At 57.1% G+C, this 68984-nt stretch overlaps 3 protein-coding genes across 3 annotated transcripts; 1 reads left to right on the forward strand and 2 right to left on the reverse strand.

Annotated features, from left to right (window-relative positions):
* Nucleotides 1-1721: 1721 nt before the first annotated feature.
* Nucleotides 1722-19904, forward strand: VWCE (von Willebrand factor C and EGF domains; the record flags this gene model as incomplete). Its single annotated transcript, XM_084254236.1, has 20 exons — nucleotides 1722-1831; nucleotides 3398-3492; nucleotides 3607-3696; nucleotides 4149-4274; nucleotides 4584-4700; nucleotides 5777-5893; nucleotides 6720-6848; nucleotides 8227-8654; nucleotides 8751-8844; nucleotides 9947-10029; nucleotides 11365-11452; nucleotides 12601-12686; nucleotides 13551-13668; nucleotides 14160-14245; nucleotides 15623-15719; nucleotides 16976-17058; nucleotides 17994-18084; nucleotides 18164-18246; nucleotides 18992-19082; nucleotides 19267-19904. 20 exons carry the CDS (start codon nucleotides 1722-1724, stop codon nucleotides 19902-19904), a joined length of 2850 nt encoding a protein of 949 aa, XP_084110362.1.
* Nucleotides 19905-23941: 4037 nt separating this feature from the next.
* PGA5 (pepsinogen A5) lies at nucleotides 23942-31765 on the reverse strand (the record flags this gene model as incomplete). The annotated part of the gene is made up of 9 exons (XM_084235980.1): nucleotides 23942-24204; nucleotides 25198-25296; nucleotides 25388-25529; nucleotides 25908-26024; nucleotides 27440-27639; nucleotides 28230-28348; nucleotides 29142-29259; nucleotides 31159-31315; nucleotides 31713-31765. The coding sequence occupies 9 exons, from the start codon at nucleotides 31763-31765 to the stop codon at nucleotides 24055-24057; spliced, it is 1155 nt and encodes a 384-aa protein (XP_084092106.1). The 3' UTR covers nucleotides 23942-24054.
* A 12010-nt stretch (nucleotides 31766-43775) lies between these two features.
* On the reverse strand, nucleotides 43776-51166 carry LOC311184336 (pregnancy-associated glycoprotein-like; the record flags this gene model as incomplete). Its single annotated transcript, XM_084254262.1, has 9 exons — nucleotides 43776-43940; nucleotides 45033-45140; nucleotides 45229-45373; nucleotides 45833-45949; nucleotides 46811-47007; nucleotides 48077-48195; nucleotides 48287-48404; nucleotides 49553-49712; nucleotides 51114-51166. The coding sequence occupies 9 exons, from the start codon at nucleotides 51164-51166 to the stop codon at nucleotides 43776-43778; spliced, it is 1182 nt and encodes a 393-aa protein (XP_084110388.1).
* Nucleotides 51167-68984: the final 17818 nt, after the last annotated feature.

Consider the following 68984-nt stretch of genomic DNA (forward strand, 5'->3'; position numbering starts at 1 on the left):
GTGGGCACGGAGAGTGGATATTGAGGCCATTGCAAGTACCAGCGAGGAATGCAGCGTGAGCACTGGAGGGAGAGAGCGAGAGGGGGGTGGGGGGCGGCGTTTGAGGCAGGAAGGAAAGATGCCCTAGGATTCTGAGGGGTTAAGGCCTTGCAATGGATAGAAATGTGGAAGTTGGGTTCATCTTCCAAGACAATGTTTTGGCAACCTATTGACTTGAGATTTTGTTGCTGAAATGAGTAGAGCAAGGAGTTGGAGCTGTAGTGGACCGAACGATGGAGATAACTCACCGTCTTCAAACCGGCCATGTTGCTTAAATGAGAAAATGGTCAAAACGAGTGGCAGGCCTAGCTGCCAGCATCTGGGAAGCAGCCTCACGGGTTCAGGCGAGGAGACCCGCTTAGCAGCGTGTGTTTAATCAACAACATAAAAACATGACAACAAAAAGCATCTGAGATTTTCCTGCACTATAAACTGTTATGAACTAAGAGCGTCCGGGAGTTGCCAAAAGAAACCAAGTAATACCAGGCTGTGTTTAGAAAGCACGGTGTGTGGAAGGAAGGAGGCACCGGGCCAGGCCACGGCTGGCACGCCATGCTCGGTGCCGGCCACCCATGTTCAGGACTTCGGTGACCGGCTGGATCGCGAGTGGCAGAGCAATTGCTGCAGACGAGCCAAAGGCACGGGCGAGGTTTCGCTGGTGGTTTCGCTGCGAAGTAAAACACCTTCCTCACAAATGTAGCGGTTCTCAACGGGGCAGGGCGGCCGCTGGCAGCTCACGAGCTCCTCATCCAGAAATGTTGAAGCAAAAGCTTTAACCCGCCGGCTTTGAGTGGCCGGGGAAGATTCCCGCACAGAGCCCAGGCGGAGTTCCCACACACTTCCAGCTTTCTCCCTGCCCAGGATCCTCATTTCCACCCTCCACCTGCTCCCCACCTCCCTGCCTACCAGCCTCGGGGGAGGGGAAAGAGGACCCTCCAGATGTGCCAACTGTCCCACCTGCTTCCTCACTCCCAGTGGTGCACACTGGCCTTCTGCCCCTTGGATGCCAAGAGGAGCCTGTGGATTCGGACTGGCTACTGCCCCCTGGCCAGAGAGTAGATGCATTGACCCCCACGCTGGGCGAGGGCGCAGACCACTGGCAGCTGGGCTCTGGGCTCAAGCGGCCTTGCAGCCAAAACCCCCCAACGTCCTGGGGACCCATTTGCACGCTCCCACCTTCCCGTGCCCACACAGGCATCCTGGGCTCCCCGGTGATGTGATCTGCAATGCCCGGCGTGAGCCTCCAGCGCCAGCCTTGTTCCCCGACATCTCTCTCTTCCTGAGGCCGCCGACTGGCGCCCACAACCCTTCGCAGGAAGCCGACTCCCAGACCCTGGCAGGGGGCGTGGGCCTAGGGCGAAGCCCCGCCCCCAGGGGTCCCTGATCTTTGCCCTAGCCTGGGGCTCCGCGCCGTCCTAGGAGGCCCTGCGCGGGGCGGCGCTGCCTTTTGTGTGTTTCCCTCTCAGGTGCCAGAGACCCCGCGCCCCCAGCCCCCCCCCCACCATCCCCACGCGGCCCCCCGCCACCCCGCTGCCTCCCCAGCCCCCTGCTCTCTCCGCGTGCCAGCTCGGGGCTCGCTGGTTCGCTCCCCGCGGCGCCGGGAGGAGGGGCGAGGGCCGCAGCCCCCTCCCCCGCGCGCGCCGCCGCCGCCAGCCGAGCCGGGGGACCCGCCGCCGCCGGCCATGTGGGCCGGGCTGCTCCTGCGGGCCGCCTGCGTCGCGCTCCTGCTGCCCGGGGCCCCGGCCCGCGGCCACAGCGGGAGGAAGCCGCCCGGGCTCTTCTCCGCCGAGAGGTGAGCGCCCGCGCCCCTCCGCGCCCCTCCGCGCCCCTCCGCGCCCTGCCCGGGAGCGCCGGCGCCGGGGCGCGCGGCGGGGAGCCGGCGGCGCAGGGGGCGCGGAGGGGCCGCCGGCCGCCCCCAGCCGGGCTGTCTCGGGCGCTGTCCGCGCGCGGCGCAGCCCGGGGCTCCGGACAAAGAGGCGGGCGCGGTGCCCCGCGGGGGTGCGCTCTGCGCCCTGCGCCCCGCGCGGCTCTGCCGGCCGGACGCGGCTCGGGGATCCCGGCGCGCGCGGGGCTCGGCGGAGCCCGGGGCGCGCCCTCGGGGCTCGGGGCTGGCGGCCGTTCGCCCTGGCGCGCGCGGGGGGCGCTGCCGGGGCCGTCCCGGCCCCTCCCGCCGCGGGCTCGCCCCGCGCCCCTGCTGCCCGCCCGCCGGACCTGGGCGCCGGCTCTCCCGGCTCGTTTCGGTTTCCGCCCGCGAGCGCCGGCGCGGGTGGGGGTCCGCCCGCGCGTCCCGAGCGCGGCGCCCCCGGCGAGGCTCCCGGCGAGGCCCGGCCGCGCCCGCGGCGAGCGCGTGATGCGCGCGGCGAGGAGCCCGGCGAGGCGGGCGGCCGGGCCGCGGCTCCGCCCGGGGGCGCAGGGAGGCGGCCCCGCCGGCCCCCGGTTCGCCTGGGTGTCGCGCGCTCCCCGCCGGTTCCTGCGCCGGCCCCGCCGGGGCCCTCCCGCCACCTGTCCCCCGGCCGCCGCCGGCCCGCGAGGCTTCCCAGCTGCTCCGGCGGGCGCGCGGCCCGGCCTGTCCGCGGGCGCCGCCCCCCGCCGTCCCCCCAGCTCCCCCGTCCTCTGCCTGCCCCTCCCGGCCTCCCCCTTCTGCACTGGCCTCAGGAGGGGGGAGCCTCCCTCAGGCCCCAGGGACAGTTTCTGCAGAAGCCTCCGCCCTGCCCGGTGCTCCCAGCTTCCCTTTCCACAACACTCGTCCTGCCCACGCAGCTCGTTCCCCGAGGGCAGGTGAGGGTCTGGTCGCCCACCTGCCAGTGGTCGTCACCGTGCCCGCAGGACATTCCCATCTGCCTCGGAGCACGGGTAGATTTTCACCGCCCTGTTGGGTCCACTGGGATTCCCAGTGCAGACCAGACCCGGCTCCCTCAGCCCAGCGCAGCCCGTCACAGGAGCAGTGCCCTCGGGGAGGCCCGGGCAGCGTCCTGGGTAAAGACGTGAGCTGGGTGTGTCTGTGGAAGAGCCTTCCTCATGGAGGGAACTGCATGTGCAAAGGCCCTGAGGCAGCCATTCCTGCGACCCTTCATCCAGGGCGGTCTTTCCTCGTCAGCCTTGTAGTCCCTCTCCCCTGGCCACGCGTCACTGTGTTTTAGTGGCAGCTGTCTGTGGAAGACGCCTTTGCCTTTTGTCCTGGCTCCAGGAGACACTGTCTGCGTCATTTTTCTTTGGAAATTTCCCGTCGCCCTTCCAGGGGATTCTGACAACTGTTTGTTGACTGACTTATTGACTGACTGGGAGGTTCACTGACTTGTAGACTAACACCCGCCCTCCCCCCTAGAGATGGTGAAACGCGCTCTCTCCTCTCTTGTAGACGTCGGCTGGGACCGCATGTCTGCCTCTCTGGGTTCGGGAGTGGCTGCTGCCCTGGCTGGGCGCCCTCCTTGGGCAGTGGGCACTGCACCCTTCGTAAGTGCCCATCCCTGTGCCCCAGTAGCCTGCCTAGCGGGGCCCTCCCCTGGCTGTCCCGAGGGGCAGGTTGGGAGCCCAGACACACACCCTCGCCTGCATCTCTCCTCTCAGCCCTCTGCTCCTTTGGCTGCGGGAGCGGCATCTGCATTGCTCCCAACGTCTGCTCCTGCCAGGATGGAGAGCAAGGGGCCACCTGCCCAGGTAAGGGGGGTGGGAGCACCTTCGCTGCACTGAGATTATGTGGCAGGCGCTGGACACCGGAGGTGCGTCCTAGCATCTCAACAGAACAGGCACTGACTGACTGAAATGCACTGCTGAGGGGAGCAGCGGGCGAGACAGGAGAGGTCTGCCGTGCCATGTGGGTAGCTCCCTGGCTGGCTGGGGCTCGAACTCGTGCTGCAGAGGCTGCGGACAGCTTCACAGGTTGTGTCTTAACCCCTTGCGCCACCAGGGAGACCCACCTTCGCTCCCTTTCTCGACATGAGGAGACTGAGACGGAGTTAGTGGCTTCCCCTGGGTGACCGCTAATGAGTGACTGAGCTCGGTCCTGTTGGCTTCCACAGCCGCCTTCCCCAGGGAATTCAGGGGCCCAGGAGGTGGGTGGCTGCCCTGGGCCACGGTGCCTGCTCACCGTGGGGTGCCTGATTCTGAAGCCCACAGGCCCTGCGGGGAGTATGGCTGCGACCTGGCCTGCAACCACGGCGGCTGTCAGGAGGTGGCCCGTGTGTGCCCCGTGGGCTTCTCCATGACCGAGACCGATGTTGGCATCAGGTGCACGGGTGAGAACGCTGGGAGCAGTGGGGGACGTGGGGGTGTTGTTTCTGCTCTCCAGCCTGCCAGGGTGGTCCCCGAGAGTCAAGCGGAGCCAGGCTGAGCTCTGAAGCGCGAGAGCGGGCAGGCAGGCACGCCTGACAGGGACGTGTGTCCCTTCTGCTAGGCCACAAATACTTGTTGAGCACCTTTTATGGGCCAGGAACGGAGCTAGGGGCTGGGGCTACAGGCGGCCAGCAGGTCCCTGGTATTAGTTGCTTCAGAATATGGGGGCAGGGGAGGAGTAGGGCCAGCAAGAGAGTTTTTTCTCTTCGCAGACATTGATGAATGCCTGAGCTCCTCCTGCGAGGGCCACTGCGTGAACACGGAAGGCGGCTTTGTGTGCGAGTGTGGGCCTGGCATGCAGCTGTCCGCCGACCGCCACAGCTGCCAAGGTGAGCGGCTCTGGAAGGCGAGGAGGCTGCGTCCCCATGGCCACCGAAGGCTCGGCCTTGAGCAGGCCCAGCACGTGCCCTCCAAGAGTTGTGGCCTGGCGGCCGCCCCGTGTACCACCATAAGGGTCTTAGCCTCCCCACCCACCGGGAGGAAGCTGAGGCTTGTCAGGAAGGGGAGGCGGCCGCTGGAGTCCCTGACCCTGACTCCAGGGCCCTTGTTTTAGACCACAGTTCGCTAGAAATGGCTGCTCCCAGGACCGAGGGTGGAGGGATGGGGATGGGAGAGAGCTAGAGGCACTGGGAAGAGGGGGCTGTGGGAAAGGGGGCTGTGCGGGAATCAGTCATTCATTCACTCACTCATTTGTTCCACCTGCCCCGGCTGGGGGGTGCGGCAGGGCGGGTTACAGACCCGTCCTGCTCTCCAGCGGGCCCTGCTGGTGGGGAGGGGAGAAGCGGGAGGTGGGCGTGTGGGGTAAGCCTGTGGGGTGAGCCTGTCGGGCACCCAGGGGCAGGTGCCGGCTTTTCATAGTTTCAAACGTGGACGCGGGGAGGCCTTGGCAGAGGAGGCTATCCAAGCCGAGTTTGGGGTGTGACTAGTCAGACAAGGTGGAAAAGCAGTTCAGGCAAACACGAGAGCTTGGGCACATGAGGAGCCCATTTGGAAAGTGCAAGAATTTAAGCTAAAGCAAAGGCAAGGGCAGGCGAGGATGTGGGAGAGGCCGCTGAGGGCTGCTGAGCTGTGGGCATCACGGGTGCCTGTGGGAGCCGTGGGGGGGCTTTCAGCAGAGCGGTCTGATCGGAGGTGCCCCTTGGCCTGAACACCTGGAGGCTGTGCAGAGGAAGGCCCTGGAGGAGGCTGGGCTGGGGCCTGGCCGAGGCTTGGGAGAAGTGCGCTGGCCCTGGGAGGGGTTAAGAGTTGATGGACCTTGCGTGGACCATGAGAAAGAGGAGGGTTAAGCTGCTTCCCCATGGTCCTGAGGGGGCCGGGAGGTGGTGAAGAGAAAGAGGGCACACCCCCGCGCACTTCCAAAACTCTTCGGGGCAGATGGGCTCCAGCCTGTGCTGTCCCCTTCCAGACACTGATGAATGCCTAGGGTCCCCCTGTCAGCAGAGGTGCAAAAACAGCATCGGCAGCTACAGGTGCTCCTGTCGAACTGGCTTCCACCTGCATGGCAACCGGCACTCCTGTGTAGGTAAGGTGGAGGACCCTGTTGTCTTCGCAGTTAGGCTGCCCTTCAGGGAGATGGACAGGGCGAGCCCTGGACAGGGAAAGGTCAGCAGTCTGCACCTCCGGGCCCCGAGTCTGCAAGGCCCGAGTCTCTGTTCCAGCCGGCCTCTCCCGGGATTGCGTGGCTCCCCAGGGGAGACCCGGTCTTGGACTTTTCCTGGCGACGTGCCTCTTTCATTCTGTTATGTTTCTCTTCCACCCTTCTCCCAGATACACCCCAAGGATTCCTCTCTGCTCACCCATTTTCTTGGCTGCCTTTGCTCCCCTGGGTAAATAAAGCACGTTATGTCTTGGTTCCTCTGGTTTAGAAGGAGACCCCCTGTTTTCTCAGTCCATTAGCAGAACTTCCCACAAAGCGATTGGCATGTTTGACTTGAGCTTGGCTCCTGGGGTGAAGGTGGGGTCCCCTGGGCAGAGTCAGGTCTGTGTCCTGAACTGTCTCGTAGAACTGTGACTTGATCCTTTCATACCACCCTCCTGACGTTTGGGATGGTGGACGGCTGGAGGTTCCAGTGGGGTTCACCCCTATGACACCACTTAATTATTGCTGTAAAGTGCTGGGGGATGAGTCACTGGTGCATCCATTAAATGCCTACTGGATGCATGAGCTTCCGAGGGGACTAGCACTAGGTTCCAGCTCCATCCCCAGACATCTGAGTCACATTCAGCCCCCTGAGTGTGTTCTGTGAGAACTTGGCAGGGAGACTCCCCGGCTTTTTTGGCTAAGGGACGGGAGGAAGAAGAGCTGAGAGCCGGGCCGAGGCCCTGTTGACAGCGCGGCTCCCCTGTAGATGTGAACGAATGTCGGAGGCCGCTAGAGAGGCGCATCTGTCACCATTCCTGCCATAACACGGTGGGCAGCTTCCTGTGCACCTGCCGACCTGGCTTCAGGCTCCGAGCCGACCACGTGTCCTGTGAAGGTGAGCGCCAGGCCCAGCCCGGCTCCCCCGCCCGGCCCCGCCCTGCCAGTACTGCCCCACAGCCCCAGACCCAACCTGGCTGGTGGCCCCTCCTGCCCTAGCCCTCTGCAGCTCCCCCCCTCTAGGCCCCATCTCTGGGCACTAAGCCCCACCCCAAGTCCCTGGCCCTGCCCTCCAAGCATCAGCCCCCTCCCCTTGTGCCCTGTTCGAGAGAGAGAGAGAGAGAGAGAGAGAGAGAGAGAGAGAGAGAGAGAGAGAGAGAGGATTCACCAGAGACAGAGTGGGGAGCAGAACAGACAGACTGACGAAATACACTGCTGAGGGGAGCAGCGGGCCAGACAGGAGAGGTCTGCCGCGCCATGTGGGTCAGCTCCCTGGCCGGGGATCAAACTCATGCCGCAGTGGCTACAGATAGCTTCATAGCACGTAGACTTTAACTCCTGCCAAGCAGGGAGGCCTCCTTCTCCTTTATACATTCTTCTTCCCTGTACAGGTCACTATTTCCCTAACTCTTCTGTTTCCCCCCAAATGGTTGGTCAGAGGGGAAAAAACACAACCCCAAAGCCGATGATGTTGGGTGTGTGACCGCAGAGCCCCCTAAGCTGGCTTCCCAGGGATTCCCGGACTGTGTGGTGTCGGGGTGCTCGGCCACACTGGAGCCTTTGGACTTCCCTATACTGTCGCGTGCACACCGGGAGTGTCCTTTTTAGTTCGTGGCAAGCTTTCCACCAGGTGATCTCAGCGAGCTCGCCTGCCCCACGCCCCCGGCCCGGCCCGAGCCTGGTCTGTGACTCTGTTTCCTCTCTCCTACCCTCGCCCCGCCCGCCTCTTTTAGTTTTTCCCACTCAGTCTCTAGACTGTGGGGTCCATCTGCAAGAAAACGCCCCTTTCTCCTCCCAAGTGTGTGTGTGTGTGTGAGAGAGAGAGAGAGAGAGAGAGAGATTGTGTGGGAGTGTGTGTGTGTTTGGGCAAGACATCCTCTCCTGGGAAGCCGCACCTGGCTGGGGGAGCAGGGGACACGCTCCCCACTTGCTAGGGTGGAGGAGGAGGGAGGACATTCCCAGGACGTATCCCTGCGGGTCAAGAAAAGTGTGTGGCTCAGGAAACGCGGGTCTCCTTGGCGGCGACGGGGAGGGCAGGCGCATCTGACTGTCTCCACAGCAGCCGACCCTCAGCGTCCCCGGCCCGTAGCTTCCGCCCGCTCTTGGTCGTTCCTGCCGATCTCCTTGGGTGCCGGCGGCCGCCACCGCAGCACGGTGCTGGGGAGGCCTGGCCTGAGAGAGCCCCCGGCTTGTGCTGGTGGAGCTGCCTCCAGGTGCCCCGTCTCCACTCCTGCCCCTGCTGCCTCCCTCAGGAGACCTCTGTGTTTCCATTTCAGCTCTGCCAAAGGCCGTGCTGGCCCCCTCCGCCATCCTGCAGCCCCTGCAGCCCCCGCCCAAGACGCTGCTGCTGCTCCCGGAGGCTGGCCGGCCTGCCCTCTCCCCAGGACACAGCCCCCCTCCCGGGGCCCCAGGACCCCCTAGCGGAGTCAGGACCACACGCCTGCCGCCTCCCACCCCCGCCCCACCCACATCCTCCCCTTCTGCTCCGGGGCTGCTGCGGTCCACCCCCATGTCTAGTGCCCCCCTGGTGGGGACCCTCGGACCCCCCTCACAACTCCAGAAGGCGGTGGTGACCCCTTCCTGGCCCAGGGGTCCTGCAGCCACGCTGCCGGCACTGGCGCCCTCTGCGTGCTGGCACCTGGGAGCCATGTACGGGGCAGGCAGCCGCTGGACGGGGCCCGGGTGTTCCCAGTGCCGGTGCGAGGTGGGTGTGAGGGCGCGAGCGCGTGAGGGTCTGTGGGCGCCTGCCTGGGCCTGGGCCTGGGCCTTCGGGGGCTGGAACTCCTGCTTCTGCTTCCAGGATGGGGAGGTGACGTGTGAGAAGGTGACGTGTGAAGCTGCTTGTTCCCACCCGATTCCCTCCGGAGATGGGGGCTGTTGCCCGTCGTGCACAGGTGGGGGCTGGCGGCGGGAGGCTGGGAGTTCCCCACCTGGTCCTGCCTCTTTCCTGCCCCCCCAACTCTGAGTTGAAAGTCTGTTCTCTGGGCTTCTGATTTAGCAGGCGTGGGACGGGGCCCAGAATTTGCATTTATAACAACTTGCCAGGTGATGATTTGAGCCTGGGGACCACATTTGAGAACCCCTGGTCAGTGTCGTGAGAGCCCTCCAGGGGCACTTACCTTCTGGGGATCCTTTTTGACCTTCCTTTCTCCCTCCCTCCCTCCCTTTTCTGCAGATCCATTCTGCACCCCCTTCCTCTACCCCAGCTCCCATCTCCAGCCACAGGAGGTCTGTCAGTTCCTCTCTGCTTTCCAGTTCCTTCCCTCATCTGCTCGCAGCTTTTCATTTGCTTTCCGTCCCTGTTAGGCTAGAGACCCCAGAGGACTTCACAGGCTCTTTAGCAGGTCTCTGAAAATTCACCCTGCACGTGAATCCTGGGGTCTTGTTCAAATGCAGATCGCCCCTGAGTGGGCCTGGTGGGGCACCTGAGCGCCCACATCTCTGTGTTTCTCCTGGCCGGCTGAGGTGCCGTGGGCAGCGGTGCAAGAGTCTAAGCGCTGGGCTGAAGGGCAGAGACTGACGACCCTAATGATAATTGTGAACTTTACTGTGCCCCTGAGCTCTGGGCACTTTATATCTGAGGCATGGGTTCCTTCGAGGGCCTGTGGGCACAGGTGGCGTGTCCCTTCTGCGGTAAAGACGGTGAGGCCCAGGGACATTAGGGGACGTGTCAAGGTCACTCAGGCAGCTGGACAGGCAGGCTAGGTTTTGATCCCAGGGCTGCCAGGCCGCCTGTCCTCATGGGACTAAACGCCACGCTGCCAACCCTGCTCTGGGTTTATCCGACACACGTGCACCCTTCAGGGCATCCCGTGCGGTGTGTCTGGTAGCTCCTCCGGGTCCTAGGACCATTCTGGTCTCCTGAGTCTGTTGCTCCAGGGGCATCCGGACCCGTGAGAGAAGGTTCCAGGTACCTCCTGTCTGGAGAAGTAATGTGACCTCAAGCTTCCTCTTCTCTGAAGAGGTGCAATGCCCACTTCTGTTTGTCTTTCAAAGGCTGTTTTCATGGCGGTGTCACCCACGCCGAAGGGGACGTGTTCTCGCCGCCCGACGAGAACTGCACCGTCTGTGTGTGTCTGGTGAGCTTCCCGGGAGCCGGAGCCTCCCGGGCATTTTCTTGACCTTTGGGGGGTTTTAGCTAAGGGAACGGGCAAGACTGGGTGTTACAGCTGAGCTGGTTGAATGGAAGGAGAGTTCTCTGGTTGTGGATCTCGGGGGACGTGTGCAGTCGGGAAGGCGTCTGCTGAGCAGAAGAGAGCCAACAGGAAGCTGGGCCCACCTGTCTAGGAAGTGGGGGGTGGGACCCCTCGGAAACTTCTCACTGGGGAGTTTGTATTTCTCTTCAGGAAAAATGTTTACCAACATAATAAAAATATCCACATTTGGGCTGGAGATGGCTCAGCCTGTTAGGTGTGTTTTCCTGCAGGCAAAGTCACTTTTCCAAGAATACTTTTAAGCACCTACTATGTGCTGGAAATTGCCAGGTGCTGCTGCTCAGATTTGATGACGGCCACCTATTGGGTACCAGGCACGGGACTCGGGGCCTCACCTATTTCCTCACTCGAGGCTGCTGGTAGCTCCCTCTATACCACCCCATTCTGGAAAGGCTGAGGCTGGGCAGAAGCAGAGCTGGGATTGGAGCCAAGGTCTGCCTCTGTGCAAAGCCCGGCTCTGCCCACCAACCTCCTTGCCACCCTCTGCCCATCACTAGAAGTGGGCCCTGGTCTGGCAGGGATGGTGAAAGCAGTGGTGTAAATGGGGGGTGCTGGGCAGCCCACCGCCCTTTTGTAAGTCTTCCTGCATGCTGCAGCCAGTATTTTCGGGGCGATCTCAGGCCCTGTGATCCTCAGCAGTCCTGAGGGCGCCTCTGTGTCCAGCCCATGTCACAGAGTGGGACCCTGAGCTCAGAGAGGCCATGCCATTGGTCTGAAGTCTGCCGATCGGTGTCTGGAGCAGACACTGGGCCTCAGGTGGGCCTGCTCCAAAGTCCGGGCTTTGTGGTTTTCAAATTTTATCTTGAAATGTAATTCTTCCAATAACCGATTCTGTGACCTGGTTCCAAAGTCAGATGCACAGGAGCTGTCTCGGTGGCGTTACCTATGCTCTGGTCTCTGGCATTCTTCCAGGGGTGCCCAGGGGCACGAGCTATGGAAGAGGGTGCCAGGGAAGGCCAGGCGCCTTCTTTTTCTGCTCTCTGGTCAGCCCCTCGTCTTGGAAACAGGGCTGTTTAAGCCACACCATGATAAACTCAGGACCCGGGTCCCTGCAGGGCGTCCTTGTTGTGGCCAAGGTCAAAGGGCCCGGACTCCCCTGAGGAGGCTTTCGCGGGGGCAGGAGTCTTCGGCATGGGGTGCAATAGGATGAGCTGGTTCTGACACCCCATCCCGCACCTCCCTACTGTCCCCACTCCTCAGGCTGGAAATGTGTCCTGCATCTCCCCCGAGTGTCCTCCCGGCCCCTGTCACACCTCCCCACCCTCGCATTGCTGCACTTGTGTCCCCGGTAAGTGACTGGCGGGGGTGGAATGGACTCTTTTTGTCTGTTGGGGGTTGGGGTGTCACTTGAGGACATGTCGGGAGCAGGCTGAGTGGAGGAAAGAGAAGGGAGAGTGATTTCCATTTGAGAAACTCCTATCAAGGGAAGTATTTCCAAGCGCCCGTCTGAGTTGAGCACCTACTGTGTGCACGTGGTTTGGCTGCAGGACTGGGCCCAGCCTGGGCCGCCCCCTGCTCGGGAGGTGCTCCCATCACGGGCGTGAAGGGCTTTGAGGTCCACTGGCGTTGCTGTCTCTGGATGAGGTGGGGTCTCCCCTTCCCATGAGCGAGAGTTAGGCCTTTGTAAAAACAGGGTTCTTCTGGCTGGAGCGACCTCAGCCCTGTGAGGAATATGCCCTCTGGCTGTGTCCTTGCCCTCGGGGCCACTTGGCGGCCAGTCGTGCTGAAAACGAATGGCGCAGCCGTGGAGGAGCCTGCTCAGGAGACATTCTATGGCTGGGGCAACTGGGGCAAGAGAGGCCGAGCCTCTGCCCAGACACTCACGGCCAGTTAGCGCGGGCGGAACTGAAGGCTCAGCTTCCTCTGATGTCACATCTGGTGTTCTTATATATTTTTTCATTCTGGACTTTTTAATGGTGTATTATTTTCAATTAAAAATTTTCGGAAGGCGGAAGGTCATCCCCCCTAGGTGCGTGCTTTGATCCACCCCACGGTGCAGATGGGGAGCTGGACTCTCCCGGCCAGAGTCCCTCCCTGGTGTGCCGGGAAGTGGGCTCACCCCAGGGAAGCCTGACTGAAGCCAGGCGGGCCGGGGCGGGTTTTCAGGCTCCTCCCGCCTGCAGGGCCGGCCTCGTTCGCAGCCCTCGTCTCTTTTATTTCTTCTTTTCTCTTCAGCTTAGGCTACTTAGGGCTTCCCCTGCCTTTCTGGTGAAGGACCTTATTTCACATGTGATTTCCTCCCTGCCGGTTTTTAAGCGGCAGTGTTTCCTGTCCCGGGTTCGAGGTGGGGACAATATTTGGGTTCTCTGGGTTGGGGGTGCTGCAGGACCGTGGAAGGGTGTTAGCTTTCCCAGGGCCCCTCACCCACCTGTCCTCCTTCTTCTTCCACCCCCCTCACTCCCCAAAGGCCTGAGTGCGTTTCTCTTTCCCCCACAGTGAGGTGCTACTTCCACGGCCGGTGGTACGCCCACGGGGCTGTGCTGAGTGGGGGTGCAGATGAGTGCACCACCTGTGTCTGCCAGGTAGGGGCTGAATGATGGGGCTTGGGCGTGGGGGCGGCCCAGACCAGGATCCCTTGGCCGGGAGGAATATCTATGGCCGCAGCAGAAGGGAAACTGAGGCAGTAGAGAGCGAGCGAGTAACCACATTCCCCCTGACCTTCCAGCTGCCTCCCAGATGCTCCCCCTTCAGCCTTCCCCTCCCTGGGGGGTTCTAGAGCCCCTGCTGTGTGCCTGGAACAGGCTGGGGTGGGGAGCAGCCAGCACAGGCTCATCAGGGTCTCGTGGCCTAGGCGGGCGGCGGGCGGCGGACGGGGGGTGGGGGGGCTCTTTGCTTGACTGTTGGCTTCGGGGGTGCCCTCTTGGAGGGAGGGGTGCTGGGGCTGATGGGGACTGTCTGGGGGGAGCTGGGCTCCTCCACCCCAGTCTGTTGTACAGACTCCCTTGCTGCCTAGGGGTTCCGGGGTGAGGAAGCTATCCAGGGCACCATCAGACCAGGGCAGAACTTAGGGGAAAGGGTCTGTGTGGGGGTGACAGCTCTGTCAACCAGGCCAGAGGCTGCTGAGGGGCTTTAAGTGGTGGAGTCACGAAAGCGCATGGGTGGCCAAGAGAGTTCTGTGGCTGCAGAATGAGAGTGGATTGGAGTGGGAGCAAGAAGCGGCTGCAGAAGTGGGGGGGACCGTGCTGGTGGCTGTCGGGGGACGGCAGCCCATCAGCCGCCCTTTCCAGGGGCCCACTCCCAGCTCCCCCTTCCTCCTCTCGCGCTCCCTCGGGCCTTTTTGTCACCATTGGGGGGTTAGGTGGGCGGCAGCCTGCATCTCCTCCTTGGCTGTCCAGCGGCCTGGCCGGGAGCTGCCCTCACTGGCCTCTCCCCTTGCTCTCTTCCAGAACGGGGAGGTGGAGTGCTCCTTCACGCCGTGCCCGGAGCTGAGCTGCCCCCGCGAGGAGTGGTGGCTGGGCCCTGGACAGTGCTGCTTCACCTGCCGGGAGCCCACGCCCACGACAGGTGAGGCCACCGGCCCGCGCCCGCCTGCCGAGACCGCTAGTGTGCGTGTGAGTGCGTAGGAGTTTCTGGGTTAAGTTTGTGTGTGAGTGGTAGCTGAGTGTGACTATGTATCTGTTTTCTTGTGCATGTTTGTGTGCTTGTGTGAGTGTGTCTGTCTGTACCTGCGTGAGTATGTCGGTCTGTGTGTGCTCTCTGTGCGTGTGAAGTGTGTGTGTCTGGGTGTGTAAGCTCACCTTTGTGTGACTGTGTCTGTGTGTATGAGCTGCACGCTTGGAGGGAAAATTCACTGAGTGAGGGAGCCAGGTAGGCAGGTGAGGGCAGACTCGGGGTGCAGCGGGCAAGGTTGAGGTGCACCCCGGGCGCCTTCGACACAACATGGGTGAGCTGAGGCGTGTGATCTTGGAGGGGTGGCGCTGGAGCTCTGGTGGCCGGTCAGGGCCGCCCCCAGTGCTTCTGCTCACCATGTTTTCTCCCTCATCGCCCCTGGCCAGGCTGCTCGCTCGATGACAACGGGGTTGAGTTTCCGATTGGACAGATCTGGTCTCCTGGTGATCCCTGTGAGTTATGCATCTGCCAGGTGAATGACAACCTGCGCGCCTTCAGCTGCTTTCCCCGCCGCCCTCCCCTAGCCCACCGCACCCCTACCCCCCATCCATTTTGGGGGACATTCTGCCTTGGACATGGTGAGGGACACACTGGCTTGTGCAGGGAGCTGCTGGCAGAGGAGATGGAACTAGGAGTCTGGATGCCTGAGGGAGGAGAGCACCCCTGGGCTCGGTCACTCAGGCCTTTGCTGTGAAATTGCTATGATTCTTTCATTAATGCAAATCACACGACCTCTCATCAAGAGGCAAGGGCAGGTGGACAGAAATGCAGACACAACTGCCCACCAGGAAACAGTCATTGTAGCTCTTTATTGGTTTCCCTTTCTACTTTATTTATTTTTTAAAGATTTATTTGTTTATACAAGAACTGGGGTACAGGCCAGATGTGCAGGAGGGTGAGAGGATTCACCAGAGACAGAGCGGGGAACAGAACAGGCAGATTGACTGAAATCCACTGCTGAGGGGAGCAGCGGGTGAGACAGGAGAGGCCTGCTGCGCCATGTGGGACCCTTGCTGGCCGGCTGGGATAGAACTGGCACCGCAGAGGCTGCGGGCAGCTTCACAGCGCTGTGCTCAACCGCCTGTGCCACCAGGAAGGCCCTCCCTTTCTACTTTAAAAGGGTTTTTAGTGCCTATGAGTTTAGAGCTTTATTTCTCATGAGGGAACCATGAGGAATGTCAAGTCTGCCCACACCTCTGCTGAGAATCTGCACTTGAATCCCCCGGCGACGAGCGTGTCACTAGTGTGTGAGAAGCCCTAGTACCCTTGACGCACCATTTATGAAAAAGCCTTGGATCCTCACAAAATTTGGAAATGTCTCATTGGAGTCATCGCTGGAGGAAAGTACCTCTGCTGTTTTTTTTCTCCTTTTTGACTCCTAGTAGAAGAAAGTAACACAAAAGCTCCACAAGCAGATACTTAGGAAAGAAAAGAAACCTTCTGTGGCACTTCTGTTTTCTGACATAGACATTTCCGGTACAATAATTTTCTAATAAAATAGGATTTTATTGTACTCCATAGATTTGGGGTGAGCCAGGGTTCCAGGGAAGTGCTAAGAGAAGAATTTGGAGGGGATGATGGCGCAACCTCAGCTGCAGCTGCTGAGACGGAGCCAGGGAGACCAAACCCCAACTCTCACCTCCCCCTCCTTGGATAGGGGAAGCCTTCCTGGAAGGCTAACACCCCCTTTTCCAAGTAACTGGTGTACTCTTGAGGAGCCCCCCCACTGCATCATGGTGCCCTTAGGACATGGCTTGGCCAGTTTGTAGCTTCCCTTTCTTTTGGGGGTTGCTGGGCGGGTGGAGTGGGGCGGGGGGTGGGGTATTAGTGAAGCTCCTCCTTCCTGCAGGCAGACGGCTCAGTGAACTGCAAGAGGACAGACTGTGTGGACTCCTGCCCTCACCCGATTCGGATCCCTGGACAGTGCTGCCCAGACTGTTCAGCAGGTAAATTCCCTGCCCCCCACTGGGGGACTGCACTGCAGTCCACATGCTATGGTAGGATCCTCAGGGAGGCCCCGAGTCCAGGCTCACCTTGTACTAAGCACCACACATGGGCTTCGTGCCAGGCCATCCTCGCTGTGACTGGTGGGGTAACCCCATTGTACGGACGAGGAAACTGAGGCTCAGAGAGGTCAAGCTGCTTGCCCAAGGCAGGCCTGTCTGAGTGCTGGAAACAGATGTGAAGCTCTGCAGAGTGGACAGCCCAGTTGCAGGGGCCACGAAGGCAAATCTTGTGACACAGTGGGCAGTGAGGCTGTCAAGATGGAACTTGATTTTTTTTAAAGATTTATTTGTTTATGCATACAAGAAGTGGGGTACAGGTGAGAGGTTTGGGGGGGTGAGAGGATTCTCCAGAGACAGAGTGGGGAACAGAACAGGCAGACTGACTGAAATATACTGCTGAGGGGAGCAGTGGGCGAGACAGGAGAGGTCTGCTGTGCCATGTGGGTTGCTCCCTGGCCAGGGATCGAACTCTGTGCTGCAGTGGCTGCGGATAGCTTCATAGGCTGCGTCTTAACCCCTTGTGCCACCAAGGAGGCCCTGGAACTTGATTTTTTAATCATCGTTTTTTTTTTTCATAATTTCAAAAGTAGCATTTTATCTTAGAACGGCAGAAAGCAGAGAGAAAAAGAGTGAAAAAGGCCCATTATGGTTTGGTATTTCTATATTGTCTCTTCTCCTGATATGATATTGATATCGAACATGTCTGTAACATATAGCTAGATCTAACACGCAGTAGATACTTATATATTTTCTTATAAAAAATATTTCCTACCATCCACTGCCCTCTTCTATACTTATTAGTATGTGATCAACATCATCTAGTGGTGGCACTGAGATTGGCCTCCTGAGGGGGCCTTGGGAAGCAGAGGTGGGAGGGAATGTTCTGGAAGGTGGGATTTGGCTGGGTGGGGAGAGCAGAGAGGGTGGCGTGATGCCTGGTGCCAGGTGGTGTCTCCACCCCCTCCTGCCTGGTGAGGGGGCAGGAAAGGACGCCCTTCCCTGGGGGAGAACCTGAAGTGAAACGACTGGTCCCATTGCTGAAACCAGTTTGAAAGAAGCCAGCACTAGGCAGGCCCCGGGGCAGTGGTGGGCCTGACCTTTGCTGTCCAGATAAGCCTCAGACCTTCGCCCTGGCCGCCGGAACCTGGCCGCCCTCCCCTCCCCCGGCCGGTGCTCAGTGCGTGCTCTCTCCGCAGGCTGCACCTACACAGGCAGAATCTTCTACAACAATGAGACCTTCCCATCTGTGCTGGACCCATGCCTGAGCTGCATCTGCCTGGTACGGGCCTCCCAGACCTGACCGCTGGCTGCCGGAGCTCCCCAGGGACCAGCATCAGCTCCCGGCCTGGGGCCAAAACCCAGAGACCTCATGAGAGGGGCTGCCCTGGCTCCGGTGGGAGCAACACCCTTGAACCTTCACCTGCAGGCAGAGAAACAGCTTAACCCTGCACAGCCCAAGTCCTCTGCTTCTGGGTGACCATACAGGGCCTCGGGGGCTCCTTATGGTATAAAGTGGGGCCCGGGGATTCTCATGCAGGCGGAGGTGAGGGACGCAAGCCTGGGGCTCATTGACGTAGTCACGTGGCTGGCTCTTGCCTCTTGCCCGTTCCTGCTGTCAGCCCTGTGTGTGTAACACTCAGTTCAACTGCAGAAGCCTCTGGGTGGGCGCTGCCAGGTGGTAAGAGACAGAGGCACCTGCTCAAGACCCCACAGCTAGTCAGCTGGAGCACGGGGGCTCGGCCCCTTTGCCTCCTGGGAGCAGCATGTAGATAGAGCGCCACTGGGGATCTGGAAAACGGGGGACATCCTTATTGCTCAACGTGCTGAAAACACTTCATGTGGGATGGAGCTTCTCAGCTGGGGTGGGGAGATGCGTGCAGACGCAGCTGGAAAAGGCCAGCCTCTGCAGAGATCTGGGATGCTCAGGGTAAACATCTCTGGCTGAGTGGCCACCGGCTTCCAGGAGCTTCGGCTTCCCCTGGTTTTGGGTGCTCTCCTATCCTGGGTGGTTTGCAGGTCTGTTCAGCAGGTGGTTCCTGTTGACAGATGGACTCGGTGGACGAGGCAGGCCCTGGGCCCTGAGGGGCTGAACTTCTGGGTGAACGAACCCTTCCCTGCCCCTCACGGGTGGCTTGATGGGTGCTCCACGGCTGTGACCCGCCCTCCCCGGTGCCCCCGGAACGAAGGGCACTGAGTGTCTTCTGTGTCTCGCAGCTGGGCACAATCGCCTGCTCACCCGTGGACTGCCCCATCACCTGCACCTACCCTTTCCACCCTGACGGGGAGTGCTGCCCCGTGTGCCGAGGTGAGTGGGACCAGCTGCCCCACGTCCGAGGCTCCCGGGTGGGCCTCGGCTCTCACGGCCGTCTCCTCTGCCCCTGCAGACTGCAACTACGAGGGCAGGAAGGTGGTGAATGGCCAGGTGTTCACCTTGGACGACGAGCCCTGCACCCAGTGTACCTGCCAGGTGAGCAGGGCCGGGGTCTGGGTCACCTCTGTGCCAGGTGAGCGGGGCCGGGGTCTGAGTCACCTGCCAAGTACCTTGGGTTTGGATCCTTTCAGGCACCCACTGTGTTTGCTCTCCCTGTTGCTCAGAGGAGCCTCAGGCGCTGTATCCTCTGACCTGGGATCTTCCTGTGGGTCCTGCTGAGGGTGCCTGAGGCTGTGGGGGTGCCTCCTCGTGGAGCGAGGTGGAGAAAGGTTACTCAAAGTCCCTGTGGAGCAACGAGACAGCCCCGCTCCAAGGGCAGTCTCGTGTTTATTTAGAGGCGGGGTCAGAGAAGAAGGCAACACGTGGGGAATGCACATTTGGGGGGATGTGTCATCGTCTGGTGCCAGCTGGGGTGGAGTGACTGGGGGCTATGCTTGGGGGCTCCATAGTTCCTGCTAATCAGAGCCTACTGTCTCCATTCCCTGCTCTCTCCTAACTTGCTGCTAATCGTCACAAGGAGGGTGTCCTGGCTGATCTTGCTCCTCTGGCCATATCTGTTTGCTGTTCTCAGCAGACACTGGTTTCCCAGGAGGTTCCTCATACCAGGACTTTGCCCTGGTGAGAGGCCCCTGCCTGACTGTACGTTTAGCTCAACCAGCAGGAACTCGGGGCACGAGACAACAGCCCTGACAACAGGAGGGCCAGGGACCCCACACCGGGGTGCTGTTCTGGTGGGCGAGGTGCCTGTGCTCCCTCAGTGGGTGTCCTTCTGCTTCCCCAGCTGGGAGAGGTGAGCTGTGAGAGGGTCCCCTGCCACCGGGCCTGCACAGACCCCTCCGCGCCTCCAGGGGGCTGCTGCTCCTCCTGCCCAGGTAAGGGGACCCTGGGTCCTGGGGTGGCACCGCCGTCTCCTCCCATTTGGCTTGTCTGCCCAGAAACATAGAACTTGTAAAAGGCCGGGTGGGAGGCCCCAGACTCAGAGAGGGGATGTGGTGTCCCCCGCCGCCTCACCCCGTGGGAGAGCCACCGTGCGTCTTGTTTCCCTCCTCTCTCTAGATTCGCTGCTTCTTCTGGAAGGAAGGCAGGGCCTGTCCCCTCGCGGAGACTCGGAGTTCAGCCAAGTGGCTCGGAGCCCCCGGGGAGACACGGAGGCCACTGTCAACTGTAGCTCCTGCCTGGGCCCCTCGGCAGGGTCGCCGCAGAGGCCAGCGCTCCAGCTCCTCCAGCTCCTGTTAGGAGGGAACCTGTCCCAGGCGCAGACTTTAACCACGAGCCGCTCAGGAGCCCAGGCCTCACCCTCGGCCCCCTTCGGGCCAGGGGGCTCGCTCCCAGGGGAGCACGGCGCCTCCCGGCCCCCTCAGCCCTCCCCAGGGCCTTCCCTCCTTCCAGGAGCCTCCCCTCTACCTCCAGCCTCTCCCGGGGCTCCTGGAACACCACCTCTTACTCCAGAACCCTCCTCCTCCGCCTTCGGGGCCCAGACGGCATCCAGACGGCCTTTTCTGCCGGTCACCACCCCGACGGAAGCTCCCACCCTTTCCTCGACAGCCCCCAGCCCCTCTGAGAGCCCCAGCACCCTCCTCCGGCCTCCTAGACTCTCTCCCACCATCTCCAGACTCTCTGCAGCCCTTGCAGCCATGGCCAGTGCACAGGAACCCGCCACGGAGGCCTCGAGGGAGGAGGAGGCCGCCCAGTAAGCAGGACTGTGCCCTGGGGACTCTGGACACAGAAGACTCTGGGAGCTTGCAGGGCGGCTTGGGACGGAGGAGGCTGAGGATGCCGAGGCCCTCTCCAGCCTCTCCCATGGGGCTCTTGGCTGTGATGGCGGATCCCTGGGGCGCGACAGCCTTGTTCCTGGGAAGCGTTTGGAATGCGCTGTGAGCACTGAGGTGTCCTCCCTGGTCATCATCTCCTGGGCGGCCTGGCCCACTTTTCTCTGGAAGAGGGTTGTGGGCACTGAGCTCCCTCACTGGAGGAAGAGAATCAGGGGGCCCTGGCCTCGGCTGGCATGGTGCCACCTCTGTGTCCTTACCTGGGGTTTCCTGATTAAAGTTTGGCTCAGTTTCCCCAGGGCACCCTGCTCAATCACTTCTTGCCTTTGGAAAGGGGACAGGTCACTCCAAGCCCACACCAGTGAACTACTAAGTCTTCAGCTCAGGTGTGAACCCCTCTGTTCAGTGAAGTCTGGACTCCAGCAAGCAGGGGGTGTTAGATGTTGGGTGAATGCACCCTGCGTTTCCCCTTACCCAGGATCTCACATTTAGCGGTTTGAGAAACAGAAGAGGGTGGGGTCAGTGTGCCAGTAGCTTGTGCTGGAGTCGCTGGGCTGAGCAGCCCCCCGAGAGTCAGATCATCAGACTCGGTTCCAGAGACCTGATGCTGGCGCTGGCTACTAGGGTGTGAGGGGCTTGAAGACAAACCACCGTAGGTTCCTAATGAAGGGAAGTGGTCAGAGATCGAGAAATACCTCTCCTTAGCTTGTTTTGTAAGTGTCATATCGCCATATCCCTAGAATTAAAGTTCATCAAATTGTATTTGGTGAGAAGTTGCCCCCATCCCACATATACCCAGTCCCCCCCTTTTCTCCTTCCTGTGGCCTCTGGTTCTGGGGGATCCTTTCTGATACGCATGTATCAGAAGCAAGCAAGTTGCTAGAAATGCAGGTCTAATTACTTTCCTTTCTAATCCGAACTCCTAGGATAGACTCTGTCGTCACCTGTCTCTGTTTTCTGGGACAGTCTCCTGTCCCAGCACTGAGCACGCACGCTCAGTGTCCTCTCTGCAGCTGGGTCTCGGCCCCCCACATCCCCGCACCATTAGCTGTCGAGTCATCCCTCGCGGCTGGACCTTTGGGTCGTTTCCAGGCTTGCTCTCACAAAAGATGCTACAAAGAACGGCCCCGTACTTACGTCATTTTGCACGTGTGCGAGTATATCCCCAGGATAAATTCCCAGAAGTGAAATGACGGGGCCACTGGACATATGTGCAGTTCTAGTTTTGATGGAGACTGATATTACCAACATGTGGGAAGGTGCCTTCAGGGAGGGTTTGGGTTCCCCTGATGATTAGATGGAGACCTTGAGATGAACACTCCTGGGTAAGTGTGGGTAAAAGATGGGGGGAGCTGTGCTGAGCCCCCCAGGCCCCAGCAAAAGGAGAGAGATGAGCGAAGACGAGGCCTGAGACTGTAGAACAGAAATGTGACTCCCCACTGTGTGGAGCAAAGTGGGGGTTGTCGGGCAGATGTAGGCAGGGTCTTCAGTGCAAATGGCCTGTTTAATGGGGAGCCTCTTTCCACTCTGGATGGAAGAACCCCAGGGTGAAGGAACAGAAGAGGGGCTGGGTGGGGGAGGGTGGTCTGCAGCTGCCCGGGCTGAGGAGGGGGAGGAGCAGGAAGACTGGGAGCTTCCTAGAAGACCTGCCTGCGCCCCAGAGCCTAGCGCACCGCCTGACTTGTAGGAGGGTCTCCAGAAATGTCAGAAGAACCACCACAGGAGCCAAGACCTCATGACGCTCCTCCCCGACACCGGAGAAGCCCACCTGCTTGTCCTGGATGAAATATGACAGGGACAGAATGTTGAGGGGACAGGAGTGGATACATCTGCCTTCTTAAGCACGGCCTGTGTCAGATTTTCTCCTGCGTCTCCTCCTAGCTTGGTTATTTACTGTTAAAAAGCCACCTTGAGCTCACCACTCAGGCAACACTTGCTGAGCACCTACTATGCGCCAGACCCTGCTCTGGCTGTCGGGGCTTCAATGGTTGTCCTGTGGGATCATGGTCCCTGCCCTGTGGGTCTGAAACAGCTCTGGTGACTGCTTGACAGCCTCGTGCAAGGGCCGTGGAGGTAAAGGAGGCCGGCCTGGCAGAGGGTGGCTGGGAAGGTTCCCAGGAAGGCAGCTGAGCCCCCACTACGCTCCCAAGCCTGGGGCAGCTTCTACTGCAGTGGTGGTTAAGCTGTGATCTGCAGGATGCCTGGCCTTAGTAGGTCAGGAAAAGGGAACAGCGTGAGTGCCAAGGTCTGGAGGTGGAGAGGAGGGCAGTGTGGTGGGTGTGCAGGGCAGAGGGATCAGGCCAGGCAGGGAAGGAAGGCACCAGACCATGAGGGCCTGGAAGCCACATCAAAGATTTCTTGCCTTTTTCTAAGTGCGATGCCCGGGCACTCGTTCATCACAGACTCAGCAAGGGAGGGATGCCGCCAAATTCATTTCAAGATGTCTTGGCCGTGGACAGTGGGTGTGGAAGGGCATACGTGGCCTGAGCAGACCTGGGGCGTAGGGTGCTAAAGCTCACCCCACCCTGCCTAGCATCTAACACCACATACATATGATCTTATTAAACAGTGTAGACAGAGGGTGCTATGTTGAGGATAATATGCACTTTCATATAACAATATTATTATTGCTGCAGTTGTAATATTTATCTACCCATATCTATAACCAAGTGAAACAGCTCACTTTCCAGGTGAGCCTTTATTCAGGAAATATTCCCTTGGGAACCTCCTAGAAGGATCTAGAATATAGCCCGTTCCATTCTTGGTTTGAAACTTTGCTTTTCATTGAATATCTTGCCACCAAGCTCACTCCAAACAACATTTTTTAAAAAGCTCTAATTGACTTTATTCAGTGCTTCCTGCATCAGGCAGCTTGTCCTCCGGTGGGTGGAGATGTGCTGAGAGCACCTCGTGTGTGAGTGTGTGTGTGTGTGTTAAATGACAGATGGGGGTGATACGTCAAGGAAGTGGCTATGGCCCTCTTGCTCTTGGCACCCTGAAGTCCCTCCCCTCAGCAGGAGCTCCTGCTGCAGCCTGGCCAGTGCAGCCAGTGGGTTGCCACGGGCATCGGCTGCTGCAGAGCTGGGCGCTGGGGCATGCCCCCATGTGCACAGGCTGTGGCTGGTCCCTAGCAGAGGCAGGGCTGAGAGCCAGCTCAGCCGAGTCCAGGCGAGACACCTGGGCGGCAGGCTCCCGGGCCTTTGATGGGAACGTGTTGTAAGAGCCTTAAGGAAAGGCCTTGAACCTCACGTTCCATTCTTGTTTTGCACTTTGTGGCTCATTGAACCTTTTGGTAGCCAGCCCATGCTGAGCCGCTCTGCTCCAAGCAGTTCCTGCTGGGTGGATTTGCTGAGGAGCAAGCTCAGCTCCTCCCCGCGTACCAGCTGCTCTGGGGCTGGGACAGCAGCGCTTTGGGTGACTGATGGGTAAGGGCCCCTTCAGTGTCTTGCACCTGCAGTGTTGGGGTCTGGGTCAAGCAGCCCATCACGGAGCGCGCCCTCGGTAGTTGTGGCCTCGGTCGTCGTGGCTGTCCTGCTGTCACCTCTCACCTGCGTCTTCCAGGCAGTAGGGCCTTAGAGATGTCACTCTCCGTGGCATCTCCCCTCCATCTCTTACCTTTTCTCATGATCTCTTGTGGCTTTGGGAGAAATACGACGCTGACCCCCTCAACCAAACTCTTAGCACCCTATTGTATGAGGAAGCAATAGCCCAGCATTTCTGGCCCCCAAGTCTTTGGGAGGTGCTCCCGCCAGGGCCCGTGGGGGCCCGTGGTCTTCCTGGCTGTGTCAGCAGCGTGTGTGGCCCCAGTCACAGGTTGGGTGCTGTTCAAGCGGTGTGGCCATTTCTGTGTCCCACCCTGTTCCGCTGACCCGTGATGTGAAGGAGACACCGACAGAGAGAAACGACTCGCCACACGGCACATCTTTCAGGCGCTCTGTTTTATTCTATATTATAGGTGGGTGACAGGGAGGGGCCAGGGGCGCGCCTCCACCATCCCAGTAAGAACCACGAGGACAATCACAGGGAGAGGAGGCGTGGGGCGGGGGGGCCCTCTTCCTGGGGGGTGGCCGGAGGCTTAGGCCACGGGGGCCAGGCCAACCTGGTTGTTGGCCCTGTCGAAGACGGCGTAGTACTGGCGGATGAAGACGTCGCCCAGGATCCAGAGCTCGCCAGAGGCGGTGGGAACGTTCATGCCCTGCAGCCCGCTGGAGCAGCCTCCCTCGCTCTGGAGAACAGGGAGAAACACCGAAGATGGGACATGGGCTCAGCGGGGAAGGCCTCAAGGCCTGTGGCGGCCGCAGGGCAGGGCGGGAGGAACTTCCTGGCCGCTGTCCCGGGACCTGGCTCTTCTTGGCCTGGGGCTGGCCTGCATCAGCTGTTCACTGAACTATTGGTTTCCAGGGATTACTAGACATTATCCAGGGTTGCTGGCAGAGGCGTAAGCCCTGACGTCAGCATCAGAGCTCAGGGGTTTAGGGAGAACTCAGCTGCCGGGAAGGGTTTGGACGCCCCGGCGACCCAGCCTTTTCTCATTCCGATCCCGTCCAAGGGCACAAACCGGCTTGGTCTTTTCATTTACAAGCTCGCTGGACCGGCCACCTTGGCTGCGTGGGAGAATCACTGAGAGATTTGAAAACCCCCGGCTCAGGCTTCACTTGCTCTTATGTCAGCAGGTTGGGGGTGACATGGGGCATCAGTACTTCCTCCTGAACAATATGGACCCCCTTGGGCAAAGCTGGTTTTCCAACTGGCATTCTAACAGAAAGCAGATTTCCTGTGGCTCGTCTGGTTGAAGACTGTTACTTGGTAGAGGCAGCAGGAAGGTTCTGAACCCTGATCCTGCCCAGTCCTTTGTGGCCTTGATGTGGGGTCTTCCTGAGAGGACCCCAGCCACACCCTGAGCATGAGGAAAGCACCATCTCTAGTATTTAAAGGAGGAAACGGAGGCTGAGAACGGCTGTCACCTGTTCAGAATCAATGGGCTTGCCATGGAGGCCTGGGCTGGGGTCAGATGTTCCAGAAGACACTTCCTTTCACAGCATCACCCTTGACCCCCCTCCTGGCCCTCCCCCCGCCTGGGGGCCGCCTCACACCCTCATTCCTGCACTGGGCTTGAATGTTTTCTTATTCTCCTTCCTGAGTGGATGTCAGCTTCTGTTCGTGGACGCTCCCTCATGCCAGTACGTGGCGACACCGTGTGGGGCCGGAGCCCCCTTACCTGAATGATGTAGGCGCTGGGGGGGACAGGGTACTGGACGCCGTTGATCGTGAAGACGATGTCAGGCAGGCTGTTGATGGATGAGCAGCTGACCAGCATCTAGAAGGAACGAGGGTCAGCCGGCCTTTTATCCCTTCTGCGTGCCGGACGAACCACTTGGGTCAGAACTGGACGGTCAGGCCGAACTCACCATGCCGTTTGTATTGGTGGCTCCAATAAGGTGCTGGATGTTGCTGATGGCGTTGGTGGGGCCAGACAGCAGAGAGGTGCCAGTGTCCACGATGGCCTGGCAGCCGCCATTGCAAGCAACAGACTGTCCGTTCATGGTGACGCTGAGGACGAGATGCAAGACAGGTCCCCTGAGTGCCCAGGTGTGTCTCCCCAAAGAGGAGCCAGGTGGCTCTGGGGGGGTAGGTGCGGGTTCCCAGATCCCCTAAATGCTGATGGGTATGGACTGGTGGGGGGCACAAGGCTCTCCCTGGGGGTGCTGGTGGACTGTCCTGCCTCTTGACCAGGAGGAATGTATCTATCTCCTGGCCAAACATTTGGAGTCCGAGACAGCTCCCCTCTTCCAGTGAGAGTTTTTTCCTGGGGTATCTCTGCTAGGTCCTCTCCCACCTTCTCCTGGCTGTCCTGGGGGTGTTCTGGGGAGTTGGCGAAGAAAGGGATGTGGGGTCAGGCTGGGACGCGGCCACCCATGGTGCTGTCACCTGTCCACGGTGATCTGCCAGTAAGTCTCAGAGGACAGGGGAATCCAGTTCAGGCTTCCGGTGTAGTAAGAGGAATCGATGCCGCCGAATATCACCACGCTGCCGCTCTCCTCGTTGCTGTGGGAAGTGGGGGGCAGACAAGAAGTCACTCGTCTTGGACCCGCTCAACCTCTGCCACGCTTGGGCTAAGACCTGCCCCTGGGGGGGCCCTTGCTGGCGCAGAGTGGTGCTGGCCGCGTGACCTCCCACAGGGGCCCACGGTCACAATGATCATTTCCACTTTACAGCCAGGAAAGCCGGGCTCAGAGAGGTGAGGCGACCTGTCCAGGTCACACGGCCTGGGAGTGGCAGAACCAAGATGAAGCCCAGGCCTTTCTGGCTCCCAAGGGTGTGTTTTCCAGCACCTACTGACTCCCATTGCTGTGGGGCCCCAGAGAAAAGTGGGTGCGCGGCTTTTTGCTCCCAAGGACCCCACGGGTTCTCAGCAGGGGCAAGTTTGCCTCCTGGGGACACTTGCCAGTGTCCAGAGACATTTCTGAGTGTCATTGGGTGGGGGTGGGAGACGCCGCCCTGCAGAGCGCAGGACAGTCAAGGAGTCACCTGGTTCAAAATGTCACCTGAGCAACCTGCAGTTGGAGAGCCAGGAGAGCTCCGGTTCCCACAAAGGCGGGGTCTGCTTAAGCGCAGACTTGAGAATAAATGGCCGAGAGGAGAAAAGCACAAAGCACAAAGGGGCCTTCCTGTTAATTGCAGGGGTCTTGCCCCGGGGCGCTCCATTTCCTAAACCTCTGCTGTTTGGGCTGAGCCAGGAAGGCGATGCCGAGGATGATGAGCAGTGAGTCACTGTGGAACTGACCACGGATAAACGGCCGCTCACCGGCTGCAGACCCCTGACGTGCAAGGCCGTGCCCTGCAACCAGGTCACAGCACCACAGTAGCAGCAGGAGGAGAAGGTCGACAACGACAGATCTCTTCGAAAGGAAAGGATCTGCTGAGGGAAGGCCGGCAGTCCCCCCGGAACCTCTCCTTCACCCAAGCCAGGCTCCGTTTATTCTCTGTTCATTCTTAGACCGCGCGCAGCTGACATGGTCACAACTGACACGTCTGATTTGTTAATAGTTAGACAGGTGCTGTCGTTATTTAAACCGTTTTCATGGTTCCAGATATCAGTCCGGATCAGCTTTTCTTTTCTTCTTGGCTATGGGATTTCAGCCCCTATTTGAAACGGGTTCCCTTATAAGGGTGGGCTCCAAGGGGACTTAAGAGGGCGCTGGTGCTGGCGAGCAAGTGCTGGAGACCCCCGAGGCCTGTGAGTCAGCCACAGACAAGCAAGATGCAGACAAGTTCGTCATGTTGAGGGCTTTGGCGGGTTCTCTCCAAAAAGGCATCCCTCCCACTTTAGACATTGCACTTGGCCACACCCCTGCTTGCCAACTCCCTCTCGGCCCCGACCCCCAGCCCTAGACACCCCCCTGCAGGGCCAGGGGACTGTGGAAGGCCCCTCTCTGGAAGGCCCCTCTCTGGCGACTTACGGGCTCAGGTAGACAGAGAACAGGTCTTGGGGAACCAGGCCCTGATTCCACATGTTATCAAAGACGGGGGTGGCTCCAGAGGAGGCGATGCTGGGGTAGGCCAGACCCAGGATGCCGTCGAAGGCGCAGTAGTACAGGAAGGAGCCGGGCTCAGTCTGGCTCAGGCCGAAGATCTGGTTGGTGTCGGTGATGCCGGCGACCTGCGGTGGGGGACCGGCAAGCTCACGTTCAGGTCTCTGGGGGATGCCTGCGGGGACCCCCAGCCCTGCACCCAGAACATCTCTGGTTCACCCATACAGGACTCAGCTTCCCGGGGTGGCATCAGGACTGTCCCAGTGGTGCTCGAAGCCCCCGGTGGGGGTGCTGCCGCTGGCGGCTTGTGTGAGAACTGACTGCAGGGCAGGTGGTCACTGTGTGAGTTGATGACGGGAGGCAAGGCAGACCCCAGGGAATTGGAGCCCATAAGCTCTGCTCTGCGCTGGAGGGGGGCCCTGCTTGTGGAGTGTTGGTGGCTGGGGGTGTGTTGCAGATGAGGGAGGGAGGGAGGAAGAGGAGAGACGAGCAGAAGAGCTGAAGCTTCTGCTTTCTCCCTGCACCTCCTCCTTAGCATTCCCCTTGGGCGTGGCTGAGGTTGGCTTATGGCTCCAGACGCACCCCCCACCCCTTACCCACAAATGTCTGTGACATCTCTGCCACTCTCCCCTCCTTCAACCAGGGGATCACTGAGCCCCGCTGGGTTGAACGAGGTGGTCTATGGGTGCACTTGGCCCCCAGGCTCTCCGGGGCTCACCTGGACGGTGTCGTATCCGAGAATGCCAGTCATGCTGCCGGTGCCATAGGCGATGGACAGGGTCTGGCTGGTGGCCTTGTAGGTGGAGGACTTCGCAGGGTTGAAGCGGTTGTGGTTGGCTGCCAGGGCAAGAAGAGACAGGTCAGCCTCCAGGAGCGGAGCTGGGGTCACACCTGGGGGTGTTCTCCTGGGGTGGGGGTGCACCTTGGTTTAGGTGGTTTTGGAGGAGAAAGGTCATCTTTCTCCAGACTTTGGTGTCTGAGAACCCCCAGGTTCCACTCTTGGCTGACTGAACCAGTTGGGACCATCTCACTCACTGACAGAAGTTTCCAGAGCTGACCCCAAGCCCCCCACCCCAGGAGCCCCCCAGGCGAACTGGGAGCAGCCACCGTCACAGTTCCGGGGTGAGTACAGCTGGTGACGAGGTGGAGGCTCCCACGGGCACCTCTGAAGAAAGGCAGGAGGAGGAAGGGGTTTGGAGCATCGTCGTGACTGGGCGCATAAGCTCTTTCAGCAAACTGATGAGTAAGAGCAAGCGAGGCTGATGCTCAGCTCCTGTCTCCTGGTCATGCTTCTGAGCTCCTTTCTCATCTTGCCCCAGCGCCCACCCTGGAGCCCTTCCGCCCCTTCTCTGACCACACCCTCTGCGCCCTCCTTTCTCCCCTCAGCTATGATTATTCCGGAGAGCTTCTCCCCAATGGACTGAGCTCTTTGAGCACAGGGACCATGTGTGATTCACCCCTTTTTCCCCACCAAGCCCTGGGCTTGATGCATAGTTGGTGCTCAGCAAAGGTTTGTTGACTGACTCCCTGAGTGACTCCAGCAGATTTGCAATTGGACCTATTGAAACCCCTGAGTATTTAGGGCTCCTAGGTCATTGGTGCTGAGGGCCCAGGCAGGGCAGACACTCACTGCAGGCAGGACTGGAGCAGTAGACGGAGGGCACCCACAGGTTGGAGGAACCGGTGTCAAAGATGACGGTGAACTCCTGGGCAGGGGTTCCAATGCCGATGGTGCCGAAGTATGAAGTCTGTGGAGTGAGGACAGCACAGTTCAGGGACTGGGGACGTTCTACCCTGGGTCTCCCCAGGAACCATCTCTGGGTTGTGTCCTCAGACCACCTCCTGCCTTGCCCTACACTCTTCCTGTCTTTCTTTGCCTGTCCAGTGCCCTCATCCTTCAAGACCCAGCCTAGTGTCCCCTCCTCCTTGAAGTCTTCCTTGATTGCTCCCGTTACCCTCTGACTGTTCTTGCCTGAGCACCATGATCACCTAATAATAATCTGCTGTCCCCTCTTCAGCTCTTGTCTTGTGTGTCTTAGTCTTGCCCTGTTGGAGAATATGTTTTTGGAGGACAGGATCATTCGTTAAATTATTGATAGGGAAGTAAAAAAGTTACCTAAAGATGGAACACCCTCAAGATATGTTATTCCTAATTCTAAGATTCAAGAAAGAACATTACAATGTTCTAGTGGCTATGCTTTCTTGCCAGCTTGTTTCCAGCCACACTGGTCTTGTTGAGGACCAGCTCATTCCCACCCCAGGGCCTTTGCACCTACTATTCCTATTGCTAGGAAAATGTTTATTTTAGATCATTCTTTGGCTACTCATTAATCATTCAGAGTACTCACCAAATGTTGCCTTCACCAAGAAGCCCTACTTGATTATTTTATCAAAAACTGGCCCTCTCCATTCTTCTGCCCTTTACTCTAATTAAGGAATTTTTTGGGGGGTATTTGTCATTTCCTAAAAGTATCTTACATATTTATTTTTTGGTCTCTTATTTGTCTGTGCTAAACTGTAGCTCTAGAAGCTTTGCTTAATCACTATTCTTTCCTCAGTTTCTTGCAAAGGGCCTCTGGCACATAGTAGGTACTTCATAAATATTTAAATGAATAAATGGCTCTATTACCAAGCACTCACCGAGGGCCAGGCCCTGTTCTAAGCACGCCAAGAAGACATGATTGCACTGATCACTGCAATCGCTCTGATATCAGTGGGGCTCTTTCACAGAAGAGGAAGCTGAGTCGCACTTAGAGAACCTAAATCCTGCCCAGGTGGGTTACACAGCTGGGAAGCTCTGGAGCTCAGCTTTGCGCCAGGTCTGCAGATTTCACAGGGCACGTTCCTAATCACCGGAGCTTTGAATTGTCTCCTCTGAATGTGTCTCCTCTGAGTTGGCCTTTGCCAACTCAGAGGAGATACATGATATCTAGTTGGGGCATCCCCAGCAGAGGGGTTGGTGCCATCTTCCTGGAACTCACCTCTGATGACATCCCCCCCTTGGTTTGGATGAGTCGGTGGCAATCAGGATGCCGCCTTCTCTGTCCCCTGGCTCACCATGCTGGTCTGGCTCCACCGCCGACCCTTCTGCCGCCCTCCCTCCAGCTCTGCTCTCTGTGGGCATGGGTCTCCTGTCCCGAAATGCCCTCTGCTCCCTGTGTGAGGGGGTGCACAAGCCCCCTGCTCCCTGGGACTCTCTCCTGTCTTCTTGGAAACCTTCAATCTTCCTTTGACTCCTGGGGGCATCCCTGTGGCCACCTGCCGGACCATCACGGCGCGACTCCTTCACTGTGTAGCCTCATGCTGGGGGTCTTTTTCACCAGATGTAGGTGTTGCCTTTCTTTCCCTGTTAGACCTGGCGCCCCGGGAGGGCGGGCTGTGTCTGCTGTGGTCCCTGCCGCCTTCCCTGGGTCTAGTACGGCGCCTGACACATAAGGAGGCTTCACATACAGTGAATGGAGGGAAAAAGAAATGACTGAATGAGAGTGACCGCTCTGACCATGAGCTTTCCTGACCCCTGGGCCTCTGAGCTCCAGGGATGGACCCCCGGGTTACTGCCTGTGTGTGTGTGTGTGTGTGTGTGTGTGTGTGTGTATGGGGGGTCAGAGCCCGCCCTGCCTCTCTGCCCGCTCCGCTCCTGCACTCACATCCATGTAGTTGGTCATGGGCTCGGCGTCGAAGGAGGAGGCCAGCTCGGGGAAGTACTTGCTGGCCGGGTTGATGCTGTGGGTCTTGAGGAATTTGTCCAGGAGGCCATTCTCGATCAGTTTCTGCCTCAAGGTCTTCTTCTTGACCAGGGGGACCCTGCGGAGGAACATTTACAAGTGTTTGGTTTGAGGAGTGTGAGTAACAAGGCAAGGAGCCTGTTCCTGGGGGGCTCTGGAAGCCCCAGGAGGAAAGGCAGCTGGTGCGAGAGTGGAGGAAGGGGGCATCATGACGGGGGACGCTCCTGTTTGGGGCACAACTGTGCAGAGGGGTGAAGGGGCGGCCAACGTGGCTGGGCCAGGGCCGGAGCTGGGAGCGGAGCCCAGGATGGCCTCGAGGGCCGGGTGGTGCGGCGAGAGAGGCCAGGGAGGAGGCCGAGGTGGCCGGGGAGAGTGGAGCGGGACGGGGACGAGGGGAGAAAAGCCTGGGAGGAAGGAGAGCAGGAGAAAGGACAGAGCCGAGGGAAGCAGGCCCGTGTGCGGCGCGCCGGACTCACTTGTGCAGGCACTCAGAGAGCGCCACCAGGCTCAGCAGCAGCAGCCACTTCATGGTTCTTCTGGATCCCGAGTCTCCAGAGAAGGGAAGATGGGAGGAAGGTGTACAGTGCAGGCGGCCGCCGCCCCTTATATACAGCGCTGGAGCTCCCGAAAGTGCCTTATCAGCCTCCAATGCCTCCCACTACCCCACCCCAATCAGAAAGTTTCCCGATAAGATTGTCCCCGCCCTCAAGCCCTGTGCCGAGCAGTTTCCAGTTGAGTAGATTTCCATTGTACCCACGCCCCACTGCTGGGTGGCTGCAGAGAGCAAGGATGGAGGGAGGCCCGTTTCTTTTGCGTGCTGAGGATTTGGACAAAGTTGGGCAAAAAGTCATTTTCTATGGAACAAGTGTCCAAGAAGTTTGATAAACTGTGATTTGTTCTGGTGGGACAGGCAGTTGGGATTTTTGAGGGTAGCTCCCCAACTTCGTGATGGGCTGTACTCCTGAAGCTGCTACCCTGAAGCACATTTATAGGTTGTTGGTTGGGGGTGAGGACTCATTTCCTCACAGAAATGTTATGCTATGGGGTTGCTGATGAGTCTTTCACTCTTGCCTCTGGTGGCAGTTGGGCTGAATTCTGGGGGAGAGGCGCGTGCAACACTACAGAGGAAAATAAGCCAGTGGAACAAGGGCAAGGAGGCTGCCTTTCTTTCCTGGAGGGACCAGACTTGAAATGGGCTGTTATTTTTGGAAGCTGTGCCCCTCGCTTTTGGCCTTCCTGTTCTGCTCCCACCCTCTCAGGTGGCTTGAATCTTCCACTTTTGGGATCCCACCTGGGTTTGACTCTTCTGGAAAAATGCTTAAAACTTGCCTAAATCAGCTGCTGTAGAGCAAAGCAATCTTGGCAAATTCTGACTAGAGTGTGAATGACTTAGAGATGGTCTCTTCTTGAAAGAGGATGCTAAACAACCAAATGGATTCCGTACTTGGTAGCATTTATTCAATGGACAAAGTGGAATGGAGACTTTGATCCAAGAGTTGGCACAGAGGGAAATATGTGGGTGAGGTCTCCGGGTAAATAGCCCTGAGGGTCTTGTTCTAAGTCAGAGGCCCTGATTTTTCTAGCATCAGCAAACACAGATCCTATAAAATTCCAGATTTCCTCCAGTGCCACCGGGTAGGCATGGAGGGGTAGGCAGTGTGGTTTAGGTACAGACCAGTTGTGACAAGGGCAGAGCACATTTGCATTTCAAACTCACCTGCTAAAACATGACCTTATTTTTCACTTTCACATCTTTGGGGCTGCTTCCTGCCCGGCTCCTTCCCCCCTCCTCAAACCTTCCTCCCTTTATCTCTGCTCTTGCCTGGGGTTGATAGCAGCACTTAGCCGGAGGAGCTGGTGGTGCTGGAGATGCCTGCCCAAGTCCTAGGGCACAGAGGGGAGCCCGTGGCTCAAGGCTGCTGCTGGGAAGGGGGCGGCAGGTAGGGGCCCTTGTGCAGGGGAAGGGGTGCTCCTCAGGCTCTCCAGGGGTGACTGGGGCCTTACGCTGGGCGGTGGCACCGGTGGGTGTCGTTATTCTCCAAGCTTGATGCCATGCATGTCTGAAGCTGCTCATGACATGTTTTCAAAAAAGAGAGAAGGAAGGGCTGAGTGTTTTGTGCATCCTTTCAACTTGGAAGCAGAGGGAACTGTGGTTCAGTGGTAGCGGGGTATGCAGGGGGCCCCTAGAACTGGGCTGCTGGGCATCAGCCACCCAGATCATCACACGTGCTTTGCTCATCTTTCACCTCCCCCGTGGTACATGGAAGCGCTCATTTTAATTTATTTATTTTGCAGTAGTAGTAGGTTGTATTTTCTCCATGGATCGCTTGCTTATAGTCCTGAGTGAACTTAATAGACATATTTCTTCTTCAGGTTTCTAAAATGAACATATGATTAAAGACATTTGTGATGTGCAGGCAATGACTTTAGAGGTTCTGTTTCTCGGTCTTCATCTATAATTTCCTTCCCTCCCTGCCTCCCTCCCTCCTTGCCTTTTGAACTGCGGCACACCATCAGGCATCAGCACCGTAGTGCACCCGCCACCACCTCACCCCTGTCCCCCACCGCAGACCAGTGTCTCCTTCCCTCTTTGTTCTTACCCTGCCCCGCCCCCTCGCCCCTTGGTGTCTCAGTTCTGTACTCGGCTCTCAAGTGCGGGCTTTTCAGCTTGTCTTTACCTGACCATTAATTTAGCTAATGGTATTAACTAAATACCACATATTTAGTGTGGTATTCCACATATCGGTGGCACTTGTGGTGACATCATGTGAGGCTGCCCCTTCTGGCTTCCCGGCAGAGTCTGAAAGACACTGTCTTTCCCGGGGGCGCTGACTCACAGGGACAACATGGCAGGAAGGGGGGGTGGCTTCCGGTCCACAGCTCTCGAGGGACTGAGGCCCGCAGTCTGGCAGTCTGGAAGGAACTCCCACCAGCTGCCAGGAGACTTGGGAGTGATCGTCTCGAGTCCAGCTACAGATGAGACCAGAGTCTGGCTGACACCTTGATGGGGGTCTTGTGAGGGACCCTGAAGCAGAGCACCCCGCCAAACAGCCTGGGTTCCTGTGAGTTGCTTTACAGGTGAGCTGCTTTAAGAGGTTAAGTTTGTGTTCATTTATCGCCAGCCACAGACAGCTAATGCAGGGCTAGAAACCTAGAAAACTCCACCAGCTGCCTCCCACTTTTCTCCACTTGCGCGCCATTTCTGTGCTCTGCAAGGCGATTTTCTGGCCAGGCAGGAGCGGGCCGAGCAGGAGGGCATGACGCCACGGGGCTGCTGCTCTGCAAACCCCCCCAGACTTGCATTCCCACTGCTCTGCTCTTCTTCCCTGAATGCTTTGAGACGCAGGACCCCCGCTCATGCAGGTCAGAAGGAAGGGCTCAGTGGTCAGTACGTTCATGTAAATAATTAATGACCAGGAGGGATTAGAATCCCAGTCACAGAAAGTTCTGGTCTTGGGCCTCCTATGAGTCCAGCCAGGCTCTGTGGTCACACACGTCGACCTTGTTCCTGTCTTCTATCCATTGCTGGGGTCTAAGGGGACCATTCCGTGCTGACGGCAGCCTCTGTCCCAGGGGCCTGAGAAAACTTCCCCACGGGCCCCCTTTACCAGAGGAATTCTTGGGAGAGACGGGGGGCTCCAGATGCCAGCAACACATGTTCCCGAGAGGTCTGCCCAGCGGCCGGGCCAATCGGTGGCTGCCAGCAGGGCACCCAGGCAGTCGTGTTGTGCCAGTCCTGCTGGAAGGGAGATTAGACAACAGAGTTTACTTTGCCATTAACCTGCCTGGCACTGGGCTTCGAGGGGCACTAAGCGCTGCTGGGCACCCCCTGCCAAGGGCACAGGTGTTCAGAAATGTGCCGGAACGTGTCAAACCCAGCGCGGCACGAACTCTGAAGAGCCAAATCTCGGCGGCACATGGCAGAGCACTTCAGCACGATAGTGCTATCTCGGGGCGATAAGCCCGGGACAGCCGGTCCCCTGGGGGCTTGCAATCAAGGCCTTACCCCCTCTCTCCACGCCTCACAGCCTTCCAGCCTCGGGGAGCACATGTTTCCCATGCCTCAGCCCTGCAGGGCTCCAGAAGCCTGTTTGATTTTTTAAAATTTAAACTTGTCATATTTTGGGCTCAATTATGCAAGAAATGTTAAGACAACTCACAACCCCACTACCCGGAAGGGACCACTGTCAATGTTGTAAGTGAAGATTGTTTATTTATCTGCAAAAGATGGACAGCGCACGGCTCAGTGACCCCTTGAAAAAGAAAGATTGTGTTCAGGTATTTTCCAAGCGATTTAAGTCATTTAAACATTCTTCTCGATACGCGTTATGCCCACAGAAAGGTGTGAACAGGGCACAATAGCTTGATGAATTTTCCTGAAGAGAACACAGCCATGGAGCCACGGCCCAGGTCGGGAGAACATTACAGCTGCCCCCCAGCACCCCCAGGCTCCCTTCCAGGCACAACCCCAGGCCCCTGCAAATCCAAGATCCTCAGTCTCCCCTCAAACAGCAAGGACCATCGTGGCTTGTTTGGGTCTCGAGGCCCAGCCACCATCTGCCAGGCATGTCTGTGTCCGGCTTCTTCGCTCAGGCTAGGTGTGTGTATGCGTTCACCTCTGGCATGGGGCCAGTGGGTGATTTTCACCGCTCTAAATGATTCTGTGGTGCCCGTCGATATTTTAGGGAGCTGTCCCGACGGGCCTTTGGGGAGTGTCCTTTGGGGAGTGTGGGGCGTGGGGCCTTGTGGAGTGTGTGGCTGTGAATGGTTTAGAACGAGCCCCTTGCTGAGCGCGAGCGGGTGTGCTGGTGTGAACCGGGAGAGGAGCGCTGGGCACAGGGCGGGTGTTGTTCACGTTTAGTAGAAACGAGGCAGTTTTCTGAAGGTGCTGGCGTGGTTGGGGCCTCCACCAGCTGGTTCCAGGGCCCTCTTGCTCCATGGACACCAGCAGCGGCAGCGTTTTGGGTCCGGCCCTCCTGGCGGGCCAGACAGCACCTCCTTGTGGTTCTGGTTTGCATTTCCTGATGGTCAAGAATACCCAGCACATGTTCATGCCTCTGTTGTCCTTGGTGTTTTTTTAGGTGCTTGCTCAAACCTTTGCTCAGTCAAAAAAAAAAAAAGAATGTTTGTCTTTCATCATAATTTGTAGGCGTTCACATCAGTTATTTAATTTTGGAGAACATCTTTGGATAAACCCTACACACATGTTAAGCCATTATGGGAAAAAGAACAGGGGAGTGTCTGGGGAACGAAGCCTGAGTAACCCCGGGAGACATTCCTACGGCTCCCCTGGGAATGGAAGGAACCCAGTTTGTAAACCCCCTGAAATAAAGGCCCTTCAAACCCTGACTCCTGAGCAACTGTCTCCTTTGCAATTTTGGGAGTTTTGGAGGGAGCAGAGCTGAGAGTCCTCTTGCTCCTCCCCCCTCTTGCTGTCTGAGCCAAATGAGTCCTAGTGGGGTAACTGCCCACAGGTGCTGAGCGCTTACCTGTGTGACGCCAGGTACCAGGCGTTCTCCCCTCGTCAGATGGGTACAGGACCACATGGTACTGTTTAACACATTTGTTTCTGGCAAACTGAGGCCCAGAGAGACCCGCCGCTTGCCTGGAGCGCAGAGCAGGGAGGGGGCACAGCTGACAGTGAGGCGTCACAGGCGGCTTTGGAGGCCCGCGTGTGCCTGCCCCCCGGCCTGGGACATCCTCGGGGGCATTGGGGCTGAAACTGGGTCAGGAGAGAGGCTTCCTGGGACTGGTCTTGGCCTGGGCGGGGTGGCATGTGTATATTTTGCTATGTTAGGTTGTATATTGTTGCTTTGAGCATATTTTTACATTTGTTGTGCTTCGTAATTGAAAAGGGACAGGCACAGGAAGCTCCTTCCTGCTGCTCTCGCTCCTCCGTGCCCCCAAGGAAAGCCAATTCCTGCTTGGTCTCGCTTCCAGAGTTTCTGAGGGCTGGGACACAGCTCATGGGAGAGAGAAGCTGGTCCCAGCCTCTCCTATGGCCCCGGGGCAGATGAATGAGGCCCCTCCTACCTGGACTGGCACCTGGACGAGGTGGGAGTCCTGGGCCCCAGGGCGAGAGCGTGGACAGGGGCTGATGAGCACGAGGCCTAGACACCGTGAATGAGATGGTGCAAGTAAGGACGAAGGCTGGTGTGTCAGTTTAGTATTGTTTGCACCACCCTAGGATAGGTGGAGAATAAGGAGAATAAGGAAACCCTTATTCTCCGGAGGCAGAGTCAGTTGTTCAAGGTTACACAGCCGGCAGGACAGCGCCAGGTCTACACCCAGGCTGTCTGGTCCTGAGCCCACACCTGTAAGCATTTACTGCCTCTCAGAATGTGGTGGAAACACAGGCCCCTTCCTGGCGGAGGCATGCACAGAGGGCCCAATCCAGAGCTCTGAAGCCCACCCCTGGGCCCACCAGGGGAGGAAAGCCAGGGACCCTGGGCAGTGTCAGGGACTGTGGGCAGCACCAGGGTCGTGGGCAGCACCCCGCAGGTGGGAGCTCCCTGCAGGTGGCGGGCTCTGCTCCCGGGGGTGTGCCAGCCCAGCAGGTTTGCCGTCTGACAGCTGCAGCAGGACCCATTCCGGACAGCTTGATGAGGTGAATGGATGGATGGATGAATGGATGAGGTGCCCTTGGGGCTAGCAGGAGCTCACTCATCTTTGGGGGCTTATAGCCTGGGCCGTAAGACCCAGCACCTGGAAAGTCCCGAGTCTGGGGCCCTGCGGCTGTGAGGGTGCTGGCACCTGGTCCAAGCTCCGGGATGGTCAGGACATGGGAGGAGGCGGAGGCTCCCGCAGCGGGACTGTGTTCACCCCCACGGCATGCGGGCGGGGGGATGCCCAGCCTCAGGCCCATCCTCCCAGGCCTTCAGAATCGGTCCTGCGCCTGCTTGGGGTGAAAGTCAGAAGCGCCTGGGGGAAGCAGAAAGTCAGCACGGGGCAGAGCAGGGGTTAACTGGAGCACGGAACCTGGGAGTGGGCTGGCGGAGGGTGGAGATGTTAACCAGGGTATGGAAAATTCCCGGGAACTGGAGCGTAACCAAGGAGCTGGCCCAAAGCCCCACAGCAGGGGACAGGGCTCGTCAGATGCCCCCCTCTGGCCCCCATAGCCCCCTGCGCCTCCCCAGGGTGCCTCCCCTGAGTGTGGGCCTATCAGAGCCGGTGGCCTGACGTGAACTTCTCTTGGGTCTGGAGGTCAAGGCCCTGGTGATAACCCGTCCCTCCCCCTGCCCCACGGGGTCCCGGCTCCTTTGTCCTCTGTATCGCTAAGGTTCTGGACCTGGTCCTCTCTGAGCTAACCTGGTCCTATCTGGGCCCTGCTCCTTCTCGGCGTGACCTGAGACCTGGCTTCTGACCTGTGACTTGCTCTGCTTGGCTCCAGGGGAGGGAGCTGGGGGTGTGGCTGAGGGCATTTAAAACCCTGGTCCTGGGCCTCCAGCTCCAGCTGGACAAGCCATTCTCTAAGCAGTCAGGACACCCCACCCCCCCCACCACCCAAAGGCCCTGCTGTAGCTGCAGCAGTGTTGGGGTCTTCAGGCCTTGGCCCGGGGCGGGGGTGAGGCTGCAATCCACAGGGGAGGCTCTGCCATCTTCTTACACCCCAATTCCTGCCTGTGCCACCCTTGTTGGCCGGGCTCCTGAGTTCTCAGACCCTCATGAACCCTTTGCCTCAATCCTCTCGTTCGTTCATTCCGCACGTTGGGCAACAGTGGAGCTGGAGGGGGGAAGCAAACTGTGGAGGGCTGGAGGAAGAAGGGAGCCCCCCAACCTCTGTAAACCTTCAGATCTCCCCCTAGCCCCCCTCTGTTGCCCCCACACCCAGCAGACGCAGCCTGACCGCCCCCCCCACCCCCCGGGAGCCGTGGGCCCAGGAGCCCGTGAGGCTGATTCCTACCTTCTTTGGCGACATTGTAGACTTTTTTTGTGTTTTCCATGTTATGGGCTGAATTGTGTCCCCCCAAATTCATATGTTGAAGTCTGAATCCCCCTTCTGTGCCTCAGGATGTGAACATGTTTGGAGATAAGGTCCTTGAAGAGACGATTAAGACAGAATGAGCTCGCAGTGTGGGCCTGAGTTGGGAGCCCTGGACACGCCGAGCACCAGCCAGGCACAGAGCCTCGAGGACAGCGCCCTGCTGGTACCTTGATCGTGGACTTCTGGGCCCCAGAACTGGTACAGAAAACGAATTTCAAGGTCAGGGCGTGTCTCACCTTACCGAGCTGCTCAGATGCGTGTCTCGTACGGGTTCCGTCCACACGTCTGTCAGCGCCTCGTGCTGGCGCCACGTCTCTCCACCACGTTTTGGTCATTTGCACATTTCAGACTTTTTCATTATTATCATGTGTGTGATGGTGATCTGTGATCTTTGATGCTACTGTTGTAATTGTTTTGGGGTACCAGGAAGCACACCCACTTTATTACAAACCGTGTGTATTCTGATGGCTCCACGGACCAGCGACGTGCCCATCTCTCCCCCTCTCCCTGGGCCTCCCCATTCCCCGAGACACAGCAGCACTGGAATCAGGTCAGGGAATAGCCCGACAGGCCTCCAAGTGTTGAATTGAAAGGAAGAGCCTCAGGCCTCTTGCTTTAAATCAAAAGCTGGAAATGATTAAGCTTTGTGAGGAAGGCAGGTTGAAAGCTGAGACAGGCTGAAAGCTAACTCTCTTGTGCCAAACAGTGAGCCAATTGTGGATGCAAAGGAAAAACCCATGGAGGAAATTGAAAGCGCTCCCCCGCAAACACAGGAACGATAAGGCGGCGAAGCAACCTTATCGCTGTTATGGAGAAAGTTGGAGTGTCTCAGATAGAAGATCAAACCAGGCATAAATTGGCTTAGTCAAGGCCTGATCTGGAGCGAGCCCTGATTCTCTTCAATTCTATGAAGGCTCAGAGGGGTGAGGAAGCTGCAGAAGGAAAACTTGAAGCGGGCAGAGGTTGGTTCATGGGGTGTAAGGCCAGAAGCCATCTCCCTCACATAAAAGGGCAAGTGCTGATGTAGGCTCTGCAGAAGTTACCAGTAGGTCTAGCTAAGATCCATGATGAAGGCAGATACACTAAACATGAGATTTTCAATATAGATGAAAGAAACTTCAACTGGAAGACACCATGTAGGACTTTCATAGCTGGAGTGGAGAAGCTAGTGTCTGACTTCAAAGCTTCAAAGGACCCACTGACTCTCTTGTTGGGGCTAATGCAGCTGGTGACTCAGTTGAAGTCAATGCTCATTTGCCATCCCACGAATCTGAGGACCCTTAAGAATGATGCTGAATCTCTCCTGCCTGTGTTCTAGAAACAGAACCACAGCCTGGATGACAGCACACCTGTTTGCAGCCCAGTTTGCTGACTATTATCAGCCACTGTTGCAACCTGCTACTCAGGAAAGACGATCCCTTTCAAAGTATCAGTGCTCATTGACAATGCCCTGGGCCACGCAAGCACTCTGGTGGAGATGCAGAGACTAATATTGCTTTAATGTCTGCTAACACAACATCCTTTGTGTAGCCCATTGACCCAGGAGAACTTTTGGCTTTAAAGTCTTATTATCTAAGAAGCACATGCCTTAGGTTATAGCTTGCCAGTGGGTATGAGCAAGGTACATTGAAACCTTCTGGAGAGTTCGTACCCTTCTAGATGCTGTCGAGCATTCATGATTCGTGGGAGGTCAAAAAACCAGCATTCATGGGGGTTTGGAAGATGTTGATTCAACCTTGATGGGTGAGCTTTGATACATCAGTGGAGGAAGCAGCAGCAGAAGTGTCGGAAACTGCGAGAAACCATAATGAGAAGTGCAGCCTGAGGCCGGGACCATGGCTGCTGTCTTGTGATGAGACTTGAATGGATTTTATCACATGATACAATTTCTCATGGAGGAACAAGCAAGTGGGTACTTGAGATAGAGCCTCTCCTGCTGAAGATGCTCTGAGCAGTGTTGTCATGACAACAAAGGAGTTAGAAGAGGATGTAAATTGAGTTGATGAAGCAGCTGCAGAGTTTGAGAGGACTGACTCCAATTTTGATTTTTTTTAAATTTATTTTTGCATAGAAGAACTGGGGTACAGGCCAGAGGTGCAGGGGGTGAGAGGATTCACCAGAGACTGAGTGAGGAGCAGAACAGGTGGATCTACTGAAATACACTGCTGAGGGGAGCAGCCGGTAAGACAGGAGTGGTCTGCTGTGCCATGTGGGGAGCTCCCTAGCCAGTGACCAAACTCAGGCCATGGCAGTGATAGTACTGAGACTTAACCCGTAGGCCACCAGGAGGCCCTTTGATTCCAATTTTGAAAGGAGCTTTTGCTGTGGGTCATTTGCTATCAAACAGCATTGCATGCCTTGGAGAAATCTTCCATAAAAGGACAAGCCCCTGAACGTGGCAAGCTTCTCGTTGCCTTATATTAAGAAACCAACACAGCCACCCCAGCCTCCAGCAAAGAGATTAGCACCTGCTGAAGGTCAGATGATGGCTCAGATTTTGAAATTAAGGTATGTACCCCCCTTTTTTTAGACACAATGCTATTGCACACTTAACATACCAAGTACAGTGTAGTCTGAACATAACATTTTTATGCACCGAGAAACCAAAACATTTGTGTGACTTCATGGCGATATTCACTGTATTAAGATGGCCTGGAACCGAACATTCAGTGTCCCTGTATTGTGTCCCTGTGGCAGCCCAAGCAGATACGTGCAGTCGGCCAGGTAGGTCCTCGTGTCTTGCTTTTATAGAGTTGTACTAAATTGAAACCTAGGATATGGTGTGCTGTTATCACTGGTTTCACCTTCCACCCACTGACCCACATTTATGGAGCATCTATTCCATCCCAGCCCCTCATTTAGACACTCGGGGTGGGGGGGACCTGTGGAGGAATATGACAGCCTTCAGCCACTGTCCTCGGGACTCTACACTCCAGGGAAGGAGACGGATAGTCGTGGGGTAAACAAAGCGATGAGATAGAGTGTGAAGTGGGGATGCTGGGGGAAGGGAAAGCAGGGCAGTGGACAGGGGGCAGGGGGTGCTGGAAAGAGATGATATTTTAGACAAAGAGGCCTGAGAAGGCCTGACGGAAGGGGGGTGTCTTGCGGGGCTCATAGTGTACAGCCACCACTTTAAGAGCCGCAAATAGTCGATCTGATATTCTCTCTGCAGTTAGAATCTAGGCTGATCGCTAACTCTCACGGGTATAAATAGATTCCACGGGCGGGGGAGTATATATTTGGAGTCTATTTATCTAAGTGGGATTAGCAGGTCTAAAGGTGGGAGAATTCGTGCTGGTTTCATGTTGCTAAAAAGCCATGAAGCAGATGGAGCAAGGTCAGGCCCACGGGCGGGAACGGGAGGCGGCGGGCGTGGCTGTGGCACCCGGTCTGGCCGCGAGGTGGTGGCCCGTCACCAGCTGCTCCGCAAACGCCTTTCTGCGGGAAACCGTTTCTCCAGCAGGTAACCCCGCCAGGGGGGACCCCCTTCCTGCTGGAACCCTCTGCCTTTTACAGAATGACACAAGGCCTTCTCCCCTCTTAAAAGCTGTCAGCAAAAAGCAAAACAAAACAAAACAAAACAAGCCCAAATACAACAACAACAACAACAAAAAACTAGGAAAAATATAAGGAGAAAAGTTGCCCTTATTGCTGCTTCCTGGGTAGAACTAACAACGTTACATCCTTCTGGGCCTTCTCTGCTCGCGCCACCCAGGGACAGTCACTGCCCTAAAGGCTTCCTGTAGGTTAGTCCATTTAACCCGCACAGTAGCCTTAGGGGTGGGCCCTGCAGTTCACACACATGCACACACACAAGCAACGCACACACACAATGCACACGCATATGCACACACACGCACATGCACACCACACACAATGCACACACGCACATGCACACATGCACACACACAATGCGCACACATACACATGCAATGCACACACATGCACATACACACGCACATGCACACACACATGCACACACACACACACACCCTTATTGAGAGGAGCTCCACATGTCATCAGTTCTACCATTTAAGGTGTACAGTTTAGTGGTTTTTTTACACATCCACGGAATTATGCTGCCATCACCCCGATTCCGTTTTAGGATGTTTCCATACCCCCCGCCCCCCGAAACTCCATACCCGTTAGGATTCAAGCCCCATTCCTACTCCCCCCGCTCCCCAGCAGGAAGGGACTATTGGAAAAATATTTATTTATTTTAGTAAAACATTTGACATGAGCTCTACCGTCCTAAAACAGCCCAGGGGCGCAGAGCCGGGGGTGATCTGAGCGCGCTGTCAGCGGACTCCAGCGCCCGGCTCGTCCTGCTCCCCTGAAATTGCTGCTGGCTGAGGAGGGGCTCCCCCCTCCCCCCGCCCCCGCCGCCCCTTCCTCCAGCGCCTGGCGCCCCGAGGTCCCCGAGAGTGAGCCCGGGGTCCGGCGTCGCCCCGCAACCCTCTGCTTTGCGCGCGCCGAGCTCGGGGTGGGGTTGGGGGGCGGGCCCCTAGTGGGGTGCCCGACTTGCCGGGGGGTCCCGCCTGCGCTGCTGCCGCGCTCACACCCACGCCGCCGGGGCCAGGCCGATCCGGTCGTTCTCGCGGTCGAAGACGGAGAAGAACTTGCGCAGGAAGACGGCCCCCAGCACCCAGAAGGGCGGCCGCGGGGAGTCGCGCAGCGGCCTGAAGTTGCTGTAGCAGCCGTCCCGGGCCCGCGGCCCGCCCTGGGGAGAAGCCGGTCAGCCCCGCGCGCCGCCCGCCCCGGCACCCCCAGCCCGCCGCGGCCCGCGCCCCGCTCCTGCCCTCTGGGGGGCCGAGCGCCGCTGCAGAAGAGGGGAGCGCACCGGGGCCCAGGGTCGCCGGGATCCCCTCCCAGCTCGGGCTGCTCCCCCTACAGACAACCCCTGTCCTTCTCCCCGGCCCTCCCAGCCCCTCCTCTCCGAGAGGGACCCCGGCAGCCGTCCTGCCCAGGCTCGCGCCCTCCCCTGCTCCCCGGGGTCTGCAGCCCGCAGGGTCTGCTCCCGGCGCCTCTTGGTACCCTGGCACCTTGGGGTGCCCTGGGCATGGAGCCCCGGCAGACCCGCCTCCCCTGAGCAGGCCCCCGAGGGCCGCTGTGAGGCTGGGGTTTAGATCCGCTTCAGCCCCCTCTTTCTACAGGCTCACGAGCCCCCTGGGTCTCCTCTGCAGACCCTCTGCAGACCCTCTGCAGACGCTGCGGAGCTGGCATCTACTCAGCCTCAGCCACTGCCAGGTGCTGCCAGCTCTCTGCATCTTTTATTCACTGCAGCATGTGACCACCCCACCAGGGGAGGGGCTCATACCCCCCTTCGCAGAGCCGGACTTGGGGCTACCAAGGGGAAGTCGTGGCTTAGGTCCAGGGTGACCTTAGGTCCAGGGCGCTTCGAGAGAGGAGCGCGCCTTGCTGGTAATTATGGTGGGACAACACGCCGGGACTGTCCCCGCCTGTCCCTGCTCCTGCCGCCTGGCTGGGGCCTGCCACAGCTGACTTCCAGGCTCCCCCACCCCTGCGTCCTGGTTCAACTGAAGCTCCTTGAGGACAGAGGCCCTGTGTCCCCTCTGCTTATGCCTAGCACCCCGCTGCACCGGCGGGTGCTCCCTGTTTATCTGAGGATGATGGTGTCCTGGCTGCCCTTTGCTACCTGGAGGTTTGTTTTGTGGGAGGCACCCGCCTCAACTTGGGGGTGAGGGTGGAGGCGCAGCAGTGCCTGCATTGGCATGACTTGGCCTCTGGGTGGCAGCCCCCCCTTTCCTGCAAGTCCCACATTTGAGACCCAGACCAGGGGTTGACCCCTCACCACGCGGATCAGCTGGATGTAGGCGCTGGCTGGCAAAGGGAAGTCGAAGCCATTGATGGTGAAGACGATGTCAGGCAGGGTATTCCTGGCCTCGCAGGGGACCACCAACTGTCAGGGGAAGGGAGGTGGACAAGGTTGGCCTAGCGTATCCTTCCTTGAGGGGAGCCCCGCAGTGACCCCAGGCATGACCCTGCACCTCTTCATTGTAGTAGTGCCTGCCACGGAGTCTCTTCTGGATGTTGAGGACCTCCGTTGCCGGGCCAGCCAGCAGCGAGGTCCCGGTGTCCAGGATGGCCTGGCAGCTTCCGTAACAAGCAATGACAATCCCGTCCATGGAGATGCTGACAGGGGACAAGCAGTCACCTGGGTCACTCTGCTACCTTCCTGGCCACCGGCAATCCCTGGTATCCCCAGAACAGCCCTCAGTTCGCTCCTGCCCCCCGTTTCCTTCGCTCTGGTCAAGCCCACCCTCACCGTTCTTGCATGTACCTGGGGGGTGTTTATGAATCCTTGGGCAGCGTGTCTGTGTGTGTGTGCATGAGCGCGTCTGTGTGTCTATGTGTGTGTCTATATGTGCACGAGTGTGTCTGTGTGTGTCCATGTGCATGAGTGTCTGTGTCTATGTGTGTGTGCATCTGTGTGCCTGTGTGTGCACAAGCATGTCTATGTGTGTCTGTGTGTGCACCTGTGTGTCTCTGTGTGTGCATGAGTGTGTCTATGTGCAGTTATGTGTGTCCACGCTGTGCACACACATGTGCATGGAGCATTTTTCGTGACAGCCCTTGGAAGGAGGGACTCACCTGTCCACGGTTATTTGCCAGTAAAGGGGTCTGGACACGGGCACCCACTTGAGTTCGCCAATGTAGTAGGTGGGGTCCACCCCTCCGAACATCACCACGCTGCCCTCCTTGCTTTTGCTGAGGGGAGGAGGAAGAGGAAGAGCTTGTTACCGGGGGAGGGGGGGTGGGGGGGAAGTAACAGGTGACTCTACAAGCGCGGTGAAATGCCAGGTACTGTCTGGGGCTGTGTCCACCGTGGGCCACACCTCATACAGCCTTCACGTCTATACGTATTCCTTGCCTGCCCTCCCTACCTGCTTGGCAAATATTTGTTGAATGAGTCATCTCTTTTGATTGGGCTCAGGGTTCTGGAGGCTCAGAGAGATCAACTAAGCAGCTTCCAATCATGCTCTAGAGCTGGGATTTGAACCCAGGTTTCCTGGAGCCCATAGCTCAACCACACATGGAATCATGGGTCCACCTCTGCCTTTGGTGGGAAGACACAGTCTTCCCAACCCTCAATCTTCTGGTCTGTGGTCTCCCCTCTCCCCTCCCAGAACCCTTGTGACCCCTGCTCTTGGGGAGGTGCACCTCAGGGGTGAATTCCAGTGCTGCCACTTCCAGTACCAACAGAGAAATTGTGTGCAAACCTCCTCTCTGAGCCTCCATTTCCCCATCTGTCGAATGAGGGAATTGAACCGCAAGGGGTCAGCAAACTTTCCTGCAAAGGGCCAGCTTGTTGATATTTTAGCACTACAGACTGCAGGATCTTTCTGGCAACTGTTCAAGGCTGCCGTTACAGAGCAAAAGCGGCCACAGACAAACATACATGCATGAACATGTTTGTGAGCCAATAAAACTTTATTTACAAAAGTGAGTGGTGGGCCAGATTTGGACCTCAGACCACAGTTTGTTGACTGACCCCTGTACTAGACTATCTCTCAGGAAACTTCTGGATCAGATTGTGTTGGAGAAAGGGCTTGTTCAATGCAGACTTACCTGCTTAAGTAGAAGGCGAAGACTTCCTGAGAAAGGAGGCCTTGCTGCCGCAGGTTGTCAAAGAAGGGGGTGATCTTAAGGCGGGAGAGGCCAGGGTAGGCCAGGCCCAGGATACCATCGAAGGGCCCATTTTTCATAGCCTCGCCCTCCTTCAGGGTCAGGCCCAGTGTCTGGTTCATGACAATAAGGTTCCCGATCTGAGGAAGAGAAGGGTATTCCCGTGTAAGGCTTTGGGATGTGGCAGGGCTGGGCTGAGTGGAGGTGGGCATTACCATGAAAAGCTGAGGCCTGGCAGTGCCCCAGTTGAGCCCCGATGGGTGTAACAAGCTCATCAGGAATGTGGGTGGTGTTTGTGCAGTCTGCTCCAACTCTTGCTCGCCTTGCCAACATCTTCTGAATTGTCAAATATCCCTGGTTCCTTTTTTTTAACAGGTGGGGAAACTGAGGCTCAGAAGGGGACTAAGTCGTTCCCCCTTGAGGACAAAATGAGCGAAGAGCAGGATAGCCTTTTTTTATCTTCTGCTAGTCTGATGACAGAAAGAGAGCAAATTCCTTGCGGTTCCTGGTGGAGTCTGCGTCCACCCAGGAACACAGAGGCCCGTGACATTGCATAACCATCAGGGCTGGTGTGAAAGTTCCGCCTGGGAAATGTGCTTTTGGAAATGGGTGCGAGTGTGTGTGTGTGTGTGTGTGTGCGCGCGCGCGTGCTCAGGTGCCTTGGGGGACACAGTCCATAGTCTTTATTAGATTCTTTAAGAATCTAGTTTTCATCAGATCCTTCAGGCCCCCAAAGGTAAGCACCCATTTATTGGGGTCTGGCTTTCCCTACTTGGGGACCTGGAGCCCTGGCTGCCCCAAGAGCCTCCAGCACACCTCTCCCCGCCACGACCCCCACATGTATGACTTCTGACTCCTCTCCACTGCTCACCAGGATGTGCCCTTGGGCAAAGCACTCACTCTCTGTGGCTGCTGCATGGGGCTGTGGCAGCGCGTGGGCATTACTCTGGCTAAGGTGCCTGGCAGGGGCGCTGAGAACACAAAGGTACCCACCTCTTTTCCTCACCTCTGCCTGCTCTGCCTGCTCACGCCCAAAGCAGCCCTGAGTTGTAACCACGGGGAAGGGAGTAGAGCCACATCCGCCCCCAGACCCCTCAGCAGGCAGCCAGCTGCTGCAAAGGATGGGCTGCTCCTGGCTGGCCAGTAAGCGGCGACCACACCCAGCATGCTGGCCGCAGCAACCTCTTGGTCTTCCCGTCTCCTCGCTACCTGAACATTGTCAGAGGCCAGAAATCCGGACACCTCCCCGGAGGCGTAGAAGATGCTAAAAGTCTCGTAAGATGTCACGTAGGTAGATGACTGCTGAGGGTCGAAGACTTGGTGATTAGCTGCAGGAGACATGGGAGGGGGTGAGCATCCTTAGGGCCTGTCAAGGACCAAGGGGGGTATGGGATGCAGAAGGAGGGACGGGGTACTCACTGCAGGCTGCGCTGGAGCAGTAGATGGAGGGCACCCACAGGTGGGTTGAGCCCGTGTCGAAGATGACCTTGAAGTTCTGAGGGGGTGTTCCAACATGAATGTTGCCGACGTAGGCCATCTGCAGGGTGGAGTTGAGGTGAATGGGGCAGGCCCGGCTACCCAGGTCTCCCCTAATTCCTGGGGTGCTTGCTTCCATCAGAGTGTCCCCAGGTCTCCTGAAATCACTTTGCATCTGCCCCACCTTGCCGGCCCTGCTCAGGCCAGTGCCTCAGTCTCCCCTGAAGCCTTTCTACTCTTAGAGCCCAGCTAGAGTGCTTCTTTCTCCAGGAAGCCCTCCTAGGTGACCCCAGGCCACTTCCTTTAAACTCAAAACATGTCATAGCAACACAGTGTCACATCAGTACCTTTTACTGAACACTATTTACTCTTTGCCTGTCTCAGGCTGAGCGATGCTTTCTTGAAGAAGAGACAGGACCTTTTGCTATCAATAACAGTTCCCATAATGTTAGTTTTTTACAGGATCCTGTACCATAGGGGCTCAATAACTTTTAACTGGAGTCATTCTTGGGGCTGCAGGGGTTACACCCCTCTACCTGGGGTACTGACCTTGATTTTCATTTGACTTTTTTTTTTAAATTTATTTTTATTTATTTATACATGCACTGGGTACAGTCAGAAGCGCGGGAGGGTGAGAGAATTCACCAGAGCCAGAGCGGGGAGCAGCGCAGGCAGAAGGACCGAAGTACACTGCTAAGGGGAGCAGCGGGCGGCAGGAGAGGTCTGCGCGCCATGTGGGACCCTCCTCTGGTGGCCGGGGAGCAGCCGGGATTGAACCAGCGCTGCAGAGGCTGCGGGCAGCTTCGCAACCCAGCGCTCAACCGCTGCGCCACCGGGGAGGCCCGATTTTCATTTGACTTTGTCATTTGATCAGATGTGGCTCAGCCTTCACCTAAAATCCAGTGACTCACCTAGCTCAGTGCAAACCCCCTCAAACCAGACACATGGTTCACTGGTGCCTGGTGATAACTCGCTGGCACAGAGACAGGTGTTCATTGCCACCTGGGCCTGGGCACTGCACCCCAAGACCTGAGAGCAAGCATACCTCATACCTCCCCTCGAGCACGGCAGGCTTGGGGTCCCTGCCCTATGGTGTTTCTGCCTATGGGAGCCCCTGCCCCAATATTCTCGCTCCCGCCTCCAGACCACCCATGTTCATCCAGAACTCTGGGGTGTGCTCGGGGGTGCCGTCCCCTCCACCACACTCACGTCATGGTAATTCCTCAGGGGCATGAAAGTCTTGTCCTCGTTCAGATATCTGTGAAGATACTTGTAGGCTGGCATGTCGGGCTGCTTCTCTGGGTAGCCGTCCAGCAAGTATTTTTCCCTGAGTTCTTCTCTCATGGACTTGACCTGCCTCAGGGGGATCCTTCAAGGCAACATTGGGAAAGCGAAAGAAATTAGAGACAGAAACCAGCTGCCAGGGCTGCCAGCTGCAGCAGCGCCCAAGCTGTGATCGTCCGCTGTGTTCCTGAGCGTCGTCTTAGGACAGGACATGAGGGGGCCAGTCGTGGACCTAGGTCGGGCTACAGGGTCGATGGTGTAATCTTGAGTGAGCCACATCACCACTCAGATCCTCAGTTTCCCCATCTGTGAAAAGGTGGAATGATGACCCCCTTCTCTGGGATGTTTGGGTATTAAGTGGGGTGAGGCTGTCACACTCCCATGTCGGGAGGTCTTGATGGTGACGATCGTCTGCACCACAGCTGCTATGGCAACCTCGCTGTATCTTTCTCAAAGAAGTCCTGGGAGGGAGGGAGGGGGGAGTGGAAGTTCAGGGAGCTTGTGACTTAGTCGCTGGCCCACTGCTTGTTTGAGGCAAAGCTGGGTCTAGATGTGGCCCTTTTGCTCTCTTTCCAGGGTTTATCGAGACAGGAGGGGTGACCGAGGAAACTAGGACATGGGGACACTCAAGGGGGCCGAGACAGACAATACGTTAGGGAAATGGGAAGGGCAGAGGAACAAGAAAGAATCAAAACAGAAACAAACAAAAATCCCAGAGAGTTCTGCACACAAAGACACCCAAAGATAGAGAGAAATAGACGGGAGGTCTACAAAGAGGAAGACGGAGGGACACCCACTCCTGGAGTGGACAGAGCAGGAGGAGCTGGGACCCAGCGGACAGCTGCACAGGATGTGCACTGAGCAAGTCCAAAGAGCGCCGTTTGCACATCACTGCTGATGTGAGGGGCGCCCCAGGACTTGTGCAACTCTGCAGGCCTGCCCCAGCACCCCTGGGCCCCTGGGGAGGAAGACAATCAGAGGGGTGACTGCACAGCTGGACCAGGGCAGAGAGGCTCCTCCCATCCCCTTGGGAATGTGGGTCTACTTCCTTCCCCGCTCCCAGAAGCTGCCTAAGGACACATCTTTGAGATCAAAGGAGCTCACAAGACCATCTGGACAGTGCCCGTGATGAAGGCCTTCACAGACACTTGGAAGATTTGCTGGCCAGGTATGGAAAAACTGACTGCCTTGCAGCTAAGACAAGTCTCACAGTCAGCTTCCTCGGTTTTAAAACCGTACCCACCAATGCGGAGTCTCTCATTTCTCCCCAATACCCTCTGTGCACTGGGGGCCGATTTCAGACGCCCCACAGTGCAAGTGGCAAGATACTCAGCAGTACACGCGGCCCAGAACATTAAGATGGGGAAAGATTGCACTCCCCTCTCTGTCCCCGGATGCTAGGGAGAATAAGGAAGCAAGAAAGAACCCAGAAAGAAGGCTGCTGCCCCCCCCCCACTTCCCGTCTCTCCCATGTCCCCAAACTTACTTGACTAAGCATTCTGAGAGGGCCGCCAGCCAGAGGACCCCAAGCCACTTCATGCTTCCTTCCTGACTCAAGTGCTCAGGGCGGGGCTGGCTCTGCGCCTGCAGCACGGTGGTCCTTATGTACACCTGCACCTGCCCTAGCTGTCCCCCCAGGGCTGCTAAGGATCCTGATAAGAAAGACAAATCTACTTGATATGATCTTTAACCCTCTCCCCGCCCCCACTCAGTGTTCTTGAGGAGGACACTTAGGAAATCCTTCAAAAACAGAGATTTCTACTGCGATCTCTTCCTTGGAACTTGGTTAAAAAAATCAGAACCACATGGTGTAATAAAGAGGACCACCGTGGAGGGCAAGGCCCGCTAATAATGTGATAACAGTAAGTGCCAGGTGTCACGCTTGGTGTTTAGGATCACCCCGCATTCTTCCCAGAGAGCCGCTCCCCACCCCACCACCCAGCACGCCTTGCTGGCCTTCCTTGGAAAGGAGACTGTTAGGAGGAAAAGAGGTTAAATGGGAGCGTGAAGACTTGGGGGGCAGCTCATGAGTGGCTTTGGGGTGGGATCCAGTGGGACAATGCAGGCCAGGGACACCTATATTCCACTCTGCTTCCAAGATCTAGGCATGGGGTGGGGGCAGCCCAGCTACCGGGGCCCGGGGGCAGATCAAGCCTGGCTTGTGCCCAGATTGGCAACCTGGTGGCTCCCCTTAGCCCCCTCTTACTCATATAACATGAACCCTTTTCCTGCGTGGACTGGGTTGCGTTTAGAGCAATTTCCAGTCAGCCTCTGGAGGCTTCAATGCAACGTCTTATGTATTGTTCAGGGAATATGTGGCTGAAGCGGGAGGGCCAGCCAAGTCTGGGTTCAAGGGTGATGCGTCTTTGATATTGCAGAAAGACCTTGGCACTTTGAAGTGGGGGAGGGGATGGAGGGATGACTCTTTCACACTCTGTAGGGATTTAGCTATATGGATGCGAGGCCTCTTCATCTGGTTTCAGTGTTAAGGTGATGCCAGCTTTGTAAATGCACCAGGAAGCCTTCTCTCTTCTTGGGTGTTGAGCAATAATTTGAGCAGGATGGGCATAAGTTCTTCAAAGTTTTCGTAGAACTAGTCTGTAAAGCTGTCTGGCCCTGGGCTTTTGTTTGGCAAAGATTTTTAATTACTCTTTCAATTTCCATGCTAGTAATGGGGTTTATTCAACTCTTCTGTATCTTCTTGGTTTCATCTTGAGAGACTATTTGATCTACAAACTTGCCCACTTCTTCAAGGTTACTGAATTAATAGATGGATTTGGCTGGAGAAAAAGAGCAGACCCCCAGGGTAAGGCTGGGCATCCCTGGCCCTCATGGAGTGTGAGCTCCCATCACTGGACTACGTGGGCGTGGGCAGGCACTGGTGCCGATACCCTGTGGGCACCTTTAGAGAAGTGATGGAGGAACCAGATTATGCTGAGGGACTGGCTCTTCCCCGGGGCCCCAGGATCACCTCAGGGAAAATAGACGCCCGGGCTAGTGTGCTAGAGGCTCCACCCAGGAGGACAGGCAGATTGAGGGGGTCGAAGTGATTGCTGGTGGCTCCACTGTGCTCCAAGACCCGTTGCTGCTGGCAATAGCCCCACAGCCTCAGATCTTCCATCCCAGTGGGCGAATGGCCGCAGAAGCTGCCCTCCTGGCAGCCGAGTGAGGCTCACTGCTGGGGACTCACTAGTGAGGTGTGTGATGAGGTCATGGTGGGTGGCTGTGGTCTCGATGTGCCCTGGGGGACAGCTGTGGCCTCGATGCTCCCCTGCCTGGGGAGTAGCCATTGACTGAGCTTGGCCATCTTGGGTCTTTACCATTGCTACTTCCCTCGTTCTGGAAGGTTCTTCTCCCAGCTTGTTGCACGGGTGGCTGCTTCCCCAAGTTCAGCTGTCACCTCAAATGGGAGGCTTTCCCCGAACACTCCAGTCTCCCGGGCACTGAGGCTCCTCATTCAAGGGCGTCCTCCCCTGAGACATTGAATGCATTTTCCCACGTGCTTTTCATGGGAGCCCTATGAGATCGAGAGGGTCCCCACTTTACAGAGGAGGCAGCTGAAGTCTGGATATGACTGGTAACTCCTGGAAGACATACGGACGAGGAAGTGGAGGAGCCAACCGAGGGCTGCACATCCATGGCCCAGGGCTGGGCTGGGTGGGGAGGGGCAGAGGAGCGAGTGGGGAGGGAAGGGGGACCAAGAAGGAAAATGGTTGTCTACAGGGAAGATATTCATGCTTTCAGTGAACTCCCCATGACAGTGGTCAAGGCTCCTGTGCAGAGGGGACAGTGTGCAGACTGTTCCGGGACACCAGAGGCAGGCCGGCAGGAAGGAGGCCTGAAGTCCCCCCCATGAGCCACTGCCCAGCAACCCCCGGGAGCCCGGCTGCTACCCTGCAGGGCCGGCGTCCCCCTGGCTCGCAGGTCTTGCAGACCAAGGAGTCAGAATAACCCAACCCAGAAAGGGAGGCTCCTCCAGGCGTCTGGGGAGGCCGGGCCTCGGGGAAGGTAAGCTCAGCGCCCTGCCACCTCCAGGAGCGGGCACGCTGCCTACTCTCCCCGCTCCCAGAAGCTGCCCAAGGACATATTCTTAAGATAAAATCCCCGATGTTGTAAAGGGCAGCCTCTCCCGCCCGCCTGTGACTCTGCAGGGGCCTCTCTTTTTCTCCTTTTCCCAATAAACCTGCCCTTTTAAAATGTAAAAAAAAAATAAAAATTCTAGATGTTGAGACCACCTGGAGGGTGCACAAGGCTAAATTCGGTTCAAACCTCTGCATGAACTTTCAGGATCTGGGTTAGAAAACTGATTCGTAGTGCCCAAGCCCTTGGCCATGAAAACCGCCATCGCCCCACTGTCCTCTGGCTTGCTTCGCCCTCCCGGTCCTGGCTTCAGATGCCGCGTGGCACCCCCAAGGTTGTGACCCCGCAGATGCCCCAGGCCGCCTTAGGTAGAAAGCCAGGAGACCGTCCTGGTGGAGTCTCCCTGCCAGGTCTCAACGGCTGAGTGGACTTGCCCAGTGGGCCGGGGAAGAGGGCGTGGCGTGGACTCAGGGCTGGTGAGTGGCCAGGCAAGGGGGGAGGGCAAGACCCCCTGACTGAGGGACATTCGGCAGCTTGGGCAGTGCGGGCAGCAACAAGCCACACACAATCTAAAGACAGGTTCCCCGCGCCCTCCCCGGGTCGTGAGGGTCACTTGGGACATCTTCCCTGGGGAATGAGGCAGGCGGAGACTTGGGCGGCAGACAAGTGTTTGGCAGGCGTGACATGTGTCACACGTTCCCGTCTCATCCGTCCCCACAAGCCCCATGGCCACACGGACGGGCAAGGGAGGCTGGCAGGCCCCCGAGGCCACGTCCAGGGGAGGACTGGAAACCTGGGCGAACGGCGTCATGATGCTAGGCAAACGTGGAGAAGGCGGGCCAGGGAGGTCACCGGTGGGCCTTGCAGGTCAAGGACAAAAGCGTGGCGTTTCTCCTGTGTGTAGGGGGGACTTAGAACAGGGTTAGAAGTTGGAGAGAGGAGGAGGAAAAAGCAAAGCGGGGGTAAAACATGAGGGGGACAGGAAGAGGGGAGACGTTAAGAGGGAGGAAGATCACAGCCCCAGAGACAGGGAAGTGGGAAACGGGGGGCGAGGGGCAGCCGGCCGTGGCCTGAGGCCTTGGCTTCCAATCCCGCATTTCCCTGGAAATGGACTTTTCACTGGATATTTACGCTGGAGAATCAAGATCTTGGCAGGGCAGCAGGCTCCACCTCAGATATCTGAAAAATCTGCACGCGACCTTCCCAAGGCCTCGATTTATTCTAGGGTGCATTTCCAGGTAGAACAAGGGCAAAGGTTAAGACATGCAGGCAGGTGGATTTACCTTCCAGGTGATATCACTTCTGTTATCAACTTAATGCAGTTATTCGAACTATCTGCCGAGCCCTCTGCATGTGATAGTGAGAAATGCTTGCTTCTGTTCTGCGTGCCCAGCTGTGGGGGAAAAGGACCAGGCCCCACTCCAGGCTGGGAGGAAAAGTGGTGGTCAGTGGCTTTGCTGCTTTCTAGAATGCCCACCCCAGCCAGCGTTGGCACGTGAAATCAAACAAGAGTGCCCACAGGCGGAGACTGGGTGCAGAGGAGGAAGCACCCTTTGGTGGAGGGGTGCTGGTGGCTTCCTCGTGTGGCTGTGGCTGGCTCCGTGTGCAGGGCCCTATGGCCTGGCTCAAGTGCCCGCTTGGGCACCAGCTCACGGAGAGATCTTGTACAAGGTACTTCCTCTCTCTGCTTTGCACCCCAATTGCGAATGGAGCATAATAACAGAGCCTAAGGAGTTAACAGGTGTGGGGTGCTTTGAGTCATGGCAGTGCTATCTGAGCATTATACGAAGTCAATTATGCATTTTGGACCCAAATTCACACACTGCCTTTGGTGGGAGCCTGTCTGGGATTGAGGGGTTGAGAGGGAGCTGCTTCATAGTGTAATGTAATGTCTTGAGGGGCCATCTGGTCCGGTCTCTGACTTTGCAGATGGGGGATTGAGGCCCAGAGAGCAGAAGGTCACCCTGGACCGAGTAATTTAGTTTAAAACAGAGACTGACACTGTGGAGTCAGAAAGCCCCAAGTTTAAGCCCCGAGTCTCTCCCTGGCTGTGGTTTCGCTCTGGAGGGCCAGCTTTGGAATGAATGCTGTTGATGCGCCTCCAGGCCTGCGCCGGAGCTCAGGGGCTGTCTGACCTCCTGCTGCCCTGGAGCAGAGCTTCTCCTTGTGTCTGATGTCCAGATGGCCCTGGGGGTTGGGAGTGTTTGTTTTTGTTTTTGTTTTTTAGTATTTATTTATTTATTTATTTATACAAGCACTGGGTACAGTCAGACACGCCCGGAGGATGAGAGAATTCACCAGAGCCAGAGTGGGGAGCAGAACAGGCAGATAGACCGAAATACACTGCTGAGGGGAGCAGCGGGCGGCAGGAGAGGTCTGCGCACCATGTGGGACCCTCACCTGGCGGCCGGGGATTGAACCAGCGCTTCAGAGGCTGCAGGCGCTTCACAGCCCAGCGCTCAACCGCTGCGCCACCAGGCGAGGCCCTGGGGGTGTCTGTTTGACCTCCATGCCTGTGAACACTGAAGGGTGGGGCGCTGCAGGTGACAGCACGGCTTCAAGATCCTGGAGGTGCAAACCAGAGTTGGAGCCTGGCCTGTCTTGGCTGGGTCCTTTATCAACAATCATACCACTGGCTGCATCTTGCTCACAAAAAAATTTGAGTGTGCAGGCTGAGGAGTGTGTGCATGTGTGCATGCGTGTGAGTGTGTGTGTGCACACTCCCTGACCTTGGGTTGGGGTGCTTCTGAGGATGACTTAAGTCCAGGTCCCTTCACAGGACCCGCATGCAATCCCATCTTCCTCCCTTCCCTCTCCCGCTTCCCCCCTTCTCTGGGAGCGACATTGGATAAATCACTTAGACGTGAAGCTTCCTGGCATGGGTTGCTTCTGGGGAACCTGACCTAAGACAGCCCCCGCCCAAATGTTCCTAGAGCTCCTTGACGTTTTCCCTGCCACGTGGCTCAGCTGTGGCTCGCTTCCCCAAACCCCCAGCTAGGCCAGTGTTCCCGAGGGCAGGGTCTCCCCCAACTTGCCTGTCAGTCCGCATAAGCAGATCCACCTGTGCTGACTGTCGAAGCAGGCCAACACACGGGAAAGTCCTCTGTAATGGCAGGGAGCCCTGTTCATTACCATCGCTCAGAGGGGAGCTCAGAGGGACATTCTTGACGTGAGGGAAGGTGATGTGTGATGGACTGGACTCTGATTTCTAAAGATTTCTACCTGGAAGGGATATGTCTCACCTCTGCTCACCTTCCATTGGCCAAAGTCGATCTCATGGTCTTGGCAAATCTGGGGAGGGGGCCTACAGGGCAGAAGGAAGTGTGATCCTGCTGTAATTATGACCCCCCTTCCGACATATGCTTTACTCTTCTTAAGTTTCTTCCCACCCCTCCTCTCAGCCTCTTTTGGCCCGCAGATGCAGATTCAGATGAGATTATATGAGAGGACATCCACTGGCCTGTTACTAAGTAGGGAAACCACACCAAAAAACTATCTCCAAACTACACTTTCCAAAAGCATGTTGATCAACACAATTCTGCATTTATACCTCGAGCAGGTACATGTGGGGCTTATGCATAAATTTAACAAAACAATAAAGAAAAGCAATTTGGAAAATACAGACAGATCTCAAATGAGACAAATTTGTACCTAACAAAGTTATACATATTAACCACAGAGTAGTATCAGATTTAAATCTGATACACATTACAAAAATCCTAAAATAACCATAACTGAAGCAAGATAAAACTCTGTTCCTCCCATTAAAATAATTTGGAGGTAGGCCATCCAGAGCCAGCATGGTTTCTGTGTTTAAGATTACCTCATGGGCCAGTATGACCGCAGGAGTTCCAGCCCTCACATCTGAAATCCAATAGTTCACAAATAGGTGGGGAAGGCAAAAAAACAAAAACAAAAACAAAACACCTCACCTCCTTGATGTGTCAACTTCTTTAAAGCAGCCTTCCAAGAAATCCCTCTCAATATCACAAAGTGCCTCCCCCCAACCCTGTCATAACTAAACAGTGGAGGCTGGGAAATGCAGTGTTTTAGCTACTGGGCACATTGCTGTATAACAAAATAGGCCCTACTTTTAAGAATAATTCTGTAGGCAGCCACCAGTCTCTGACCCAGAGGCAGGACACCTTTTTGGAGGGTGCCATCTGTGCCACCACACTGGGTGGGAACCAGGAGGGAGAAGCTGGAGTGAGAGAACAGCCAGACAGATCTGACTTGCAGCTCTAGACGCTTTCACTGAAGTGAATTCAGGAATGAAGACTGAGTGAATAGAGAGTGATATGTATCATGTAGACGACGTCCTTCAAAAACTGCTTTTCTAGCCTGGTCCCCAAGTCTTTCTCAATACCGCAGCTTCTCAAATTTCTTTGTGACCACCAAACTCTGACCTACCTGCTGTCTAGCCATCCTTACATCTGTTTACATCACTTCTGTGTCCAGTCAACCGGCACAACAGGGCTGAGGGGCTGCACAGACACTTTGCAGAAGGGTGTAGAGGAAACACCACGAGTAATTCTACTTTGATATTTTCTGTTCCTGATCAAGATCATCGGAAGGACTGAGATCTCCTGGGATAGCCCAACTGAGAAAGTGACTCCCCTGAGGCTGGAGACTGCGTCTGTTCATCTGTGTTCCCAGGTCTCTGGGCAGGTATTCAGTGAACACATGAGGAATGAATGAAAGAGAGAAGAGAATCAGCGCCCCTCGCTCTCGTCAGTGCCATTCTGAATGCGCATGGAGGCGTGGTATTTGGAGACAGAGGTGCAAAAGGTAGAACACGGGGCCATAGGGGTGCGGCAGGTGCCAGGAAAGTGGAAAAGAACCAGGAGGGGAAAGTGGGAGACAAGGTAGAAAGAGCACCCTTCCCAAAATGCCACCTGCCTCAGATGGCTCGAAATTTCCGTCACTTTCTCTTCCTCCCTCCGTTGTCCTAATTCTCTATCTTTGGCTCCTTAGAAGGGCCCGCTCCCCCTCCCACCCCGCAAGATGACTTGGCAGTGACCCAGTTGATGCAGACTACACAGCTGTTTGTCATTTCCTCCCTCAACACCCTAGTGGAACAATGGTGTCTGTCACACCCACAAGTTATTGTTGGCATGGTTTTAGGAGTTTCTAGTCTCTGTGTGAAATGATGTATCCTTACAGAATTTTCTATCCTAGGGGAGTGAATGGTCAGTTACAGAAAGATGTGGTAAATGATGAGAAAGGAAAAAGTGTGGTTAAAGACATTATAAAGGGGCCACTTAACTTGTCTTGGGGGTTACAGAGGCACTTTCCAGCATGGAAAGACCTAAGACCTAAAAGGTATGAGTGACAGAAAACCCAAAACAATGGAAGCTTCCACAAGGTGGTTTATTTCCCTCTGTGGTAAAAGTCCAGAGGGGGGCGTCCAGAGGGGGGCATCCAGAGTGGGGCATCCAGCGGTGTCACGAGCCCCATGGTGTCAGGGGTCAGGTTCCCTCTGTTTCGTTGTGTCATGAGGTGTGGCCTCCATTCCCATGGTGACCTTGTGTGTCCAGAGGGCTGCACCAGCTCCAGCCATCACACCCACATTCCACCTCCCAACACCAACAAGAGGATTGCTTATTATAAACTGGAGTCAAAATTATATAGGACAAAAGGAGGCATGACTGTGGGAGCTTGTCTTATTGTGTGCCTCAACTATTCCATGTCTTTGCCTTGATTATTCTTTGCTTTGACTGTTCTGTGCATCTCAATTTGCAGAAACAGGGAGTCTGAGATAGGGAATATCTCAGGGCAAAAGTCCTGGTGTGAGGATCTCTACATGCTGAAAACAGCATGTGCAGAAACAGCAATAGGTGTTATGGCTAGAGCAGCATAAACACTGAGACTTTCCTTGACTTTCTCCTTATTTCTCAACCTTGGCTGGGGCAAGGTGGTACCCATCCCCCAAACACTTGTGCATTCCCCACTTGCCTGCTTGCTTCTTTGATCTTTTTATTTTCTGTCTGATTCTAAATAAAAACAAGACTGCCCTTGGAGCTGGGCTGCACTTTCGTGGTGGAGTCCCTCTAAGCTTCTCATTGTTCTGGACACGGACTCTGAGTAATCCATTTTTTTTCTAAAGATTTTTTTATTTATTTATGCATACAAGAGCTGGGGGACAGACCAGAGATGCAGGGGATGAGAGGATCCACCAGAGACAGAGTGGGGAACAGAACAGGCCCACTGACCGAAATACACTGCTGAGGGGAGCAGCGGGTGAGACAGGAGAGGTCTGCCCCGCCGTGTGGGTTTCTCCCCGGCTGGCCCAGGGATTGAACTCTTGCTGCAGAGGCTGTGAATTGCTTCCTAGTGCGGTGTTTAACCTCTTGTGCCACCAGGGAGGCCCTGAGTAATCCATTTTCATCTTGCCGCCACATGACCTAACAAGACAGATGACAATGTTAGGTCACTGCCTTGGCCCTCCCTGGCCCTCAGAAAGTTTCAACCCTCCCTTCTGGAAGCGCTCCTTAATGCAAGTCCAAGTGAAATATTTGCAGACCCATCAGGACAACCCTCAAAGGAGCCACTGGGTCTCGGAAGGGTCAGCCGCTGAGACTGCCTTCCTCACGGACTGCTTGGGCACTGTAAGGGATGACTGCTGATTGGAGAAGGGGGATTTACCCAAGGGTCCTTCATCCACAGCTACCTGGCAGCCTGGGAGGTGTGAGAGAGAGAACGTTCTGCAGGGTAGGGGCATTTGAGACTGTCTTAGTCAACCAGATCTGTTCTCTCTAGACTGTGAAATTAGACTTAGGAGATTCTGCTGGAAAAAAAAAGGGTGCTAACACAGAAAACAAAGCAGAGTCACACTCAAGGACGAGGTTTGGAGCACCGTTCTTCCTGGGGTCACCACCATGGGGCCTGGGAATTCACGGTCGCGTGCCCTCGCGGGCGCCTTTTGCAGCCGAGGGCTGCGGGCCGGTTTCCCCCTGGACTGAGAGGCGCAGTGGTTCAACGCAGCTGCTGCTATGGCTCTGAATGTTGGGGGACACGCGCTTCCTTGGTCTAAGAAGCGCTCCTTTTTGGGCTTCGTTTTTACAAAAACTACAATTATGGACGCTGCCGAGGGGCAGAACAGGGAGTGGGGTTCACCGGCAGCCCCGGCTGCTCAGGACACGCTGCCCAGAGGAGGGGGCGCAGTCCTGGCACTCGGACTCGGGGCCAGCGCCCAGGCCTGCGGAAGGCGGCTCTGCGATGCACGGAGCACCGCCCAGGCGGGGCGGCCCAGCGGGCCCCAGGGCCCCGGGAACCAGGCCAGGCCGGGGGAAGCGCTCAGGCTGCTCCGAGGCGCCCGCCGTCCAGCCGGGGACGCTCGGGTCGGGGCCACTCCAGCCGCGCGGCCCACGCGGAGTCACGCAAGTGGGCGTCCGGTCGGCCTTGGGGCCGCAGCCCGAGCTCGGGGCATCGAGGGCGTCCCGTGGGCGCCGGGTCCCGCTTCTGGGGCGCGGGCGCGGCCCCCCCACGCCAGGCCGCGGAGCCCTGGGGTCGCGCGTCACGGCCGAGGCGCCGGGACGGCCGCGCACGCGCCCCGGGGGCCTGAACTCCGCCCCGTGGGCGGGGCCTCCCCTGGGCGGAGCCGAGCCCTCGGGGGCGGGGCCGGGGGGGTCGCCGGCGCCGGTGGGGTCTCGTGGGTTCCCCGGGGGTGCGGCCCCGGGGGGCCGCGTGGGCGCGCTCCGGGGGGCCGGCGTGTCGGCGACTCAGGGCCGCCCGGCGACGGCGCGGTAGGGGCCCGGCGCGCGCCCGGCTCCGGCGCCCGGACGTTGGCGGCGTCACTTCCGGCGGGCGGGCTGCGCACCCGGAAGTGCGGCGCCGGCTGTGGTTTAACCCGCGGCGGCGGCGGCCCCGGCAGGTGAGCGGGGCCCGGGGGGCGAGGACGGGGTGGGGTGGCGCCCCGTGCCTGCCGGCGCGCCCCCGCCTGCCGCCCCCCCCCGGCGGAGGCCGGTGATTGGGCGCGAGGGGCGCGTGACTCGCGCGGACGCCGGCGCCCCTGCCCCGCGCGCCGGAGGGAGGGGATGGAGGGGGCGCGGCCGGGCCTGCCGGGGAGGGCGCTCCGGCCCCGCGCCCCCTCACCTCCACCCCGCACCCCAAGTGCGAGCGTCTCGCTGGGCGCGTCTCGTGACCCTGGAGCCAGTTTGTCCGCTGTCCGGACGGGGAAACAAGGCTGCGGTGGGGTCCGACCCGCCGGGGGGCACAGCAGGGCCGCGGGGACTCTGCCTTGGATTCCCGCGGTGTCCTGTCCAGGGGCGCGGGGAGGACGGGGCTTTTAGCTGTGTCTGTTCTTATCCTTTAACCTGGAGTCGGCCTCGAGCCGTCCAGCATCACTAACCAATCTTTACCCCTGGCCCCGCCGGGTTCAGAGGGCGGTGGTGTGTGTGAGCGTGTCTGCAGCTTGGACTAGTTCCTCCTGGGCGCAGAGGACACCGGAGCATCTCTGGGTGTCCGTGTCTCTGTTGGATACATGTCTCTGCTGTGTGCCTGGCTCCTCTTTACCTCCCATCAGTGGGTGCTTATTTTCCTATTTTATGACCAGGGAAGCGGTAGCCCGGGGCTATGTGGTGACTTACTGGCAGGTACTGACCATACTTCAGGTTTCCGCACCAGTCTTTTGTCAGCTACACGGCGTCCTGGTCTACTCACCCTAGAATGTCCACCTGGAGCTCTGGACACTTCCCAGGCTCACTGTCCTTCCCTCCGCAGTCTCTCAGTGATCTGCTGGCTGACTCAACTCAGGCCTCCTTCGCTGGCTGCCATCCTCTTTTCCAGGACTCTCATTTCCTACTGGGGCACCCAAGATGCTGCCACTCTCAGTTGTGTGACTTTGCCCTCGGCTGGAGATGGTGGTGACAGAAGGATCTGGGAAGGAAGGGCTTTCTCTGGTTGTTGTCCAGAGCTGCCGCCCTGCACAGCCTGGGCTCTGTGGTTCTGGACCGGGGTGAGGACTTGGGGTGATAACTGGATGGCGAAGTCTTTGTTGTGAGAGTCTTTATTCTTGGCCATCAGTGCCCAGAAAAGCTTTTTTCCTAGATTATCTTGGAAGTCTGGCTCGGTGCCTGTGTCGTTTCCATTTGGTAGAAACTTGTCGTCTTGACAGCTTCAGTAGCTGTTTTTGTTAGGTAGCAATTTGTTCTGATTTCTCACTTGGCTGCCATGTGCTGCAGGCACTGTTCTAGGGGCTTTGTGAACACACTGACCTCTGGGAAACATTGCAAGGTGGGTGGCAATCCTGTTTTACATGATGATGTAACAGAGAAGTTAAGTAACTTGACTAGGGTCACAGCCAATAGGTGGCCAAGTTGGGATTTGTAACCGTCAGTCTCATTTGAAAGCTAATGGACTTGCCTGATCTGTGATACTTGGTAAAAATACAGACACCTCCCCCTCTCCCCTCCCCCCCTCCCCCCAGTTCCTGGAGAAGATTCTCACTTAGATCTGGTTGGTGGGGTCCCAGGAATCAGTATTTTTAGAAGGTGTACTGGGTGATTCTTAGCGCAAGACCAGTTTGGGAAGCACTGCCTTAAGGAGTTTGTAGATTTGCTGATCTTGGAAGTGAGATTATGTCTAAGGAATCTTGTTTCTTTTTGCTTACTACTGTGCAATTTGCTAATCTGCCCACAGTCTGTCATTAAAAGGGCACTGGGGGTAAGTGGCCATATGAATCATCTCCGGACATTGTTGGCCTGTAGTTCAGGGGTTTTCCAGACTAACATAATCAGGTCATTTGAAGACCATCTTTTAGTCCGATTGGAGCTCTCTTGGAAATTCTGTTTATTTCTGCTCCTCCTAGGGCTGGAGTTTCCAGAAAGTTCTGTTCTGCTACTCCATGGTGGAGACACCTTTGTAGTGGCAACGTTGAGGCTTTTCCAAGGCATGTTGACTTAGCGTGGGCTCCCCCCATTGCACGTCTCTCCTCTTTATCTGTCTCCTTGGTTTATGAGAAAGCCTTGAGCATATGCAAACAGGTTTGTCGTGATTTAGCTGGGGCTTGACAGTGGGGGCCCCTGGGGCTTGGGATGGGTCAGGGAGGAGAGGAAAGACTCCACCAAGAACTTCAAACAGATCCCCCTGGTACATGTGAGTACTTGCAGTTCCCTTGCTGATCTTGTGCCTCTTCCTCTGCAAGCTGAGGGGTCTCACAGAGGCAAAACAGCTGGATACTATTACTTCATTTCCTCCTGTCCAGTAAACATTGAATTCTAACTTAATTTCTTTGTAAATAGAGGATGTGCTTTGTGGAATTTGAATGGTTTCAGTTTACTATTTGGTGGCCCAGGCCCCGGCCTACCTCTGAGAGGAAGGGCCTTCCTACCTGTGTGGAGTGGCGTGTCTATAGGTGTCAGGAAAGGCCAGCCGTGCTGTTCAAGACTTTCCTGCTTCTCTCTCTACTTGTCCTGTCAATTATGGAAAAGGACGCGTTGGAACCTTTGGCTGTCTTTGTGGAATTTGTCCCTTCTTGTAGTTTTATCAGTTTATTTCATGTGGTTCACAGTGCTGTGAATAAGTACACAAACATTTTGGAGTGTGATATTCCTTTGATGAATTGACCTCTTTTATCATGAAGTGATCCTTTTAGACCCTGGGAATATTCATTGCTCTGAAGTCTATTTTATTATCACCAGTTCAGCTCTTAAAACTAGCATTTTGTGGATTGATAGCCAGACTGTATAAACAGTTTCTACAACTCAGTGATAAGCAAGCAAACAATCTGATTAAAACAGGCAAAGGCCTTGAATGGACATTTCCCTGAAGAAGACATACAAATGGCTGGTGAGCACAGGGTGTTACTCAGCATCACTCAGCATCAAGGAAAGGAGGATCAAGGGCAATGAGAGACCTTTTCACACCCATGAGGGTGGCTGTTATCAGCAAAACCAGCAGTGTGGACAAGGATGTGGAGAACTCAGAGCCCGTATTTATTCTCCATAGGAATGTAAAATGTGCAGCTGCTGTGGAAAATAATGTGGTAGTCCCTCCAGGAAAATTACACATAAAGTTACCATATGATCCAACAATTCCCACTATGGGTATTTGCCCTAAAGAAGTTATAAACAGAGACTCAAACAAATGTACACCCTTGTTCATAGCAGCGTTATTCGTAATAGCCAACAGGTGGAAGCAAATCAGATGTCCACTGGCAGATGAATGAGCAAACAAAACATGGTAGCTACATAAAATGGAATAGTATTCAGCCTTCAAAAAGGATATTTCGACGCATGCTATGACATGGGTGAAACTTGAAGAAATGTTGCTGAGCAAAAACAAGCCAGTCACAAAAGTACAAACATTGCATAATTTCTCTTATATACACTTCTTAGAGTAGTTAAATTCATAGAGACAGACAGTGGGGTGGGGGCAGGGGGAGTGCTTCTTTTCCCGCCAGAGTCACAGGCTAGAGAAAGAAGAGGCTTCGCCAAGGAACTGGCTTGTGCTTCTCTGTCAGCAAGTTTCAAGAATGGGCCACTTATTAAATAACCTGTTTCTTGGCCGTCATATTGATTGAAGCTGAAGGCTATCGATCCGAATTCTGTTCAGCCGTGGAGCTGTGTTGCTGGGTTGGCTGGCGCTGTCTCTGGAGGAGCCTTACGCCCTCTCCTCCATGCCCACATGGGAAGCGCTTGGGTGGCAGGTGGGAATGGATGAGTGTGGGCTCAGCCACGGCTGTGAAAGTCAGGGTTGTTGATTGAAGCCAGCCTGAGAGCTGCATATAGGGCTGTGGGGGTGTCCACTCCTTGTGTCCTTAGAAAAGCTGTACAGAAGAAACCGAGGCATGAAAGGATTAAGTAACCTGCCCGAACTCCCAGCCAGAGAGTGACCGAGAGCCAGTCTAGACCTGAGCCTTGAATCCTTGGGCTTCCCCCTCAGGGCTGAGGTCAGAAGGAGGTGCTGCTCCAGGTGCTTTGGCGTGCATGTGGGGTGGGCGCCAGGGCTCGCACCCCAGCTCAGGAGAGTCAGTGCCACTCGTGTTTGTTGAGGGCAGCGGTTTGCCAGCTCCTGAACATCAACAAGTTCTGTTCTTTAGAAGTCTGGCGGAAAGCTGGCAGTAATGGTGGCATTACCAGGTTTCTACCAGGACTGGCCTGTGTTTCATGGACTTGGACTTGACTGCGAGGCTGTTGGGCATCGGGGGAGAGTGTGCCCTGAAGCTGACAGCCTCAGTTACAGTTCCCGTCCTGCCTCGTCATCTGCTTGTTGTGAGACCCCAGTGGGCACAGGCTCTTCCGCTCGGTGTCCCGGGCTGTAAAGTGGGGAATCCTGAGGCTCCATGGCCGCGTGGGCTTGTGGGTTGCAGTGGGGCGCACCTAGGACACGTCTGTCGCAGGAGGCCATGCACGTTAGCTGGGGACAGTTGTCGGGACACTGAGGCTTGGAGAGGACCTGAGGGCTCGGCGGTCACGCCTGCCCCCACCCCTGCCCTCACGCAGCGCCCGGCTCTACTGCCGCCGGCTCCTGCCAGTCCCTCAGCCTGGAATCCGCTCTCCTCCTCCTCCACCAGCTGCCCAGTGCCCGCCCCGCCTTCCTGCAGATGTCACCGGCTCTGGGAAGCTCTCCTGATGCAGGGTACCAGGCGGCATTCATCACTCAGCCCCGCCCCCCGCCCCCCAGATGAGGCTGCACAGCCCAGAGGGGATGCAGGAGGGTCTGGGCAGGGGCCTGGTGAGCTCAGCAGAGGTGAGAGGCTAGGGCAGTGGTTTTCAAACTGCTGTCTGGGAAGGTGCCTCAGGGACCCCTTGAGATTTAGGGGCAACTGAGCCAGTGCCTGTCCTCTGTGACCTGTTCTGTGCATGGGGAGAGTTTAGGAGAATGTTTTGCTTGGGGGGAAAACCCCAAAACAAAGATGTTCTTTAAAAAAAGTTGAAAAAGTTAAGAATAACAGCAGGAGGGGCACAGCTGGTACTGGAAAGCAGCTGGAAGCAGCTTGACAGGCTCAGCTCAGGGGAGTAGGCCTTGGCTGCACGGCTGCTCTCCCCCGAGGCCTGGGAGATGAGGGCTGGGGAAGAGGGGTGGGGGGGAGGGGTAGCATGTTACTTTAGGGGTACTTCTGAAAGACGGTAGCCCAGAGGTGCTGCCAGGTGGTTGTAAGAGACACAGGAGGTGAGAAGGCAGGGGGGGGGGGGGGGGGGGGGGCAGAGATAGGTGCACTTAAGACAGATGGGAGGGACCGCTAGCTAGCCCCTGGCGAGGGGACCTCAGGTGGCCTCCAGGCTCAGAAGAGGCCAGAAGCTGAGGCAATGGGAAGGTTATCTGGCTTGGGGGGCAGAACAGGGTGATGTGTCCCCTGGAGGCAGTGGGGTGGAGGGTCCTGGGGCTAGGGAGGAGTGCCTTAAGGGGATGGGCTGGGTCCTCAAAGGAAAGTAAAGGTGAGAGGGGAGGGGGCTCAGGCTGTGTGGCCCTCTGCTCCAGGCGCAGGGAGTGCTGGGAGTCTCGGCAGCCTGTGGCGTGGGGAAGTCAGTTTCCTGAGCACCCCCACATTAAATGGGGGCTTAAAGGGCATTGTCATTGGGCTTCTCATTCTCACATCTTCTCAGATGGGGGCACTGGCTCTGGGAAAAGGGGCGACCAGATAGACTTATTCAGTGGAGCATGTGGGTGTTATGTAAATATGTATGTGAAGGTGACTGTCTTCAGAACACCTGCTGAGATAACGTACATTCCCCGCATAGGTGCATGGACACCTTCTGTTTGAGGACCACTGTTCAGATTGGTTTGGAGCCTGAAGCAAGGGGAGCCACACCCCTTTCAGGGGTCTTCCACTCGAGGGCCTGGCGGGGTTGTCAGGCAGCTTTTGCCGACTGTAAGGTGTGAGTGTGCTCCCTAGTGCCTCCCCAAGGTGGGCCTGCTGCTGGGTGGTTTTTCTAGTCCTTCCAGAGATGGTCTCCATTCCCATTAAGTCTCACAAACACCCGAGCTGGTGGGACGTATTACCATGGAGAGCAGGAAAGACTGAGTCATTTGCCCGGGGTCAAATCACGAGCAGAGGGTCACTCTGGGGCGTAAATCTAGGAGTGTCTGTCTCTAAGGCCCTGAACTCTTTCTCCACTGCCCTTCATGCTGTCTTGACTGTTTAAGACAACTTTGGGGCTCTCCACCCCAGCACTTGCCATTTCTTAGAATGGAAAGTGAACAGGTCTCCTTTCTGGGCTTACTTGCTGACATTGCAAATCGTGGGGAAGGTCATTTCCCCAGGGTCCTGGGCCTTGGACACGAGCACCGTGATCTGATCAGCTCTCTGTGGCAAGTCAGGCCGCAAACACCTGGTGGTGGGGTGCGCGGCAGGCGGCCTCCCGGCTGAGGAGCCCGGCTCTGGTCAGCCGCTGTTTCCTCACGAAGCGGCAGGATTAGGGAAGGTTTCTCGGGCAACTGCAGGGGTTCCTGACATGGGCGGCCTGGGCTGGTCCTGTGGAGCAGGTTGCTATGGGAATGGCTGCTTCTGATGACAGGTGGATGTGGGAGATTTACGAGAAGCTCTCCTTCAGCTAAGTCAGGCTTGCGGAGCTGGCAAGAAGGTGTCTGCCCTGGGGAGAGGCAGTGGCTGGAGCTCTTGCTCCTGGGTAGAGCAGGAAAACGGAAACACATTCCCTGTTACCATTCGATGACAGCTGTCGTTTTGCGTGACTCAAGGTTGAGGCTGAGGGGTGTCAGGAGTCACCCCATCTTCAGATTACCACCCCCACTCCAAGAGGCAGAATGATATTTGTTCAGTGCTCCTGAGCTTGCAAGACCGCGTCAGGGCTGTGTGCGCCTCAGAGGCTTACAACCCCCAGGGGCACGATCGCCGGGGCACCCATGTTCCAGACAAGGAAACCGAGGTGACCAGCGTGATCAGGGCCACCTAGAGCTCACTTACAGAGCTGCGGGGTGCAGTTGCAAGCCCAGGTCCTCTTTCCAGAGTCCTTGCTTTTTGCTGCTCTGCTTCCTGTGTGGAGGGGACATGGTGAGGGGCCGTGGGAGGCACCAGCAGGCCTTCCTCCGCCTGAGCGCCCGCGCGGCCTGCCCTTGTGGGGATCTGATATCACTTGAAACTGCTTTTGAGTTCAATGATCCTGGGAAAGCTCCTCACTGAGCAGGAACCATCAGCTATTAGCCCATTGCTCCCCCAGACCCCTCAAAGGACAGGCCTGGAAGGCAGCCCTGAGTTTACTATTCCCAGCATCCCTCCCCAGCTCCAGGCGCTGCAGTCTCCCCCCCACACCCCTGGCCCCGCCCCGGTCCGCTGTCTTCCTCTAGATGGTGTTGAAGGCACAAGATGAATTTAGTC

The sequence above is a fragment of the Talpa europaea genome (genome assembly GCF_964194135.1).
Source record: "Talpa europaea genome assembly, chromosome: 1".
Classification (NCBI taxonomy): domain Eukaryota; kingdom Metazoa; phylum Chordata; class Mammalia; order Eulipotyphla; family Talpidae; genus Talpa; species Talpa europaea.